General features: G+C 42.4%; 2 protein-coding genes and 2 pseudogenes across 3 annotated transcripts; 1 reads left to right on the top strand and 3 right to left on the bottom strand.

Moving 5' to 3' along the window:
• The first annotated feature begins 9,023 nt into the window (after positions 1 to 9,023).
• On the top strand, positions 9,024 to 15,337 carry LOC133916418 (tRNA (guanine(26)-N(2))-dimethyltransferase 1-like). 2 transcript variants are annotated; one of them, XM_062360076.1, is made up of 12 exons: positions 9,024 to 9,369; positions 10,305 to 10,598; positions 10,735 to 10,822; positions 10,909 to 11,030; positions 12,657 to 12,796; positions 12,874 to 12,946; positions 13,099 to 13,187; positions 13,288 to 13,393; positions 13,498 to 13,710; positions 14,270 to 14,464; positions 14,586 to 14,663; positions 14,773 to 15,337. In XM_062360076.1, exons 1-12 carry the CDS (start codon positions 9,265 to 9,267, stop codon positions 15,082 to 15,084), a joined length of 1,815 nt encoding a protein of 604 aa, XP_062216060.1. In that variant the 5' UTR covers positions 9,024 to 9,264; the 3' UTR covers positions 15,085 to 15,337. The 2 variants fall into 2 exon arrangements, with proteins under 2 accessions (XP_062216060.1, XP_062216061.1); XM_062360077.1 differs by lacking the exons at positions 14,586 to 14,663; positions 14,773 to 15,337 and having other exon boundaries at positions 14,299 to 14,444.
• A 7,810-nt stretch (positions 15,338 to 23,147) lies between these two features.
• Positions 23,148 to 25,153, bottom strand: LOC133914775 (L10-interacting MYB domain-containing protein-like; annotated as a pseudogene).
• Positions 25,154 to 38,234: 13,081 nt separating this feature from the next.
• On the bottom strand, positions 38,235 to 39,217 carry LOC133916417 (small polypeptide DEVIL 11-like). Its single transcript, XM_062360075.1, has one exon. It carries the CDS (start codon positions 39,010 to 39,012, stop codon positions 38,707 to 38,709), a length of 306 nt encoding a protein of 101 aa, XP_062216059.1. The 5' UTR covers positions 39,013 to 39,217; the 3' UTR covers positions 38,235 to 38,706.
• Positions 39,218 to 47,269: 8,052 nt separating this feature from the next.
• On the bottom strand, positions 47,270 to 63,969 carry LOC133914388 (laccase-10-like; annotated as a pseudogene).
• Between the last annotated feature and the right edge of the window lie 8,120 nt (positions 63,970 to 72,089).

Below are 72,089 nucleotides of genomic sequence, written 5' to 3'. Positions count from 1 at the left end.
TGAGCTGCGAACGTGTGGTTGTGAAGCGTCGTTTGTTCATATTGAAATGGAGCAAATATGAGGAGTTTAGATGTGATAGAGATAGTGATTCGTGCTTGCAGAGTGGGTAATTTAGGTCTAGAATCCTGATATTAGTTCCAAACATGTCTATCATCAATTTAGAGAGATATACAAGTTGAATCGACTGACGAATCATCGAAAAACTCGTGTTCTGCTACAACCTAGAAGTTCCGGGTTAATCCAAACAATTTTTAACAGAGGACCCCCGCACAGAGGTTCACCCGAAGGTTCCGTTACCCAGAAGTCCCGGGTTCAACCCGGAACATCCGGATTCTACTGTTTATCAGGTATTTTTTTTTTACTTTGCTAATAGCTTATAAATTTCATAGTTAATTCATACGAATTTTAAAAATTATGAGACTAATTGTGTTAGTTTTGTATGAGTATGAACTACATGCTAAAAATTCTAGAAATCCAGAAATACTTTTTTATAATTAATAAATTATTTAAATATGGTTCTACTTAATTAAATCACAGTTAATTAATGCGATGTCCTAAAATTATGAAACCACTTGAAAAATTCATGTTATGATTAGTGCTATCGAGGAAAAATATACTTTATCATTAAAGTGTTGTTTAAATTGTGAAGCTCATTTAATCTTGATAACTAGCTTAATTACAATTATTTTTTAACAGACCTTAAATAAATATTTTATACCATGAGATTTCGCACTTCAATTTTTACTCAGTACCTCATATCCCATTAAATTTTTATGGCATTTGGTGCATGTATCATAGCATTTCGTCACGTTAATCGTGATGCACTGTTCTTTCTTTTAACGATCGATGAACCGGAGAGCGATAGAGGTATTCTTGAGGTGAAACCTGATTGTAATATTGTGTGTGAAGCACTTAAGCAAGGTAAGCATCTAAGAATAATCTACCTAATACTTTGGATCATGTGATGTCTAAATGGATAAGCTATGCTTTATGTATGTTATGAATGTTGGATAGTTGATGTTGGGAAATCGGGTAGAACTTATGTTGATGCATTTCCTCTGATTTGATTTTATTGCTATTTCCTGTCCTTGTAACTTGGGTTTAACTTGATGTTGTTTAACCTAAAATATATCTAAAATTCTTAAAAATACTTAGGTCATTGGTAGAAGTCAAGCGGTGGAATGTTCCATTGTTCACGAGTACAGGAATTAATTACTTTCATAATGAAAACAATATTGAGGTTATATGAGTGTGAGGATGAGACAAGATATGGACGGTGTTAAGGGTAGGTCGGGAGAGGAACCCGGATACCATATACCACTTGTATCGGTTAAACATCGACCGTTGGTGCTGTTGACTTTAGCACTTTTTTGTACTTACCACATGTCGATCTAATAGTAATATAAGCTGGGTATCGTACCATATCCATTTGACTCATGCACCGAGATGTGAGCGAGAAGGTTTGTAGAGACACCTAAGGTTGGGCCGGTAAGTCGTCGTATGCTTAGGATCTAGGTGGCCTCCACATGGCTCGGCATGGGAACAAAGGTTCAAGGTGAGTACATGAACGGTTGTCACGTAAATAATCGCTTGCAACCAATGGGTTGTATGGAGGGTGGTCTCGTGATGTGTGGGCAAAGGAGCACCCCCTCTACAGAGTGTAAAATCAATTCGAATTGCCACGCTCTCGGTCACGAACACGCTTCTGTCCATCTATATCAATCGTAGAGTTCCGAATGTGGTTGTGAGGGTATGATGTGAAGTGGATAGAGATGGTGGTTGATGAGTTGATATGTTCCAAGTTACAGACATATTATGTTGATGATTTCAGTATAGGAGGGTACAGTTGCTAGGCTGTAGTCGCTCACACTTGAGTTGAAATCGCTTTTGCATTACAAATTCATTTAGCTTTTATGGTCGATTCCTTGCTATGCATCCTCAAATACATTCTCCTTGGAGTCGGGTTATTATATGTACCCACTATACATTAAGTTTTGCGAGTAACTTCGTACTTACACTACTTTTTTTTCTTTCAGGTAAAGATGGGTGCCGGCTACTCGAATCCCATCAAGAGCGGTGTAGTGGCGAGCAGTCGCTATACTACTACTAATCCTAGTCGGTCGTCTTGTGGGCAAATGGTGCCACCGGTCTTTCTTTATTTTAAATGTTTTCTTTCTGCTGTGATTTATGTATATTTTTACGCTAGATAACACTTGTCTTTGTATTTCATCAACTTGTAATCACTTTTAATCTTGTTTAACTTGATGTTGTGATATTCATATGGTGAAAGATATGTGTGGATAACAGCTCTCCTAAGAGTTATCAAAGCACGCATACCAAGATTGTCGAAATTGGATTCGCTTTAATCATTAGTAGTTACGATCGTCGTGGTGAGATGTGGGTTAGCCCATGGCGCTTCAAGAGATGGACGCGGATTAACTCTCATCTTATTAAATGATCGTCTTAATGATTAACTCGAATTTAATTTGGTCGGGTCCTTAGATTATTTGTTTAATTATAGTAAGTAGGTTGATTAATCAGTTCAATTATATTTGTTTAATTATATTAATTTGATAAATTAGAGTACTTAGATTATTTGCTTAGTATGATTATATGAATTTGATTCGTTAGTGTAATTAGATTATTTACTTAGTTTAATAATATGAATTTCATTAATCAGTGTAATTAGATTATTCCCCTAGTATAATTGTATTTAATTTGCATTGTTAATTTACTTATTATTTATCGACGGATGTAATTAGTTGTGTATCGTATATACATCTAAGTAGTTATTTTATTACATGTATTTTTGTTTAGTAGATATGGTATGACTATCTATATTTATTATGGAGAATGTCCTACTACTTTGCACAAGAAGCTCGTAACAATCCAAAAATGTTAGCATATAGAGAGTCTGGTTGAGCTACATATTGACCTATATAGCCTGAAATCACATGTTATAAGCCTTTTGCGTGTGAATCAGCAGTCTCATACTGTTGTCCTAGAGTGTGTACGGCCATAACTTGTTCCAAACAGCTCGATCGTTATCCATACGTTGTTCGAGATGAGAAGAAACAACGCATGATTTTTGTGCTCACGCAAGGCATTTGAGGAGAAGTTTGATATGGGGTGTATGTAAATATAGTGTCACAACTGGTGCAAGGTGATGTAGTGACTAGCGTGAAAGGATCAGGCTAGCAAGTGATGCATGAAGAGGAGGAAGGGCGTATCGGGGAGGGTAGTTCTGGTATAGAGGGAGTTAGAGTGGACCTTTCTGAGGTAGATGCAGGATCCATGAATGATGAAGTCAGTGATAGCGGAGATGAAGAAGCTGCTGACAATGATGACCCGATGCCGATGATCAAGTACTTTCGTTGTGCTAGGTTGCTGGATTGTGCTGACAACTCCTCATCACTCTTGTTGGTACGGACATATGTTTGTCACCAAAACCAATTATAGGGGAGGTGCAAACTAAGACGGGTATGCCAATCAATTACCACAACTCACGACGAGCGAAGTAGAAGGTGTTGAAAATACTGTTTGGAAGTTTTGAAGAGTCTTACAACTATACTCTAAAGCTACTGTAGAAGATTACCGTGATGAATCTAGGGACTTAGTGGGCTATGAAAAATGAGCCGATCAAGCTACAGGATGAGTCATACAGCACCACTGACTAATACCTCATTAGGTTATTCTAGTCCTATAGATAATACAACAAAGCTTTCAGACATTACCGATCGGTTGTATGCATTGATGCTATATTTCTGAGCAGCAGGTGCTATGGTACCCTTATAACAACGATGACGATAGATGTAAATAATAAGATCATTCCTCTCGCCTTTGCAGTGGTTGAAAATGAGAACAATGATAGCTAGTCGTGGTTCCTCACCTTGGTGAGGACACTTGTCGTGGGTAATAGGAAACGAGTTTTCATCATCTCATACCGCAATAAGGACCTTCTGCATGCGTTGAACGTGTTGCATGGTAGCAGAAACTACTCCATTCTATGGCCTGGTGTGGAGAAAATGTGGTGCATGCGATACTTGGGCGCGAACCTGTATACAAGGTACTGCAATAAGTCTCTTATAAAGAGATTCAAAGGGTTGTGTCTTCAGAACCAACAGACGAAGTTCAACGAGATATGGAAAGAGTTAAATGAGATGGCTTGCAAGATGATGGCAGAGCAACAAGCACAGAAGGACCATCTACGGACGCAAATGGTGGAGGGCCAAACTATTGTTAGCATTCACATGCTACATTTAGCCAGTGGATAGCGGAGAAACTGGCAGAGCGTTGGGTCCTAATCCATGACATGGATGGTGCCAGATTAGCATATAGCATTTTAATGATCGTATTTTACTTTTTCTTATGCAAATAGCTATGCTAAAATTATTATATCCTATGTTAGGTATACCATCATGACAACAAACATAGCAGAGGCATTCAAAAATATCCTAAAAGGTGTACGGGGCCTCCTGTTATGTGCCATCATTGAGCTCACATTCTATAGAACGACAGACTACTTTTAAGATCGTGGTAATGCTGCTATGGAGTGCCACACACGGTTCACACATAAGGTGAAGAAAATCACATCCAGAAGGAGGAATAAGGTACACTTTTATTGGACTAGGATCTACGATCTAGCCAACAATGAATTCGATATCATGTGCCACCGCAGGTATGCTTCATGGTATAAGGATACTGTGTAGCAATATCAACTAGGGCCTCATGAGATGAAATGCATATGCAATAAGCCAAAACTGTATCATATCCTGTGCTCTCATATCTTTGCCGCTTGCAAGGATATGAGCGGCAACGACGGATCACATTACATATAATCGTACTTCACGATCAATACATTGAGGAGCATATGGCTTCTAAAGGTGCGTTCTTTCAACATTGAAAACAGCTATAAAGCGATCGAGGGGTCTAAGTGGGTACCTTATCCCTGAGCAAATCCTAGAAGTCCTAGAGCCATTAGGATGCAATGTGACATGGATGCAACATATGCTGTTGAAGACCTACGTAAGTGCAAAATTTGTAAACAACCTAGCCATGACATGAGGACTTGTCTGACCTGGCAGTAAACTATCAGACCACTATTGAACTGCATTGTATTAGAGTTGTTGCAATTTAGTTTGTTTTATGAAGTTATTCGTAGACATGGTTTATATTTAAAATTGTTATTCATCTATCAGTTGCTATCAGTTGTACTACCTATTTTATAATATATCGTATGGTACTAGCATCACGAACAATGTTTTTATTGAACCATGAAGCTTGAAATCATTATCATGGTTCATGGTGGACTTTCCGAGCTTTTTCAGCAACGGTACAGCAAGAATCATAGGGGAATGATGATTTTCATATGGCAATAGGTACTACGATTATATGTGTTTTTAATTGTCACAATAATTTGTTACTTACTCAGTATATGTATTATATACCTTTGCAGTTTCTTCCGTTGCGTGTCTAGAGTGTCCTCACGATAAAAGAGTTAGACCCTCGATTCCACGAGCCACTCGCACGGGAAGGACTACTACCATTCGCTCTCATGATGGCCAGAGCTCCCATGACGGGTAGTGACAGGACACCTCTTCTGCCGATTGATGAGCTACTGCTCATAGATCTCGTCGACCGATAACTTCCTGAGACGCACACGTTTCACGTTCCTTTTGGCAAGATAGTCGTAACATTGAGGATGTGGTTATGCTAACCGAATTGCCAATAAAGGGTGCCCTGTTAGTAATTTCAAGACCAGCAAAGGAGAAGTGAAAGGGTTATATTGATGGCAAGTGATTATTTGTTATGTAATGGACTTCAAATGTTCTAGCGTTATTCAAGTTTCATTGACTCTTTGCATCTTATAGGTTTGGTGTGTAATATGATATGAAGGATGTTAGTCTCTCCATGTTCTGGATTAATGGGCTGTCACAGTTCAAACCATACCCATCGGATACGGATGAGACTACAGTTATACAACACTATAAGATGTATAGGTATATCCTGCTGGGAGGCATCATATTCTGCAACACATTAGACGATTATGTACTCCCCCATATTGCATGGTTAGCGAGTCGGCTCGTATCACATCCTTATGAGCCGACATCTTACCATTAGGGACCTACTATGCTGGCTGCAATCTACAGAGGATTGTGTGCTAAAACCCAGCGATCAAAGAAGAAGAGATCTGTTACAGGCTGCCTACACCTTTTACAGCTATGGAGCTGTGAGTACCTCTCGGTTTGTCGGCCTTGGGTGAGCAAGAGCTACTATCCAATCCCTATCTCTGATGGTGTTATAGATGATATAAGGCCTACGATGGGGTATCGATGGATTCATACCAGGCTGAGAATGAGTCAGCAGTAAGATCATGGTAGCTATCACTGGGTGATCAATGATCTGGGGGTCATCAGCACTAATCTCGTGGAGTGAGATCCATGGCGTATGACATGAGTGGCCGAAATTATGACTGAAGGGCTCATCGCATCCTCTTATTTGCGTGACTCAGACTTATGGATGACCATATACTTCTTGTTGTACATGAACGTGGAAGTATATTCTCCTGAGCGTGTACAGAGACAGTTCGGGTACCGATAGGTGGTGTTAGTACCTCCCCCACGAGACGTCAAATGTGTGCACAAGTAAGTGTGTTATTGTATGTAGCATTAGTATCTTAGGTGATCCGTGTTAATAAATTATAATTGTTTATGTCACATACAGGAGGAGTGCACAAGTGGGTGGAGGCATGCAGGACTGGGCATCTTTAGGGTCCTCTTGCACGAGCGACATCAAAGGTATATCTGGGTGTGCGAACTAACCGACCATCCTTCTATCCTAAGTTTCTCTATTTTTTCGACCAATATGCATCTCACATTCAGGTTCGTCATTTTATATTTGGTCACCCTGCTTATCTTTTTTTTATTGATTTGAATGCTCCTCTTTTGCATTAGGCATTCCCGAAAGATGCAGAGTTGATCAATAAAGACATCCTAAACTTCTTGGTGATATATATGCTCTTCAGCGTTGGTGTGATGTCTGGTTCATGTAGAAGATGACGAAGATCAGTGAACCTAACAGGTACAAGAGTGCCCTCTACAATTCAACCAAAAAATGACGAGGACCATGAGGATGATGATTCCATGCCCCCAATGCATCAATGTTCTAGCAGCAATACATGAGAAGGTTCAAGAAACACTGCAAGAGGACGTTCATGCACCACATCAAGACATCGTATAACCAACAAGAAAATAAGACGTGTTCCTACCGTGATAACTCTAGATGATGACGAAGATAATGATTTCATGCCACAACAAACCCTCCCTTCGAGGCCTCCATATCCGGAGGACACTGATAACTCTGAAGATGATGATGGATTTGCTTGTATCCATCCTTATAACTTTCTATCACCACCAAGAAGATAACAACCACCTTACCCTTATAGTATTGATTGACACAACTCGCATTTTTCTGCTAATTTGTGTCGCCACTTTCCACCACCATCTTAAGATGATCTAGGTATTGAATAGCTATGCGCTATGCACTATACATGCAAGGCGTGGGATCTCCGCACTGTGCTATACGGACTCGCCACTTTCCACTGCCATCTTGAGCCTGATTGGTACAACATTAGCATGCAAGCCAAAACGTGCCAGAGGTAGAGCTCATGATAGGGTCAAGGTAGAGGCCAGATATAGTCCGTTTTACTTGTATGTTTAGGTAATGTATTTTGTTCAGACTATTACACGCCTATTTATTTTGTTTACCTTTCTATTTCATGTCTAATCAATGTGATAGTTAGTGTATTATATTAATATACTATTCAAGCACAATTCTTTTCAACATGTGAAAATATTACTTAGAAAGCTACTTAAATAGCGTTCACATACTGACGAATACGCTTCAATGCATGCAAGCCGGTGAATCGATATGATCGAGCTGTGCTTTCAATGAATTATAGCAATCCTATATGCATGTATCTTCATTATAGCGAGGGCTCGGACAGTAGCAGGACGCGGCACATGAGGCATCGAAAAGTGTCGATAGAGGCGACAAGAGATGACACACATTCAACACGGAAGGGGCCTAGGTGTATTCGGCATATGATGTGCCAAAATAACCTAGGTCCACCCTTTTTCAGTGTACAGTATACTAAAAACCCATTTTCGGTGAATAAGGTATCAAATACAGATGCTATATTTATAAATACGGTAACATGTTATCTACTTTTGTAAATATAATCTTGTATATTGTTTATTTTTGAAATTTTGCCCGCATAATAGCGGTTGCATTCTCATGTGTAAGTGTTGTGTGTATACGTGCCTATCTTTTTTAAAAATAAAAGACAAATTTTCGAATAATGACCTTAAACAAATACACGACATTGTGTGCACACTTGTTTCACTGACATATCGGTGTGACTTGTATCCTCTTTGTTGATTAATAAAATATTCCGCTGCTACTTTCAGTGGTTATCTGGCAGCAAGAAAAAAGAAAACTAGGGCTGAACCAAACCTCTTGCTTACGTTTCGCCACCACACATCTCCACCAAACGTTGCCCTAGTTATGCGCCTCTACAACATCACGACTATCGTCTTTCATTCTCTGTGTCTTATTACCGACTACGAATGTAGGATCCATTTTAGTAATAAAAATAAACTAATTAATTAAGAGAAAATTTAGTGAATAATCTTCTCATCTTTTTCCAAATCTCATTTAAAATCAAACTATAACATCGCTTCCGACGTATTCATTGGACGACACTCTCATGTCATATCCACATCTTCATATATTAAATTTATATTTAATATTAATGTATTTAATATTTGTATTTTTATTATAACATATGCACATTCAATTAATGTCACTAAACTGATACAAATAAAGGGTTATTCAGGTTCTAGCACTGATTAAATTGACATTTTGTGCACACTTGTTTCACTGACATATGGGTGTGACATATATCCTATTTGTTGATTAATAAAATATTTGACCCCGCTGCTACTTTCGGTGGTAATCTGGCAACGAGAAAAAAAACTAGGGTTCAACTAAACCCCTTGCCTACGTTTGGCCGCCACATATCTCCACCAAACGCCGCCGCAGTTCAGCGTCTCCGCACCACCACGACCGACGCCGTCGCCGCCCTTCCCTCGCTTCCGCCCTACGCCATCCACCTCTCTCCTTCGTTCCCCGTCAGATCCGGCGCGGCGCGTCCCCGGCCCCCTGCCGCTGTTCGATTCCAGGGTTGAGTTTGGACTCGGAGACATGGGGGAAGTGGAGGAAAAGCTCAAGGACTACGAGATCAAGAGGGAAGGCGAGGCCGAGATACTCATGCTCAAGAGCAACGCCGTGTTCTTCAATCCTGTGCAGGTTTCTTCGTGTTCTATTTCCCTGTTGATTTCTTTTCGGGGCGCTGTTCTATCGGTTTCTTATCAGCGTTAGCTTGGAGCTAAGAAACTGTGGATTAGAGATTAAGTCTGCACCCGTTAGTTAGTTTGTAGCACTTGCGGAGCTTCGACTCTACCTGTTTCTGCGTTTAGTGGCCTGCCGAATTCCTTTTCATCGGTGTGTCGTAGTTTTAAAACCTTGAGGTAACAGAATCGTTGGGATTCCTAATTGCGTGTTGACCGGCGATTAGTGCGTGACTGGGTCTTAAGGCTTCAAATTTATTTCGCTCTATCATTGGGTGGTTTCTGCCTAGCTAATCGACTTTGTTTGAAATTGCTCAGAGATACGTCAAAACTCCAGACAGCCAATCGACTTTGTATGTGTGATGTTCTGTCTTTTATGTCAATCTAGTTTGGGTGGCAATTAGTTTTCCTCGTTCTACTATCAGTCTGGCTTGTGCCCAGCTAAAATAATTTGTGTTTGCAACGTATTTGCATATAGCAGTCTTTACAATAGACTGGAAGCTGTAAGTTTGAAATTGCTCCGAGATATGCCGAAATCCCAAACAGTATATCGAGCTTGCACACATTATATTCTAGTATTAGATTATGCTATTGATGAAAAAATTGGTACTGACTGAACTGTTTCACATCGCAATTATTATTTTTAGTTTCGTTTCTCTTAAAAGGTGAATGGTTTTGAATTGCTATTTCATTCCCTGAACTTTTGTTATAGAGGAAGATGATTATGAAATGTTTTTTTTTTCTGGTGAAATAATTACTGTATTTGTTGATGGTTGAGATTTGCTAATGTTTTAAAGTTGAAATGTTGAAGAGGAGTTACATGATTCAAAATTAGGGATTGTCTCCCAATTAACCATCCTATTTCTGTAAGCTGAACTTTACAGTTTTGATTAGGTTCACAACAGAGATATGTCCATTGCTGTTTTAAGGACCTTTGTTGCCAAGCACAAGGAAGAACATGAGGCGCTGATGAAAAAGAGGAATAAGTCACATAAAAAAGCCAAACAAAATGAAACATCTGTTCAAAATGGAGAGGATGCTTCAACTAGCCAGCATGATGAAATAGATGTTGTTCGTGAAAAGGAACTAAATCAAGTTGTAGATGAAATGGATGATTTGTCAAAAGAAGCGACAAAGACACCTTCCTGGAAAGTAACCCGGGAGCTTAAGCCACCACTTGTTCTTGAGGTGAGGCATCTCTTAAATATGAAAATGTAGTATTTATGTACGAAGATGGGGCACAAGGACATCTAGTCAGTTATATATTTCCACATTAACATTGACTAATATCTAGTTTGCACTGGTAAACAAAAAAAAAATGCAGGCTTTGGCTGCTTCTGGGTTGAGGTCTCTCCGGTATGCCCATGAAGTCAATGGCTTAGGAAAGGTAGTTGCTCTGGACAATGATAAAGGTAATGGCAAAAAAAAAACCTTGCTTCTTTAATTCCTAGGTACTGATGCCTCCGTGCTTGCTTGATTATGTTTCTTTTTTCTTCAGCTTCTGTTGAAGCTTGCAAGCGAAACATAAAATTCAATGGGGCTTCCACTATTAGTAAAGTGGAAGCTCACTTGGCTGATGCTCGAGTTTACATGCTCACACATCCAAAAGAATTTGATGTGGTAAGTCATTTAAATAATTCGAAATCTAACACTTTATTACCATTATCCTTTCTAAGATGGGACCATTTGATATCACACATACACGACGAGTCTATTCTGCGCATAGGTGCACTATAGTCCACTGTTGCGTCACCTCCGGTTACAATTAAAAAAATAATCAGTTATGACTAATAAAATAATCAGTTACGACGATACAGATAGTTGAGTTACGATCACATGACAAAAGGTATATAATTACGATTAGAGAAGGTATCCGAGTTACGATCATATATATTTGTAGTAACTGATCTATCATGTGGATCACAATTATACTGCTATTGGGATCGTAACTGGGGGGTGTGCGTAGAGGTGAACAAGTTACAATCACATGACAAAAAGTACATAATTACGACTAGAGAATGTATTCAAGTTACAACCTTATATATTTCTAGTAATTGATATATCTTGTGGATCGCAATTATACCGCTTTTGGGATCGAAACTGGGCTTTTGCGCAAAGGTGAACTACGATGCGCTTAGGCATATGCATACATACATACATACATACATACAAATATATATACATATATATATATATATATATATATATACATACATATATATAACTGCTATTGGTGCAATTGTATTATGCACCTAGGCGTATAACAGACTTGCGTTGCGCCACTACGGCCGATCGAGCCAGCTGAGCCTTACGTGAGTCAACAAACCAAGAGAGCCAATCCGTTGATACCACGTACACATCCAACTCCACTCGCCAGAGCATGCAACGAAGATTCTTTTTGTTGATTCGAATCGTCAAAATGCAATATCTCTAGAACCACATATCCGATTTTCGATCCGTTTGAAGCATATTGTTTGAAAAAAATATGCTTAACAAAATAAGATCCATGAAGACTATATTTTGATGAAGTTTTAGGATCGTTATACAGTTACAACATGTTACTGCTTTTTAGTAACTGACATATCTTGTGGATATAGTTGCGATCCCATAAACAATATAGTTACGATCATATATATTTGTAGTAACTGACCTATCATGTGGATCACAACTATACTACTATTGGGATCATAGCTGGCGGGCATACGCATAGGTGAACAAGTTACATTCACATGACAAAAAGTACATAATTACAACTAGAGAATGTATCCGAGTTACGATCATATATATTTGTAATAACTGACATATCTTGTGAATCGCAACTATACTGCTTTTGGGATCGTAACTGGAGGGTGGCACAATAGTGAATTACAATTTGCCTTTTGTGTTTCATGCTGTCCTTGCTGGTTTTCTTTATATCTCTGGCAGAATTGGACCTAATTGTTTTGATGTATTAATTTCCCTTTCCACCTGCTGTTTTTTCAATATAATGTACTTTACTTTGGTAGACTATTGACCATAGCCGAGGCTCTAAAATGTGAAGTTTCTTGTATTTATGTTGCAAGGCTTTTAGGTGAACCTTGTTCTTGGAACAATCAGAGGACTCAAAACGCACCTGTAAACATGACATTAAAATAATTGCATTATGTAACAATGATTGTTTCTGTAAATGTTACAGATCATATCTTATTTAATATGGTTTTACACTGTGTTTTCTTCTCTTGATTATCTTTCTCCATTGTTTTTTAGGTCGATCTCGACCCTTATGGGTCACCATCTATATTCCTTGACTCAGCTGTACAAGCTGTTGCTGATGGTGGGCTATTGATGTGCACCGCCACTGATATGGCAGTCCTGTGTGGAACCAATGGAGAAGTTTGTTACTCCAAGTATGTATGGCAGTTCTACCAGTTCCAAGAAAAGTTTCATATGAGTTTATAGTGTAACCATCAATTTTGTTTTGCAGATATGGTTCATATCCAGTCAAGGGCAAGTATTGCCATGAAATGGCTTTGAGAATCCTGCTTGCTAGTATTGAGGTACATAAAATGATTTGCATTTCAATATCTATTGAAGAATTACATGTTAGTTTCATATGCAGTCTTTTGCTAATTGGCACATCAATTCAATTCTGCAGTTTCCGTGTGTCAATTTAAGTCGTTTTGTCCTTAACATTTTCCTTTTACAACAGAGCCATGCAAATCGGTACAAGCGATATATTGTGCCTGTTCTATCTGTGTTTATGGATTTTTATGTCCGTGTTTTTGTTCGAGTATTCACGTGAGTTTCTTTTACCCCTTTTTCATTGTGCCTTTCTTCGTTTAATATTTGGTCCAAATAATGCTTCTAATTTGGCACTGTATGTCGTTTTCACGTGCAGTTCTGCAAGTGAAATAAAGAATACTCCTCTTAAACTTTCTTACGTATATCAATGTGTTGGTTGTGACTCTTTCCATCTTCAGTGTCTTGGGAGGACCATTCCTAAGGTATGTTTTCCATACCATTCACCCCCTCGATATAACATTCCTTCAATTCTATCTTGGCACAGTCTTGACTTCCCTTTTCTTTATTCTTCATGTATGAACTCAAGAATAACAGTGTGAAGTATGCACCTGGTATTGGGCCTGTTGTGCCTCAAGAGTGCAGCGATTGTGGAAAGAAATTTAATGTGGGTGGGCCAGTATGGTCTGCTCCTATTCATGATGAAGACTGGGTAGTTTCTACTTTGACAGATGTTAAGTCAATGAAGGATAGATATCCTGCATACGATAAAATTACTTCAGTTCTAACGACTGTGTCAGAGGTATTGCTATTACTGTTGTCTCTGTTTTACCAAATTATTATTGTCGATGAATATGCGATTATGGAATCAGGTCCGTCAATTCTTAATGTTAATGTTGCATTATACCACCAGATTGATGGTACTCCTCAGCATAGTAATAATGTATCACTCGGAGGAATTTTTAAGGAAGGCTAATGTTTTGATGACCTATTAACCATGATTTATCGCTCAAGTCAAAGAAACAATAAAGCGTTTTTCATAATACCTTTCAATAACTATGATCTAGATGTGTAGACAATTCAAGCAAAATACTTGTTGCAGCCAATTGGTTACTTCAGGAGTTCATGTGCAACTAATAAACCATTTTGTGTTTTCTTTCTTTCTTTTTTGATTGATAAAAACTTAATGCTTGCAACCAAGGTTTAGGAAAATTTTGCAGAAAGTTAAGACTATATAGCTTAGCATTTTCTTTGACTGACCCATTCATTTATTTTTGGTTGAGAAATTATTTGCAATTAAGGAATCATTATGTATACTCTTTAAACACCTCAACTTCATGAGAATTATTCTTGTGATACAGGAGTTACATGACGTTCCATTGTTTTTCAGTCTCCATAACATAGCCGGTACTGTTAAGTGCACATCTCCATCTTTGGTTATGTTCCGGTCTGCAGTTCTAAATGCAGGATATAGGATCTCAAGCACCCATGTTAATCCACTTGGGGTAAAGTCTGATGCCCCTTGGGATGTTATTTGGGACATCATGCGCTGCTGGGTAAATTTTGATTGTTCCTCTTTCCCAAATTTCTTTCGTCATATAATTATATAAATTGGTGGATCCCTTTTGCAGATGAACTTCTAATTACCTTACAAATTTTTGTTATATTTCAACACAGGTGAAGAACCATCCTATTAAGGAACAGCCACGTGACTCTCCCGGCACAGCAATTCTTTCAAAATCGCCGATTCTCGAGGTATGCTGTCTACTGAGCATTGAGCTTATAATGTTCCTTGTATGTTTTCTCTACAGCACCTGGCAGAATAGTAATTTTGTTTTCACTTTTCTCCTTTGTATTTTCATAGGCAAACTTCTCAAGAGCAGTTGCTGCCCTCAGCAAGGCTCAGGTGAAGAAGGTTAAGCGGTTCCTTCCAAACCCAGAACGCCACTGGGGTCCAAAGGTCAGAGCAGGTCGGAAGATCACGAGTAAGCATGTCTCCCTGTTGGGCGCTGAGGCTATCAACGGTGTTGTAAATGGAGCTATCAGCCACGAAGATGGAAACGGAGCAGTGCCAGATGAGTCAGCTCCAGAACCTGAAGGGATCAAAGGTAACGAGAACGAACCCTCGACCAAACGCCAAAAAATCAGTGATGATGAACCGGCAAGCGAACCTTGATCAATGAGATCTCTCATCACCGTTAACTTTTTGTTTATCTTTCTGCTCCTTTCACTCCTTTATGCTCGTAAGCTTTGCTGTTGTGTGTGGTACAACAATGAATCTTGGTCGGAACAAATTTCGGGCGAGGTTTTCTTTATGCTTTTATGTATGAGACGCGCCTGGTCAGGGTGTTTAACTCGTCGTGACAAACACAAGGGAAAGCTATGTATCTAACCGAACTACAAGACGAATGAAAATCTTCCATGATCAAGATGTTACTACGCTTGCGTTAGGCAAGTTAATAACGTGTGTCCACTGTAGGAATTTGAGTAGCAAACCGCTGTGGAAACAAATACTCCTTGGCAAACTAGCCGTAGATGCATACTTTCATTGAAGCTTGTTTGAATTGTGGTGGTGTTTGGTGACACTGGCGGGAAAATTTGTGTTAAAATGAGCCATAACTAAGATTTTTTTAAAGGAAGAAGTTCGAATAACTCCCGGAAATTAGGCCCTGAGTCGGTTTGACCCTGTGAACCAGTGGCCGTCACATGATCCCTAAGATGCGCGTTGACTTCAGGAAGAGACATCTTATCCTTCTCTATAAAAGTGATTGCAATACATCCACCCACATAGTGCGCATCCCTACCGCAATTGATGAACTCTCTACTGTAATGGAATGTTACAGAAAGTTGATCAAAATTATCCAATTTTTTTCACTACCAACATCCAGCAATACAAAAACACAATATACTGATGAGCACTAGAACCAGAGCTACCTATACACTTCAAAGAAAAACGAGAAGCAAGAAAACCATTGCATCAGGAAAATGCTAAAAAAAAGGCATCAAAGCTTATGTCTCGACAGTACATATCCCTAACGCAAGCCATTTATTTGATTGTATTGTTCTGAACTCCAGCTATCTGAACGTCGATGATACCAAACCATATTGTGTCAATTGCCAACAAAAATGCTGCATCACATGTCTAAAAAACAGTATGACATGTTACTTGCTACTCACATGCCCAAAAGCAATCAAAAAATATTAGGCTAATATATATACACGATATGCAGAACATTATCGATACTTGCATATCTGAACAGAATCTATTGTAGCTGCATTGCAGTAGTGCTGTCCATGGCCACTTCTTCCATGTCAGTCAAGGCTACCGAGGCGACAGCAACGAAACCTACCAAAACAACATCTAAACGACAAAACATGCCGAATTTCTTCACGATTTTGAATCAGAAAAACCCAAATGTCACAAAACTCTAAATCCAACGATCAATCTAGGGTTCATGGCATCACATGCTCATATATATATATATATGTGTGTGTGTGTGTGTGTGTGTGTGTGTGTGTGTGTGTGTGTGTGTGTGTGTGTGTGTGTGTGTATCGAGGAGGTCGCTGATCGAGGAGGGAGCGGATTCGCCGCGCTGCCAACTCGTCAAGGAGGAGGGAGCGAACTAGTCGAGGGGGGACATCAACTGACTCCTAATGGATGTGTGGAGATTGAGCCCAACCAGCCACTTAATCCCGCCCAGCCTAGCCATGCTAGACGCATACGTGGCAAATCCTATCTTGCAGAGTGTACCGCATCCTAGACCTGTTTAGGGGGTCAATTGGACAGGTTAACAAAATTAGGAGGGTTGGATTCATGGTTTCATAGTTCAAGGGGTGACATGGACTCGGAGCAAAGTTCATAGGGTTATTTGCACTTTTGCCTTTTTAAAACAAGATAACTAGAGCTACGTTTATCTCCTGGCGCTCTGCAAGGGTTAGTATGAAAACTGTCCCCGAATTGGCAACGAGGCTTGGACTTGCGAGCACATCTCCTGACTGCCCTGCCCATGCCTTTCTTCTTCCTCTCGTTTTTTTTTTTTCTGAAGAATCTATGGTCGATCCGGAATACTCGTGCATTTAATTGTAGCACAGACACAGTAGCACATTGCACGCATATCCAAACTCGACTACAACACGAACGGATCCTGGTCCAAGAATCTACGCCTCGAAGTCTGGTCACGGTCACCTGCATCATCCGCGAGCAGAACCGCCAGCCGCGTGGCTGGGCATCCATCACAAATAGTCGAAATCACCTACTCTGTGCAGCTGCTTGTTTCGTGGCCTCGCTGCAGTTGCGCACGTTGCTCGTAGCGGTATGGTCCATCCAAACGGCAGTGCTACGTGCGTATCCCACGCTCCCGGCACCTGAATCCTCTCGGATCCACCGGCAGATTTTCCAGGGGTCGACTGGATTCGAGGTGTGAAAGCTGTCGTCGTTCATGTGAACTTTTGTGCCGCTGCGGCTGCGCTCTCGTCCTTCTCACTCCCGCACGGTGCGTCGCGGCGTCAGCGAGCAAAGCCCAACAGGAGCGGGAGACCGGGCCCCGCTCCCCGACCCGCTGCCGTGGATTCCATCCATGTCGTACGCCTCCCGGCACCTACGTGGAGGGCTGGGCCGGCCCACGCGACGTGACGCGCGACCCACGGGCAGCCCGGCCGGGTGCCGGGCCCCACCCGCGGTCAAATCCATCAGCGGGGTTGATCCAGGTCCGGTGGGCGGGGGAGCGTCCTGGGCCACCCCCACGTGCAATGTTGAGGCTGTCTGCCTCTACCTGCCTTCTGGACTTTCTGGTGCCGCTCGACGGCTCAACCCCGGGGCCTGCAGGTGGGCAGGGCAACGGTCAGCGTCACGGCACATATCTTGTTCCTGTCGCACGCACGTTGCCACCGGCGAGACCGCGGGAGGGCGCAGCGCGGCGGCGGGGTCTCTAATGCCGGCACACGCATGCACGAGCCACGCATGCACGAGCACCGGCGCACGTCAGTTGGCGTCTCGCTCGTGGTGGTCGGCTGATGCATCGACGCACGCGCCTGGCTCCACCGTCCCCGACGTGCGCGAGGGCCTCCTCACATGCCGGACCGGACCGTGCCGTGCGCGCGGACGCAGCGCCCCAACGCGGGAGCAACTTGCCCAAAGCGCAAGCTGCGCAGCACCGGTGCTTGCTTGCTCGACCTGACGGCCGCGCACGACGGTAGTGAGCGCGGTGCGAGCCGGGTTAGACAGCGGGGTGGGAAGCGAGTGCGGGCCAGAGAAAGGCCCGTGCGGGCTGCGCCGGCCGCCTCAAACAAATCATCCAGGGCGGTGCGCCTATGCCTTGTCTCCGTTCCGCACGTACTCGGCACTCGGCTCGCCGATCGGATGGCATTATTTCACCGCACAGCCGCCGGTTCGACGGCTCGTCAGAGACTCAGCGGTAGGCCCGCGGTTGGGCCGTAAACCATGGCAGGTCAACGGTAGCGTCATGGCACAGATTCTGTTCCTGTCGCGCGCACGTTCGATCAGACCCGGGAGGGGCTGCGCCGGCGAGGCCGCGACAGGGCAGGAGTCCCTAAAGCCGGGACACCGCACACACGTCAGGGGCGTCTCGCTCGATGGGGTCGACTAGTACTCTCTCCGGTCATATTTTAGACAAGATTTAAAATATTTAGCATAAAATCATAATATATATATTTGTCTTCAAAATACTTTTATAATCTCATAACTTTATTATATTATAAAAAATATTATAACTAGTAAGGTGACTCACGTTAATAGCATGGTTAGACTCGATGTAATATTTTGTCACGATAATCTTTGATTAAAAATTACTCGTTAATAAGGTTATCCGTGCTAATATTATGGTTAGTGACATTTAGTTTTTTTAATAAGTTAGTGACATTTAGTTATAAAACTTATAAAATTAGAAGAAGAGATAAAAATTATGTTAGTGAAAGAGAAATATATTTATGCTTCAAACTTGTATCCGAATCATATATATGTAATGGTTCGATTCATATACGTTTTGATTAACTGCTAAAATTGTGTGTCAATTGTAAGCAACCCGATTAAAATCAGAATATGTTTGACTTGTTTGCGTGTTGTGTCTTGTTTCCTAACTGCTTGATGTGACGACATTTAGCTACACAATGCTTATTAATATATTATCTTAGTAAGATTTTTTTAAAATCATTATTTTTTTATCGTGAACTCTTTATTTAGGTATTTTATTCTTATAATAATTTGATTTTTTTTCTAAGACTATATTTGATGTGGATCCTTATTTTTTCTATTATAACCCAAATTTAATTATTATTCATTTTATTTTATGGTCTATTTATTTAAATATTTTGCTTCTCAAACCGTATGGAAATCCAATTGCTGATTTTCTATAATTTTTAATTATAAATTTAGCTATTTATTAATCATATTTGATATGTATGTATTGGTTTGATCTAGATTGTTAAATATTCATAACAATAAATAGTTTAGATTTTTTTCGATTAATATGATAATTTCTAGATCTTCGGATAAAATATGATGATTTCTTTTAACACTTAAATAATAATATAATAAATATAAAAAAGTAGTCAAAGATACATAGGGGTGACCATGTTAAATCCAAAACGTGAAGTATTTTTGATCAACCGCCCCCAACGTGCGCGCGGACCTCCCCAGATGCTAGCCATGCCGAGCCGCGCGTGCAGCACCTGTGCCTGCTTGCTCGGTCCGGCGGCCGTGCACTGCACGAGGTGTTGAGTGCGCGCGGTGGACGCAACCGGCCGTGCCGCCGTGCCGGCGATTCAATGCGGTGCGAGTCGGTGCGACAACGGGGTTGGAAATGAGGGCGAGGAGCCTATACGCCTAGGAAAAGCTCGAGCAGGCTGCGCCAGCTTAGCAAGTACAATATGTACAGTCACTTCGGCTATATATAAGCCATGCAGCAATTCCTACGTGGAGGAGAGAGAAGACAAAGTAAAACGGGCGGTTGCAGAGTCGCCGAGCTACACGCACTCCTCGAGGCACAGCAGCCCACTACAAGCCGTGCTTGTTGATTTTCCACAGGTTTGTGGGGCCCGCACGTGACGAGCCAGCGCTGCGGCCATGGATGGAGGCCGGGACGGGGAGCAAGGGCGGCGTCGAGGTCGGGAACGGGCAGTGACGGGGGCGTTGAGGAGAGCCCGCCTGCGTTGGGGAAGCGAGGCCGCGTCGGGATAAGGCCGCATCCATGGCGACCTGGGCCCCGATATGGACGCCGGTGGATCCAACCCGACCGGATCTGTTGGTTGCGGCGCCGAGGCTGCGAGCAACGGCCACGACGGCGCGCTCAAGATAGAAGAAGCAAGGTCACCACCGTGTCCAAATACCTATGCAATGGGAAAAGGCAAAAAGGCGGAGCTCTAACAAACACGGGCGCCCAACCGTGGAGCTCGTCGCCGGCAGCTTCGCGAGACAGAGTGACCACCCGCAGGCGCAGCCCGCATGTCTCTTCCTCACCAACGCGAGCTTATAGCCAAGCTTATTGAACTTGCTTTCAGACCGAAATGTTTTCTCCCGGGTAGGTGCCGTGAGTATTGTGTCCGCTCCACGCTTCATTCATGTGCCCGAGCGCGAGCGCGGGGATCCATCTCGCAGGGTTTGCTCGCTCGCACAACGGCGCAATCATCTGTTTCCGGCGATCCCATCGGGCCTCAGCTAGCTCCGCCCGCCGATTGCTCCGTCAGGTAGGCAACACCAAAGAACGCGGGGAAAAACGCCCGCGTCTCTCTGAGTTTCCACCGTCTGGCCGCACGAGCGCGCGGTTGGGAGAAATTTCAGAATTTGACACCCAATTCATGTGTCTCTCTGAAATTAACACCTAATTCGCGTGTCTTTCAGAATATAATACTGAGCATACGAATTTTTTTAGAATATAACATCCGCGCCAAAGGAATTGACGCGAAGGTGCGAATTTCGCTGGACCGGACCAATATACCCCTGTGAACTGTTCATTACCCGCGCCAACCTCTTTGACCGGACCAATATCCTTTGGGGCGGACAACTCTCCTAGCCAACCTCCCACCAAACTCTTTGTATCACTGGCGCTGGACTGTGAAGCCTCCGCGCCAAAAAATTTGGCACGGAAGTCTCCACAGGGGCATATTAGTCCGCCCCGGTGGAGAGAAACACGAAATCCGCCAACCCTTTGGCGCGGATGTCATGTTCTGAAGAAATTCGTATGCTGAATGTTATATTTTGGAAGACACGTGAATTATATGTTAATTTTAAAGAGGCACGTGAATTAGGTGTCAAATTCTGAAATTTCTCCGCGGTTGGTGCCTCATTCCTCTCGGTGCATGCAGGGCAGCCGGGAGTCGACGCGTGGTGTCTCCTCCTCTCTTCTTGCCAGTGTTATCGCGCAGAGTAGTTAGGGCCTGTTTGTTTCAGCTGTAGATTGTGAAAAGCAGCTTATAGATTGTGGATTGTGAAAAGCTGGATTGTTACAATCTGGATTGTAAAAACCGATAGCTGTTTGGTAACCTGGATTCTGGGGTAGGTGGATTGCTGTTTTTAGATGTTAGTAGTCTGTAATGCCCCTGACTGTTTTGGTGGCATGTTACTTCTTTTGTGACATATTTATTTTGAAATTCAAAAATGCATAAATAAAATTTAAAAGAAACATAGTTAATACCAAAATTAATAGTTGTCCATAAATAAAAAAATATAAAGTAAATTAATACAAACTTGAGTATTTATCCATTCAAGTAGTCTCTCACAATCATTCTAATCTCACATAGCAAACAAAGCATTAGCAAGGTTATCACGAAAGACATTCATATCTCCCTCTTCATCACCAGATTCACTATTGCCCCCACTTCCTTGATATGTAGATGGTACGGGTATTGGCATGTAATTTTCATCTTGATCACACATGTCAAAATCTTCATCGCTCATAGCACTATCTCGAATAAAGTTATGAAGAGCCATGCATGCAAGTATAATTTTTGTTTGCTTTGTCATAGGATAACTTGGTAAGTCCAATAAAATTCTCCACTTCATCTTCAAAACACCAAATGACCTCTCAATAACATTACGAAGAGATGAATGCAAATAGTTATATACCTCCTTTTTGCCACTTGGTCGTGGACCTTGTCTAAACTCTGGTAAATGGTACTTTGTCCCTTTGTACGGAGCTAGAAAACCCGATCGATTCGGATAACCCGAGTCAACAAGATAAAACTTTCCTATAAACACATAGTAGAAGATGAGAAAAATGGTATGATATTGAAACAAGTAATATAATAAGGCAATATATGAGTGTACCAGGTGGAGGATATGGAAACTTATCACCATATTTGCGTAAAGCATCATTGAACACCCTCATATCATGTACTGATCCCGGCCATCCCGCAACAACAAAGGTGAACCTCATGTCAAAGTCACATATAGCCAAAACATTTTGAGTTGAATATCCATGCCGTCCCACATGTTGAACCAACTTCGACGATGGCACAACAACAGGAATATGTGTACCATCTATTGCACCTATGCAATTATTAAAATACGGTGCAAAACGAGCACCTTGTAGTTTAGGATGCACTGTCCTAAACTCTAGATCTCTTGGTTTTACAATATCTGCTGAGAGGAGATAAACAGTATCCAGCACTTCTTGAAATTTCCTACTAATTGTTTCGGTTGACCTCACAAACTGGTTTTCAGCTTGTTTAAATGACTGTGGAGCACCAATCATCCATAAAAACATGCCTAGAGATTCAATAGAACTCATCTTACCAGTTGACCCCAAGCCATATGATGATACAAGCAAATCATGTAGCCTATCAAAAAGGGACCTACTCATCCGAAACATGTTGAAGCATGATGTTGGATTATTAAGGGTAATCATAACCCAATCATGCCCCGATATAACATATTCCTTTCTCTTGGATTTGTTCAAGAAAGTTGCACCATAGTACGTACCAAACAAACAAGATATAGCTCCATATTGTTGAATCACATCCAGTTGATTGCGTGCAACCTCAAGTGTTTCATCCTCATCATCACTTCCAATGATGTTCATCTACAAACAAAGTTGCAATACGTCACTAAATAATAACGTTGAAATTATTTGTCCATACAACATAAATTTTCAAACATTAGTCCAAACAACATATTACATAGCCATTGTCACAAGCACATAAGGTCATAAAACAATAAACAGTTCACTAATTTTAGATAACAAATAATAGATGACTAATAATAACCCTCCTTCTGGCACCACCTCTTCAACCAACCAAGCCTTCCTTCATTTGTGGTTAAAGTCAAGAACACGTCACGGTTTTCAGCTTTGACAAAAAGTTGGCTAGCCATGAAATACTCCACACTTCCTTCCGTTGCCCCACACGCCACAGCCAAGCCCATCACTTCCTTGATAGATTCAAACCTCAGTTCTCCTTGCATCACCTTATTGGCTACAACACTATTAACTTGCATAGTATCCCATATGCCCTTCATTATCTTAACCATAGGGTTCTTTACTTTCTTCTTCGGGCTTGTAGCACTTTTGCTACTAGTACTACCTCTCTTCAATGTAGTGCTACTCATTGGGCTTGCCTCACCGCCATATCCTTCACCTCCTTCCTCTCCTTCACCTCCTGCACCTACACCTTCACCAGGAACACAAGAAGAAGAACCATCCACAGCAGTAAGGTCAAACATCACCTCAAGTAGTTCTAGACACTCTGGTGGACCATTCTTTAGCTTCTTCCATTCGGCACGTTTCTGAAAAACATAGAAGATAATATTAGTCAACAAGTATGGGGAAAAAAATAGATGATAGTATTAGTCAACAAATACCCTAGAAGAACATGAGGGATAAGTACCTTTGTTTGTTCCTTCCAGTAGGCCTCACTTGCTACCCCCGTTCATTTAGCATTATCCCATCCAAGACCAGTAGCTTTGTTAAGGTACAACCAAAAGTTATATAGACCCTTAAGTGAATCCCATCGGTTCTTCAACTGCAGTTTAGTGTGACGCAACCCTGTCCTTAACAAGTACTTCTCAGCTATGTTCTTATACCCTCTACTTGTCATAACTCCAATAGGCCTATTCCCAGCTTTGATTTCCTCAACACAAATTTCACAGAATATCGCATTGTTTGAGGTATTCCACTCAGCTTTGTCTGGAACAAAGTCCTCCACCTATACAAAAATGTTGCATTGGATTGGTGCCATAATTGCGGTTAGAGGTTTGTATGTTTTAAAATCACCTCAAGTAGAATAGAGCATGCTGAAATTTTAGGCCTTGCCTCAAGTGGGAGCATAATTCCCATGGACCCCTTTTTGCCTATGGCTTGCATTTTATGATTACTGTTTCTGGAAAATTGCAGAATTATTGGGACTATGCTCTACGCATGATTTATGGCCTCCTTACAGAATTGTTCAGCTGCAATGTTACTGTTTCTGGAATTACCAACAGCGAATAAATAACATTCCATAACCATCTGAAGCATCTGGCAAGCATCTGGCAAACATTCCATAACAGTTCTATCTATGACCGAGCTACAGAAGCTCAAATAAACAGGAACGAAGATAGAATGAAGAACTACATATGCATATTAACACATAATGATTATCAGGCGCATGAGGTCCTTTCACCGAACACAGCTAAGGTTAACCGCGCAATTATTCAAGAACCGCCTCTGCCTTTCCACCAATTTCCGCAAAAAAACAAGCTACGTGAGACGGTGGGGAGCGGATTGCGGATGCACCATTTGGATCGGGGGAGGGAGAGACGAGGGGGGCAGCGGAGCGCCGGCAGATGCTACTGCTGCCATGTCTTCTGGGACGAAGTCCAGGCTAGCGGAGGGGCGCGGCATCCTGTAGGCTTGGGCGCCCGAGGCACGCCAGGCTGCCGCACCGGAGCGGTTCGCCGCGCCGGGAGGGGTCGCGCCGCTCGGACGGGAGGCGGCACCTGGATGGGAGGCCGCACCGGGATGGGCCGACGCGCTGGGAGGGGTTGTCGCGCCTGGAGGCGTCGCCGCGCTGGGACGGGAGGCCGCACCGGGAGGGGTCGCCGCGCCGGGACGGGAGGCCGCACCGGGAGGGGCCGACGCGCTGGGATGGGTCGCCGCGCCGGCACGGGAGGCTACACCGAGACGGGATGACGCACCGGGAAAGATCTCTGCACTTGAGCTCCACTCGGCGCCGGTAGCCTGAGCTCGCAAAGCATCCCGGAATGCAATAGCGGCGGCGACCTCGGGTGCGTCCGTGTTGAGGTCCAGCGGATCCATCCGCCTTGGCCTCTGGCGGCGTCGTGTCTCTCGGGATCTTCTTCACCGGCGGCGGCGCCTAGGGTACCAGGAGCAGCAGGTGTTTTTTTCGGGCGGAATGGGATGGGGGCGTGACGGGCTGGGGGAGAAAAGAAGAATGGCATTGGTGGGTAAAAACACGAGAAGTACATGGGTATTTTGGTCTTTGTCACATTACAATCTGAAATAATCTGGTGGGGAATGGATTGTTGGATTGCAGCAATCTGGAGACTAGATTGTTACAATCTGATTCTAGAATCTACCTGTTTGTTTCAACTTCAGATTATAGAAGCTAGAATCTACAATCTACAGCTCAAACAAACAGGGCCTTAGCTGACCTCAGTGACCTGGTTGCCAGTAAGAATCCTTGTTATTCGCCAGGACATAACTGTTTCTGCCCTCATTCTCTTCGCTGATGCCGCACATGCTAAATGCGGTTTTAGGGCGGAAACATGTTTGTATTCCAAAACTCTTCCCAAAAGAAGAGGCTAGACGCTACTAGTAGATGGCTATGATTAATGAGGTCAAATGAACGTACGTGCTGGCGTGAATTCAGCGCCGGCTCCTGTCAGAAAGAATCTGATGCCAGGGGGCAACTTTTCCAATTAGCGAAAGCAAATGATGCCACTAAGGCCCTGTTTGTTTCAGCTTCGGATTCTGGCTTTCAGCTTTTATAATCCGAAGCTGAAACAAACAGGCAGCTTTTGGTTATAGTTTTTTAAAATCTACTGGTTGGATTGTGAGAATCTGATAAGCTGGTTTTTCTTAGCTTTTGATAGATTGTGAAAGTCTATTTTACTAAACTGTCCATTAAATTTTTTTAGAATCTACAGTCTAAAAGCTTTTCACAATCCAGCTTTTATAAACTGCTTTTCAGAATCTCTAGCTGAAACAAACAGGCTCTAAGAGTGCATGTAAAGGCCGCCGGAGAAGAGTACAAAGCAGTACTCCGCCCGTTTTCGTATCAGCTCGTATAAGGCAACCAGAAAAATTATGAGCAGGATCCGGCCTTATGTACCTATCGTATCTATCATCCCTTCATTTCCTGCTATTCACCGCAATGTTTGGGGAGTGGCCGAGAACAACGCTTTCCCGATGACTATGAGCACTTGACAATAGTAGGCCCCAAAAGTGCGGAGAGGGATCAATTCCCATATCATCATACGGCCCCGGGAAAATACGGCTACTTTGAGCAACAAGTTGCACGAGTGGAGTCGTGAATTTGACAGGCTTGACCAGAGTTGATTGGCACAACACTTTCAGTTTCGTACTACTTATGACACGACTAGTAGCTAGTTAGATTGCATGCCGTGACTAATCTTAACGCCGAGCATGTTTATCCTTTACTCCCTACCTGGACGAACGCATCACATCAGTGTTTGGCGCAGGGCACATGGACTGTCTTGGCTAGGGGAGGACGATAGGAGACGAGGGGCAGCTGGGAAGCACAGTATTCAAGCACCTAGCTCTTTTGCTCTGCCATTGATTAGTATTTCTTAAAGGGGGACAACATTTTTGGGACATGATGGTGTACCGGTCCTATATACGGTATCTGCAGTACGTGCTGTTGCTGTTCAAGTGTTGATCCTTTCGGTTGGCTTCTCGCTATGAACCGAGTTCCTCGTCTGCTCCTCGAGATGACCTGATCTTCCCTCTGCTGGATGAATCCAGACGAGTGCTTATCTGCATGCGTGATCTGAAACTTCCATCGCACGATTGAAAAGCTTCAAATCCAGATGCAGGAGGAGACGTCGAGGGCAATCTCTATTGGGTCGGGTTTTGCACGGCTTGACCTGACTTTGCTACATTCTGCAAGATGATTCGGCATGTCTCTATTAGCGAACCTGAGTTTTACAATTGAGCGTGAACTCAGTCTCGATTTTTTTTTAAAATTGATTCTATCTTTTAAGAATTTTGAAACTATATATATAGGTTAGAACCCTCATTTTAATACAGAGATAAATGAAGAATAGATAGTATTTCTCCTACTCTTGTGTCTCATTTTATAATTATTCTCTCGACAGATTACTGGACTACATCCGATAACAGCGATTTCTCAACACATTATTAGCACGAAGCTCTATCGAAGATAAGCTAAGGAATCAGATCGTCTCGCTCTCAAGGTTTGAAAGGTACAATCGATTTAATACGTATACTCGATGCTACTGTTTATTTTATGTCAAAATAGATCTAAATCGCATGAATAGTAGCAAGTATTTTATGAACTCCATCACAGTAGCATTGTGTATGCATGCATAGTACCGAGTATGTATGAACAGTAGCATTACCTCATACACGTGAACAGTATCCAACACATGAACGTGGTGAAGCGAGATCGATCTGCACGGCGTAGAAAGGGTGGGGACCGCAGCCGCCACCATGCACCATCGGCCGGCAAACCAACGCCACCTCTCTGCACAGATCAAAAAAAGGAGGGTACACCATCAACATGAAGCTGTCGGCCTTGTAGCTCTGCCGCGCCGCCCGCTCGAAGCGACGTTGCTGCGTGCTGCCACCGATCCGTACTAGCCGCCTACAACATGTCACATCTCTCGATCGATGGAGCCGCTCCATAGGCTGCCTCCTCCCTCACCTTGTCGCGCCGGCCGCCGTCGCTTGAAGCGGCCATCCACAACCACCTATGGCACGCCGGCACCCTCACTTCACCGCATTGAATCGCCAGGCCGTCCACCCCCCCTATGCCGCCTGAAGCAGCAGCACCACGGGTTGACGGTGTCACCATGCGCCTGCAGCCACCCAGCTGGAAGCTGCCGTCATGTGCTCCCCTCCCGTGCCCCGCCACCCTACGTCGCCCGTATGCGGCAGGACCGCGTGTTGCGCCTCGCGTCGGGATGCCGAGCACCGACCGCCGACGGTCTGAGTGGTGGCTAGGGTTTGGGAACCATAGCCGCCCCGCTTTTAGGTGAGGCGGGTGGATCGGATGGACCAGGCCAACCCAAAAGGGTATGCAGGCCGGCCTGATAGAAGGAAAATCCAGTAAAAGAACAAAGAAAAGAAAAGGAAATCTGGTTTTGCATTTAGCTCCCAAAATTTTCTATTATTTGAGCGCAATCCATGAAATTTTACGTTTAGACCTCTAGATATTCTGAAAATTATCTAGATGCTCTGTTTTTGCATAGAAGTACCCTAGAATTCAAATTTTATATCCATTTTTGCAATTATACAATACTTAATTCTGTTATTATTATTTTTGTGATGTTAATTATTGTTTTCTGTTTAAATTGCTGAGTATGCATTTAAATTCAGTAAAATTCGAATAATAGCATAGAAAATATTGAAAAATTTGTAGTAATCCAATTTAGAAACATGATGCAACTTTACTAGTAGTAATACTTGTATTATTAAATATGTAGATAGCTGGCATCATGAACAAGTAGTTCGCTGAGCTGAGTGCTGATGGTCATAACTATCTCACTTGAACGTCGGATATCCGGATTGTACTTGGAGCAAAAAGGCTTCGCGTTGTAATTGGCTTGAGAACAAATAGTGCAATGGTTCCCACGGAGGATGAGAATGATTAGACACTTCATTTTCTCTGTGTCAGACCTGACCAAATTACACCCAGCTTAATCGATAATTAAGTCAATTAAAACGGAAGTAACTTAGGCAGTATCGATATACGCTTAACAAAGCCCATGACCACAACATATACCGTTTACAACATAGTTTCATCACAAGATATAAACAGAGTACAAAAATTTTAACTTTTATTACAGAACTTGTTGCATGTTCTAGTTTCTACTTAGATCAGAGTTTTCATACGTTGCAGAAAGATACTAATAAAACAAAATACCAGTGGCACCATTGCACATAATGCACCACCGGGACTAGCTCAGACATTCAATCTCTACTTGTGGCCATCTCTAGCACTAGCGGGATAAAAATAACCGTAAACTAGTTCTTCATTACCTGCATCAACTTAAGGGCAGCACCCTGAGTATGAAAATACTCGTAAGATTTACACAATATGGGTATATATATTCTCGACTCTAAGGATAATACATTGAGTTGAATAACAAAGAATAGCCATAAAGTTAAGTTGACTCAGCAAAAAGTACTTTAACCAGTAATTTGACATGAACAACTAGCATTGACCGACAATAAACCTCCTTAATAAAGTAAACTTCCTTGTCTCAAATATGTATCAATGTGCGTTTCTCCTAGAAGCCCACATACTTTCCATTTCTTTTTCCAAAACTAAATAAAAAAACTCTACGACTGTTGCGGATAAAACTTAAGCATGCTCGTGACCGAAAGCATGTCAATTCGAATTATTCTTACACCTTGCAAGGGAGTTATATCTTTACCTACACGACTCGGGTCCATCCTCTTGACCCCCGAGACAACCTTTCTTATATCCGGAACTACCCACTTGTACTTGCCCCTATGGCACAGAGGTTGCCGTGAGCATGTCGTAGACATCTCCAGCTCCCCGCCATCTTGCATCTCCTCGTACTTTTTCTACACGTCATAGAGACGCAAGGCAAGCATTAGCACGGTATACGATAATTGACTTATTTTACCATTATATCGACATATAGAAGTACGAAAAGTGTTTAAGCCAACAACACCAACGAACAATGCTTAAACGATGCAAGCGCTCTATGACACCCGAATCTCCTCTCCCAAACTACCCCTAACACCCGCTCACATCTCATCTCAATTTTTCCAACTCATCATCCCAACATATCATTTCTTTGTAACTGTAGTTGAAATTCCTGCAGCTCGCAAACGACAGTGACATCCATCACTTGACTTTTACCGATGACCTATGTAAATGCTAAGCAACTCATATCACTTTTAAGTTGGACCATGATACGTTATAACCAGGCTACAAGGATCAAGATTAAAAAATTTATCAAGGCAGGTACAATACAACAAATAGGTTCTACCTGATTCCCAACATCGACTCCTTATCACATGCATCTACGACATATAGCAAAATCTAACAAATTAACCAACTATTCACCAAAACATAGGAGAGATATGATAGATGCTTGCATGTTGCTTCCATGATGCTTCTCACGCAACACTCACAGAACTCCGCTTTTTTGTTGGTGGTTTCAACCACGTGACACTCCGAAGTGTCAGTTTCTAAATAAAGATGACAGTGCATCGCAGTGGGTATGATGACATGCAATGAAGAATGCTCCAAATATATGACAACAGTGGAGATGCAATGCTTTATGATGTGAGTTTAAAATCATTAAGGATTTCCTTAATTTTGATTAATGTTAAATATTTAATAAGTTATGGAATTAATTATGCTTAAACCAAGCTCAATTCAATTTAGAAAGTTAAGTATGCTTAACATGAGTGTGAGTATTCTTAATGAATAGGTCATAATACACTAAGATTAACAAAATTGATTAAATCAATTTTGGAGTTACCAATATTTAATTATGAATTAATGAAGCTTAAACACATTTCATTAATTAACGAATCTCAGTGCATATTTCATGGTTCCTAGAATTTTTAACATGGAGAGAATGATCATATCAAGCTAACAAAATTGGTTTCATAATCTTTGGAGCAATATTTATTTTTCTATGCACTTTACCAATTTCAGCTGATTTAACAATGCAACAAAAACTCTATTTTGCTTTTCCGAAACAATTGAAACAACCAAAATATCTAAATTCCCATAATCTTTCTGTACCAGGGACTATCTAGCCATAGACATGGATTGGTGGGGCCAGCCTGTTGACCTGGTCCATATGGACCTTGAGCCATGGCTGCACTGTGGTGCAGTGGCTAGCCGACTCGGCTGGCACTCGCCGACGAGCGAGCGATGCGAAGGCGTGGACCGAGAAGGGCAGCAGAGCCATCAACGCAAGCATGTAGTCCTATCTGAGGCACACATAGTTGACAGCGATGGTCGAAATTTTTTGTGTGAAACTATAAATCATGTTCAACCCATTTTAATTAGTTTGACTAAAAAAGGATGAGCCAAAATTAAATGAAAACTCACCAAATTTGCATCCTTTTCAAACTTGCTTCAATTTTTAAGGCTTCAATTTAATTCCCAAAAATTAATAAAATTCATTAATATTCACCATATAATATGAACTAATTTTTAAAATTATTTCCATCCCTAAGTTGCATAGTAAAATTGTGAGTTCCTTCACCATGCATCACTATAATTTAAGTTTAACAATTTATGTTTAAATTTAAATGCACTCAAATACTTACTCAAAACTTCAATTATGATGCTAATTATGCTCATTTATGCTTAATGACAATTTAAGGATTTTGGGTTGTCACACTCTGCCACCATCTCTCTCCCACTTTGAAATATGAGTGCATGACAATGACCAACGCTAATGCACTATGGGACGCACTGCAGGAGTGTTTTGAGCGTATTAAGTATACCATCAAACCTCTCCTAAGCAAGAATGGATCCGGCTATTTTTGTGGCTTCAAGCATGTCAGATAGTACAACTCCTCGTTGCATCGCATTTGCATACTCCTGTGTCTCTGTGGAAAAGAGACCACAAAAGAGGAGAAAATTAAGAAGACTATCTCCACTTTCCACCTAATATGGTAGAATCCACACGTAATCACCGTTAATCGAAATACAAGAAGTATTCTGAATTGATTGACATGTTGCAGCTTCATAAAGTTCACGACAAGTCATAAACAAGAACTTCTTATCTCAACCGCAGGGGAAGAGCAGTGACCTTAAGTCAATCACAACTCTTTCAAAGCATGTAAGAACCGCAATAAGAAACAGGGAAAGGGATGAAAGAAAATAGTGACAGACAAAGTCAAGCCTGATGATGATAATAGTAAGACAGAGAAAGAAGTAAAGTCATATAGTGAGAAGAACTAAATACGTTATAAGTGTGGTGTTTAGGGTCATTGGTCCCGAATTTGCAAAGCACCAAAGCATGTTGTGGAAGCATACCGAAAGAAGAAGAAGGAGCAGTCAGAAGCACACCTTACTATTGCAGTGAGGATGGAAGAGGACAAAGTAGCCACAGTTGAAAGGGATGCCTTTCACATGGAAGTTGATGACGCTCCTGCACTGGTAGTAAAAGACCTCCTAATGAAGAATGTGGAGGCCTCTACTTTGCCTTTCTCCATTGCCATAGAAGATACCATGAGTGATGAAGCGAAAAAGAAAGCCATTGAAAATGAAGTGGCCGGATGTTTCGTAAACTCTATCTAGAATTAGAGTAATTAGATATTTACTTATTTGTTGAATTTAGTAAGATTGAATGAATAAATGTAAGTTCTAGAAGAACAATCTTAATTGCAAATAATATTTTTCCATAGTTAGTAAAGCATTTAGTCTTGTTGCTACTTTCTCATATGTGAATGATTGAATGCTTTATTTATAGAATATGTGTGGTGCCTGCATAGGGAAAGTGTGTATTGTGGATAGTGAAACTAAAAACACCATTTAAGAGAAAATATGTATTTTTAGTCTATTAGAAATAGCTCTGAAAAGGTGATGACTGTCAATGGTTGTGATAAATACATAGTAGATTCTAGAAGAGCCACAGTAATATTACCTATGGGTACTACATTTCACATTGAAGAAGTATTCTTGTACCCTGATTCTATAAGAAATCTCTTAAGTTTTAAAGATATTCACGCTAACGGTTTTCTAGTAGAAATGGGTGAAGAAGATGATAGGGAGTACCTACACATCACTAATCATGATAATGAAGTGAGAATATTAGAAAAACCTCCCTCCATGAGCAGTGGCTTGTACTACACTCGCATTAAAGCACCTAAACTGTTCACTACCTTGAAGACTGTGTTTCGTAGTGCAGAATTATTCTCTCTATGACATGATAGATTAGATCACCCTGGTCTTAGAGTGATGAGAAACATAATTACTAACTCATAAGATCATGGAATAAATGTAAAGAATTTTTTAAATCATGAAGATTTTGTATGCCATGCTTGTGCTACTGGAAATTAATAATAAGACCGTTGACCTTGAAGGTACAAGATGAAATCTATGTATTCCTGGATCAAATCCAAGGGAATATTTGTGGTCCAATTCAGCCTCCCTCTGACCCATTTTGGTACTTTATGGTATTAATATATGCATCCTCGAAGTGGTCGCATGTATGTCTATTATCTACCCGTAACTACGCCTTTGCAAAGTTGATCTTGCAGATCATACAAATCAGGAATAATTTTCCAGATCATCGCATGAAATCCATTAGAATGGACAACGCTGAAAAATTTATTTCTAAAGCGTTCGATGATTATTGCACTGGTATGAGAATTAAAGTTAAATATTCTGTACCGCACGTCCACCCTTAAAATGGACTAGCCGATGCACTGATAAAAAGAATAAAGTTTATTGCTAGACCTTTGTTGCAGCACTGTAATTTGCCTGCTACATGTTGGGGATACACAGTCTTACATGCGACAGCTCTAATTAATTATGGATCATCCTCCTATAACATCCATTCACCTATATAACTAGTGCAAGGGGTAATTCTGAAGATTTCCATTTACGCAAATTTGGATGTATGATACATGTGCCAATACCGCTGCCACAGCAAAACGCTATGGGACCTTTGCGGAAGGTTAAAATGTATGTCAGTTATGAGACTGCATCCATAATTCAATATTCAAAACCAATAACTAAAAATCTACATATGACCCACTTCGCTGACTGCATTTTTGATGAAAATATTTTTCCATCATTAGGGAAGGACATATACCCTTAGATGAAAAATATCGGAAAATTATATAACAGACTGAAGGAATTTTGGCACATGGTCCTCGCACTAGTGAGGCAAATGATGAAGTATGTAAAATTATCGATTTGCAAAAATTAGCAAACGATCTGTCTAATTATTTTTGTGATTTGAAGAGCGTGACTAAGTCGCATGTGCTTGCATGCAATGCACAGGAGCGGGTGAAAGTACCAAAAGAAGGTACCCCTCATCTTGTCGTAGAAGCTCCGAAAAATAATAAAATGACAAGAAATTCAGTTCCTCAAGTCCCTAATAGTCGGAGACGTATGGTGAAAGTGGAAAATGAGATCTTACCATTGTAGATCACGAAAATGCCTCAAAAGAAAAACAAGGAGAGCCAGTTGAGAACTTGCGATGGTATAAAACCTCAGGAAGTAGGCATACCTGATTTGAATCTTTCCACGTATGAAGAAGCTAGGGAAAATACACGTGTTGAAATTGACGTTAGTAAACTAAAGGACCTTGGTCGAACAATAAGAAATTATAAAAATCAAGATGTAGAAGCACCTAAAAGTGCAACTCATGACGAAATATCAATAAACTATGTAAATTTAGGGAAATCCTGGAGTAGAGAAACTATAATAGTTGACACATACTTCGCAAATAAAATTACCACATTTATAGATCATGACTCTAATCCTGCATCACTCACTGAATGTAGAAAGAGGTCAGATTGGGAAGACTGGCAGAATATAATAACAGTTGAACTGTTATTCCTGAACAAAAGAGAGGTTTTTGGTTCAATATACCACATACCTCCCCACATCAAACTAGTAGGACATAAGTGAGGTTTTGTTCGTAAGAGGAATGAAAGGAATGAAATTATGAGGTACAAAGCACAACTAGTTGCATAAGGTTTCACTCAACGACCAGACGTTGATTATGAAGAAACATATTCCCTGATGATGGGTGGTATTACCTTCAGATATTTAATATCGATGGTAGCCAACCTAGAGTTAAAAATAAAATTGATGGATGTTATGACCACATATCTTTATGAGAGCCTAGATTCGGACACTTACATGGAGGTACTTGAAGGAATACCATTGCCAAATCATGATAGATGAAATATACACCTTTATAGTGTAAATTGAAGAAGTTGCTATATGGGTTGCAACAGTCAGGTAGAATATGATATAATTGTTTGAGTGAATTTTTTTGGAAAATGAGGTTACACGAATTGCACGGATTGTCCCTTTGTATTCATAAGAAGGTCCTAGAATGGATTTTGCATAATATTCATATACGTAGATGATTTGAATATTATCGATACATAAGAAGAAAAGAGGAAATAAGTTCATACTTGAAGTCTGAATTTGAAATAAAAGATTTGGGTAAAACCAATTTTTGCTTGGGCCTGCAGTAAGAGAATGTGGCAGATGAAATCTTTGCACATCAGTCAAACTACACTCAGAAGGTGTTAGAGTCGTTTGATTTTAAAAAATTATTTCCCGCTAAAACTCCCATGGTCAGAAGATCTTTGCAAACAGATCAAGATCCCTATAGACCTAGAGAAGGAGGGGATGGAGTATTGGGACCGGAATCCTCATACTTAAGTGCAATAGGTGCACTGATATATCTATTGCATTAGGTCAGACATAGCATTCGCAGTAAATCTACTTGCACGTGCAGAGCCTACTAAAAGGAATTGGAAGGACTTGAAAGATATTTTGCGCTATTTGCAAGGTAGCAAAGATCTGGGACTGTTCTACAAAAAGAATTAGGACTTACGTCTGGTTGGATACGCAGATGCTAGGTACCTATCAGATTTGTATACAACAAAGTCACAAGCTGACTATGTTTTCGTATGTGGTAGAACTACAATTTCCTAGAAATCATCAAAGAAAAGTCTTGTATCTAATTCAACGAACCACTCAAAAATAATAACTTTATATGAAGTCGTATGGGAATACGCATGACTTAGAAAAGTAATTAATCATATCCAGTAGTCATATGGTTTGAATACTACTAGCACCACTACCATTATCTATGAAGCTAATGATGCATGGTTGCACAAGTGCATTTGGGATTTGTGAAAAGCAATTTAACGAACCATATCAACTCCAAATTCTTTTATTCTCATGAATTGCATAAGATGAATGAAATAAAGGTAATGCATATCAAGTTATGGGGAAATCATACAAATTTATTCAGCAAGTCTCTTTCTACATCTAGTTTTGAAAATGTGTTCGTGATATTGGAATGATGAGGCTTAGAGAGTTGCACATTTCAGGAAGAGAATATTCACATAATACAGATATAATTAAATATTAGTTAAGAAGATTAAGTGCCTAAAATTAATCATGAAGATTATATGAAACATTTTGGATGGATTATACTCTTTTTTCTTAGATGCATTTTCCTAAAGTTTTTCATGTTAAGTTTTTTAATAAGGCAATTCGTGTCACCATATCGTGAGCTATTTACTCTTTCTTCTAATTTTTATCACTAGTTTTTGGAAAGTTTTAATAAGACATATGTATTTCACAAGAAGTTTTTAAGAGATAGTGTCAGAAAATCTAGAATTTTACAACTAAATGTGAGTACGTCTCGATCTCTTTGAAAGATTCAATTCTATCACTTAATAATTATTGACATTATATATACGAAGCAGAATTCCTAATTATAATATACAAATAAATAAACAATAGACAATCTTTCTTCTATTTTTATATATTTTTTAATTATTCTCTTCACGGATCACTGAACTACCCGTAACGATGGTTTCTCGACAGTCTCTTAGAAAATCGGACACGCGGTAGCAGATATCGTAAAATACTCCGTTTGGCAATGGGTTTTCGCGCTGAGAGAACGAGCTTCCGCGTGATCCGAAGAAGGGGTCGAGTGCATGCCGGACCGTTTTAGCTTGCCACGACAGCTCCAAGACCCACGCCACGCCACCAACCCCGAGCAGCTGCAGATTGATTCTCGCCGCTGCTGGATTTTCTGCATGAGAGCCAAGGTTTGGGCCTACTTACTCACAGTTACTGCCCCATGCGGTGCACACAGCCTGATGTAGATTTGAGTTTGTGTGTGAATCAACAGTAGGGTTGTGGTGAAATCAGATATAGTAGAGAGTTTGTAAGAATTTTTTTAACAATTTATTACCATTTGTCCAAGATAGTAGATTAAGGACATACTTATACGTCTAAGATTAGTTAAGTATAGCTTGTTATAAAAATTATGGATAAAATTTTTTTAGTCATAAATAAAATAAAGTTATTTAAAAAAATTAAGTGGATATCGTATGGACCAAGAGGCTTATTTATCATAATTATGACAATCAACTAAATATTTATATAAAAAAACTATAATATAATTAAACTTAGGCGTGACAAATTTAACCATACTATCACCAGCCGCCCTCGCTGAATTGTGGCAGATGCGCGCAACGCGGTTCATCAGTTAGATCTCAAGCGTATTCGTCGCTAGACGCGCTCCTGCCTCCCTGTTAGATCATGGGCCGTCGTGTGGTGGTGCTACGTCATCCATACATCCACAGAACGATGGCCCGGCCTCTACTCTACACGAGCGCGCAACCGGTCGCAGGAACCTCTCGCAAGTCGCAGCTCGGTCAATGGCGGCGGCGCCGTGAAGATGGTTGCGACACATCATTTGCCCTCTGCTGCGGGTACTCTGTTGATCAGCAGGGGAGGGGGCTTTTACAAGGGATGGCCCAATTCACCTACTGCCAAAGCCGAGGCAGTTCTGCAGTTCTGGTCTCTCTCTCTCTCTCTCTCGCACATTGTTTGATGCTTTGATTCCCCCGAATCGACCGTTCCAACTCATTCCCCGCAATTAACAAATGGGATCAAGGCGTTGGTGACTGCACGTTAATTAACAACTGTATAAGCCTCAGATCAGTGTAGAGCGCTAGTACAGCCCTGCGTTTTTCTGTCTCTTTTCATGTGCGTGTGACTGAGTTCGCTCCGAGATGAAGAGGGAGAGGGAGGGGCAGCAAGTGTAATAATGGAGTGCGTCAGATGGCCACGCCGGAAATGGCAGTCCCAAAAGGGTGAGGACAAAGGAAAAAAGGAGCGCCATCACCGTCACCATCCCCATTTGCTGCCCTGGCTGGCTGCCCTTCTTCCCTCATCCGTATGCTTTGCATTTACTCTGCTCACAGCTCTTCTGCAGTCTTTCGGTCATCTTCCTCACTACCACCACCAAATCATCTTCCATCTCCCTGGTCTCTCTAGTCTCTAGGCTTCCACCCGTTGAAGTTGAGCTCATGCGTTTCATTTGCATCTCCCTTTTAGGTGGATGCCACCCAGTCCCAGAGAAAAATGACGAGAGAAACGAAACAGAAAGAAATATAAAAAAAAATTGTGGTGACATCATAACATGTTGCGTCTGATTTCTTTAGCTATACATCGGTAGTGACAACTTTTTCTCCCTGGTCATCGTGGTACAACAGAAGATCCACCAGATTTCTTTCAGCTGCCTACCCTACTCTTGTGTGCTCCTTTGCAGCATCCGCAGCTGTAGAGAACCCAGATCCCCATCTCCTTGAGAAGGAGATCCCAAAACTGTCCACAATTCCACATCTAGGCTCTAGCTCGCAGGAACTAAGTACTGTACTAATCACTATCAGCTACTTAAGCACTACTGGTAATCAAGAAACATCCCAGAAATGGGAGGTGGAAAAGGATTCCTAATTAAGATTGATCTATACACACATCACCTAATTAGCCTCCTCCGTGTCCTCCGTCTAATCTTGGAAGAGAAGCAGCTGGGGAGGACGAGGGAGCGATCTGCTTCGCCTGCCGGCGGGCGGTGGCTACCGGGCTACGAACAGTCCTTCCAGCAGACGAGCATGGTGACGCAGCGGCGCATGATGTAGAAGCGCGCCCGCTGCTCCTTCACCAGCCCCGCACACCGGCTCGAGAACGACGGTTGCGGCGTGCACCCGCCCGCGGCAGCGGCGCCGCCGCCGCGGGCGGGCCGCCCGATCGCCTGGACGTCCCTCATGCTGGACGACCTCTTCAGGAAAGGGTCGCCGCCGGCCCCGGCTCCGGCTCCCGGGACGCGCCTGCTGCCGTTATTCCGGCTCTTCTTGGAGAACTTCCACTTCTCGTCCACGTAGAACTCCATGGATGCGCTTTGCCTTTGCTGAGGTCGAGTCGGGGTGGGTGTTTGAGGAGAGTGCGGTGGAGACAGAGCGCTGGTTGTGGGGGCGTGAGGAATCAAGCACTATTTATAACGGGGTGATACTGAGACGGAGCTGGGAGGAGAGACGACGGACTGTAGGAGAGGGTGAGGAGATGGACTGTGATCTGGACCGTTTTCTTCCGCCCTGAAGCCCCCGTTGAGTTGGACTATATTCCTACTACAATCCTACTGCAGATCCGATCCTCTGCGCAATATATTTTTTCTGTAGCAGCTGAAACAGTAGATGTAGGTGATTGAACAGTAATTTGCAGTGGTACTGTAGATAAAACAATATAGCAACAATGTTTCGTTTTTCTGTAGCGACGATTTCTACTGTTCATTGTTTACTGTAGTATCTGATCTGATCTGTTATTTTTTATCCGACGGTTAAGAAAAGATCCTAATGTATTTTATTATAGCCCTCTACAGTTGCTAGTGAGGATCCCAATCGCGCTAGGACCCGATCTTCTGCATTAGAGAAGACAATGCATTCTACTGTAGCAGACTGCTACTCCCTAAAATTTCTAGTCATTCAATCACTACTTATATGAACATTAGATAATTTATTTTGCGTGGTCCAGAAATAATTTTCAGTCAGTTTGGATCATGGCTTTCTTTCAATATATCTGTAAGAACTCAATTGTTTTTTGTAATTTGTATGCTTTTTATATTGAAGCAGTCAACCACTTGAGTTTGTGAATCATATATATGTATTGATATAAAGGTTATTGTGTGGTACTTGATAGGTAAATTATATGGTATTGAGAGGAGCACAGTGGGCATGATGTGTTCTAACTTCTAAGTATCTCAAGCATGTGGTGTTTGCTTAGGTCATTTATGGTCACAGAGAAAACCTAATCATTTTCCTGAAGAAGTGAACATGTGAAAGTCACTCTTCAACCTGAATGTTCATCGTAGCAAAGACTCACATTATTGAACTTTCTTATTTCGTATTGATCCAACAATGTTTAGTTTTTTTTTTCAGTCGTGATGACGTTATAGGTGACAACCACCCTTATTGTTGGCGCCAAATACCAAGCCAACAGACATGAGAAATAAACAAAGGTAATGTCAAGCACGAAGCAAACGAGGCGTGTTGGCATGCCTTATCATTGTGTGTTAGTGTTATTGCTGCGGACAAAAAGTTTAGAAAGGAGAAAAATCAGATTCTATGATAAAAATGTTTGACTGAATTTCTTTCAAAATACAGTTAAGCAAAAAATAGATAGAGATGGTCGAAAATAGAAATACACAAACCCGAATCTACCAACCTAATTATAACGTTTTTACTGTTTTACCATGTGCACTATACAAGGTGGCCAATGTTCATGTGGTCAACATTCGAAATTTAGCGGATCGATTCCATGTGAGTTTAATCAACGGAAGGGCGTACGGCTAGATTCTTCCGGACACGATGCGAGGAATCATTTTCCTGCAAAGACTGCATTTCAACCTAGTAATCACTAATTTTCAGCGTAAGAAAGCACGATCCAAAAGGGCAAGTACTATTTGGAGCCATTCGATTGTTGTTCTTCAACGGCGCAACTATTAGATGTAGTGATGTGCAATCATGCAGCTCGGGTTTTCCCTCACGATGCCCATCCCAACTCCTTCGGCGAGAAGAAGATGAGGCGTGGTTGCTTGTGATTTTGGGATCTTGACTGATGGTGTTCCAGTCCAATCTGGGCCGAGTCAGATGGGCCTCGAGGCGGGCCCTGCTGTGTTCCCTCGTGTTCAGAGAGGCTAGCAGGGGATTTAATGCGCATGTCTCTCGGTGCAGCCCCACAACGAGTTTTTTTTAATATATTTTCTAACATTAATATTTTTTTTTTTTACAAAACTAGATGCGCCCTCTGATCGGCGGCTGGACTCTTAGGTGGCGTTTGGACGATGGGAAATAAGAGGTGGGAATGGGATATGAGATCTAGGATAATTCGACCCATGTTTGGATTTAGAGATAGGGATATGGAGAGGATGGGAAAAGGGATAGAGAGGCCTCATATCCTAGCCATTATATCCTGGTGGGGGAGGTGGGTTTAGAGAGGGATACAACGCTTGGACACCACCTGCCCTCCACCTGGAGCCGATGTGCATCGCTCGTCTGCAGGGGCGCTTTAGATATGCAATCAGCTGCACTCCCTGCTCACGCTGCTGATTGCGTTCCCTCTTCTACCATCTTCCTCGCCGCCACTTGCAACATTGCTTGCTCGTTTGCTTGAATGCGCTCGCCATCCACTGCCTGGAGCGCTCAAGGCCTACAACGCTTAGCGGTCAACATACATGAGAGATGGTGCTCTTGCCCCGAGGCCACCCCTGGGAGAGATTCCAAGCCACCCGAGAGATCTATTTTATTAGATCAATGTTTTCCGCTTCCTTCTTTGACTATTGCTTTCCTTCTTCTTTTTTTTTGCTTTTTCACTCGTTACTGCCACTTGCAGTTTTGATTAAGGGAGGAGGAACGAAAAGGATCATTTGAACATTAATCTATTTCGGCTGTGTTATGCTAACTAACTAGCACTAACAATTTCCCTTTAATTTTGTGAGGGGCATTTTTGTTATAAAAATCTGTATCCCAAATCTAAACTCAATACAGACCAAACAAGGGAAATAGACTGAAGTGTCATATCTCTAACCTAAACCCACCTCTTTATATCCCATGTCATATCCCTATCCCAAACCTAAACGCTATCCAAACGCCACCTTACGGGTTACAGGCTGACTGAAGAGTGTTTCGTTGAAATCACTATTGTTTTCTCTCTCATAGTATTTTTTATACAAATTTGTGATCTTTTGTTGTTCTAAAAATCCTAAACTTTTTGTACGTGTTTCATGATTTATGTGCAACCTATTTTAATTAGATTCAACTAAAAATCATGTGTAGAATTTAAAGTAAAATTCTCCAAAAAAGACTACTTTTATAATTTTTAACAATTGTTAGGGACTTAAATAAATTTCCAAAAATTTAGGACAATTCACTAATATTCATCTTATGTGATGATCTCATTTCTAAAATTATTTCCATCCCTAGTATATATGGTAAAAAAGTGAGTTACTTTGTAATGCTCTATTTATATGCATTTTTATTATTTCATGTCAATAGAGCATTACAAAGAAACTCACTTTTTCACCATATATCTTAGGGTAGAAATAATTTTAGAAATTAGTCCATCACATAAGATGAATATCAGTGACTTTTTACAGATTTTTGAAAATTTATTTGAGGCCCTAACAATTATTAAAAGTTATAAAAATAGTTTTTTTTTAGAATTTTAATTTAAATTCTACACATGCTTTTTAGTGATTCTAATTAAAATAGGTTGCACATGAATTATGAAACATGTACAAATATTTTTAGGATTTTTAAGGAACAGAAAATAATATTTTATATAAAGAAGATAGGAGGAAAAAATATTACTGTCAACAGTGATTTCTCCTATGCATCAGTCTGCTTACCGCACTCTAAAGGACAGTAAGAGCCTAAACGCCTCCTACGCATCAGTCTGCTTACCGCACTCTAAAGGACAGTAAGAGCCTAAACGCGAGGATGGTAGGTGTCTAATTTTGTAATTTTTTCTATTAATAATCAATTTATTTAAATATTAATATTAGAAAATATAAAAATAAAAACTCACCCCACAACCACCGCCGTCTGTTCATTTCGCTCCGGTCCAATCAACGTCTCAAAAGGAAAGCCCTCCTTTGATAGTGTGGTGTGGCCGTGCGGGATTAGGCTTTCCATTTGATCTCATTAAAGGGAAAAAGAAACCCATTTCGTTCTTATCAAATCATTGCACATCCAAAATAGGGCCAGGGATTAGCCCTGGGATGAATTTATTTCATTGGGCGTTGGACTACCGATCGATCGCGAGTTTAGGTTTGCGTTGTCGAGTTACCTGGCTCCGATCCCGTTCAAATCAGTGGAGCGCGTTGAATTGTGTAGACGGGCGTGCGCGGCGGCAGGTCGTTGCTCTGTCCATGCAGGTGCAGCCAGTCCGTGCGCGGCTCGGCGCATCCCGACGCGCCCGAGCGAGCGCGTGACGCGCGCCTCGGTTGGGTTCCTTTTCCTGGCTCCGCAGCAGAGCCTGCACGCGCCCGCCCAGCCCGTCGCCGAGTTCCACGCGGACGCGGGCGCGGGCGCGGGCGCGGGTTCGTTCTCCGCAGCCGCCAGCCCCTAACAACCGCGGCGTTCGGAAAAAACGCGGCCACCTCGACGGAACGGCCGTGCCGCCGGTGGCGGGATGGCAAAGTTGGCTCGGCCGACCAGCAGACGCGGCCGCATGGGTGATGGGTGGATATGTACCGTTAGATTGGGCCGAAATGGCCGACAAGCAAACGCTCGCCGTGATTTTTTTCTATTTTATTTTTTCAATTTTAGCAATTTTACATCCTATTTTAAAAATAGCACATATCACCCTTCTAACGAATGACATGTTTAAAAAATAAATATATCACCCTTAGTTTAAAAAAATCCAAATACAACATTTTATTGTCCTCAAAATTCAAAACACTATGTAAATAGTTATAAAAAATTCTAAAAAATTTATAATGTAGTGAATACTACCATATAGCTCTCATAAAAAGTTTAGCTCAAAAGTTACTTGTACAATAAGAAACAAAAAGACAAATTTTAGTTGAGTATGTACGGATTTTAATATCCCTAAAATTTGTCTTTTTTCTCATTGTACCAGTAACTTTTTGAGATGAAAATTTTGTAAGAGCTAGATGATAGCCTCCTTTACATTATATATTTTTAGAATTTTTTATGATTTTACATAGTATTTTGAATTTTAAGAATAATTAAATATTGTATTTTAATTTTTTAATATATCACCCGTTGCAAGGATGTCAGATTTTTTTAAATAGTTGCTATTTTTTTAAACGACTGTCTATAATTACTAAACTTGAAAAATTAAAATAAAATATAAAAAATTCGGCTCGCCGTCGGCATGGGGCCTTATCCTCCCGCATCTGTCGTCCCGTTGTTCCAAGATAACGAGGGGTCGGCTCGCGGGCGCATGCAGGTTTGGCCACGACGAGATGGCGAGCCTACGCTCTTTTGTGGCGTTTCCCGGCGCGGCCATACCGTCCGCCCGTGCGACGCCGCCGCCGCATCCGATTCTCGTAGCTAGGTTTGGTTCGGGCGCCGCCCTTATCCGGCCATGCTCTTCGATTCGAGGACACGCGCCGCCCTCGTATGGGCAGGTAACGGAGTCTCGCAGGATTGTCGTAACCGACGAAACACCTACCAAGTCCTGCACGTGATGCAAATGGTCCGAGACTCCGTTCCAAACTTCTCTTCTCAAGACAAGCGCCGTGCCGCGAAATTATTGCGCGATTATCTGCAAGTAATCCGTCACTTTCGTCTACAATCTATGACGGAAAAACGCAACCGTGAGACAGGACTGCACTGGTCAATCCATTTCTCGCATTTAAGCGATGATCGACGACAGGAGCTTGATCCATGCTACGGTGCTACCAAGTGCTGTTCATGGAACCGACAGCTGAGAAGGCCGCTTAAAATGATGCCGTGGCAGAGATGGCGTGTCCGAATTAAACTCCAGAGCTTAATCATGGGAGCTCAGTCGGCAGGAGTTCGATCACTGTTCTCTTGCAGTTAGGGAACTTGGCACAGAGGTCGTGCTTTGTAGGCGCGCACGCATGTCAACTCGCGTTCATGGCTTCGTGCACAAGGAAGCCACGAGATGGCACGTGGGAGTGATAGGGCGTGACATGGCCGTACTCGTCTCGTGGTTGGTCCCGATCGATGGGTCAGCCGACGTAGCTAGCTGGTGGAGGGACGCCGCACCATGCACGCGTCCCAGACGCGTGCTATTCTTCGTCAGTTCATCTTCTTATCCGTTAATCATTGTTCAGGCAATGAGTTTGTCCCGGACAAGTGACTTAAGCATGTACGTAATCTTCAATGAGTGTTCGTGTGCTTGGACCGGTTGGGATTAACATGCAAGTCACAACTCACAAGGTGCAGTACCTCTCTTAGTCATATCCCTGTCTTCGCTTCTAAATTGAAATGACAACTCCTCCAGCTGCAAGGAGAGAATCTTGCAGCAGTTAGTTAGCCAAAGCCTGTGTTGTCGCCATGAAAGTGCCATGTGATCTACACAATGCAATAGCAACATTATATTTTTGTTGAATTGAAACATTGTTCAACCATTTTTTTTTTACTTTTGAGAAGAAAGAGACCGATATGATTGGATGGATATCTCCCTCAACAAAATAGATGTGATGGATATGCATGATCAGTTTGTTCAAAAGTCAAAACTCCGTAGATACCGGTTCATGATACTGTATTCGTTTTCATTTATTTTTTACCAACTATTTACTGTAGTAATTTTGATCTTCTGTTTTTTTTTCGAAAAAATTTACAATACTTAAAAGTATATAATATTAATAAAGTATATTTCACAATAAATCTAATGATACGAAAGCTTTAGATATCTATAAACTTTTCGTAAAAAAAATATAAATTTAAATTTGCTACAATAAAAAATTAATGACAAGTAAACGAAAACAAAGGCAATACTTACAACCATCTGCTTTCATAGGACTTAGGCCAGCTCCAGCGAAGTCCTCAAAAGCGATCGGCTTCCCTGTGCTGCACTGTAGCGCATGAATTTGAGACTTCCGTATTACTGTGCGTCACTACAGCAGAGCCTTTTTCTACCACTACAGGGATACATGCATAGCTTTTTTGCGGGAGCTCGACAGCTCTCGTATCACTGTTTACAGTATGCATGTGGGCCCGTGAAGAATAGGAGAGTAATAGAAGGTAGGAAATATGGTAGCTGCTGGAGATGTAAAAAATAAATGATATTGTAATAGTATTAGAGGATACTGTAATAGTGTTATAAGGGACGAATTTTTAAAGTATCTACTAGAGATGATCTTACGAGAGGCCTCGTGTCTGAATGAATTGTCTTATCGATTCTTGCCCATTCTAGTTGAACTGGAAGGCATTCAGAAACTTGTAGTGCGAATTCCGACAGTATCCTGTTGAAAATTGGAACTCTAAAACTGACAGTAGCGATTACTACGTACGCATAGGACAACTGGGCTGGCCATTTTTGACAGAACATGGACTTAACAGAAGCCTAGAGAGAAACAGAATACTATGAAGTAGATTTGTTTTTTGGATGGGATGCTGTAGAAATTATGAGCATCAGGAACACAGGGTGGGTGCAAAAACTCATAAAATTATGCACATCAGGCATTCATAAGGAGGGCCACAGAACGATTCTTAAGTTACGCGTTTTACCCGTTAAGTAAAAACTGGAAAAAAAAAATCCTAAACCTAATAACAATGGTGCTATTCCCAAAATCTGTGACTCACAGTTTTGTTGCTCACTAGTTAAGAACCGATCGTAACTCGGTTCGCAAAGCTGATTGATTGCCAGTACGTTAGCCCGCGTTCTAGCCTAGGCCGGTACAGGTGCTGTCTCTTTTTTTAAGACTATCTTTAACTATATTTTTTTTCAATTATCTTTCTCATTCTTATTATCTTTATTTCCTCTTATCTACAACAGCTTTACTTTGAGGAGCCCTGAAGAGAAAGGAGAGAGAATCCAATCCCTAAAGAAATGATCTTAAAAATCTCTTTATGATAAAAACTGTAAAGCGAAACCTTTGTAGCGCTTTGTAGCGTTGAAGAGAAAAAAAAATCAGTTGTAAAGGGATTCTAGATTCCGAAGAGAGTCTTACAGTTAGCGGAAGAAGCTTCCCCGCCCGTTGCAAAAAATAGAAAAATGCTCACTAGTCAGCTCATGGTAGTATCTGGTAAAGGCCCAATGGCCCAGGTTTCAGACGGCCCATTTATAACACGTGGTACTATAATAGCCGTGTTGCATAGTACTCATATAAGAGTTTTTTTTTTACAATTCTCGGAAAGTTACTAAGACCTATTAAAATTATAACTTAGGAGGTACTAAAATTTGGTACCAATTTGCGATACCTCCAAGTTGCAATTAGTGATACATCTCCAAATATGATAAATAACCTTCTCAAATAAGTTTATGAAAAGTACTCTATTTAATTACAAACTCATCCATTCATGAAACTATTCTTATTGAGTATGTGTTGCAACAAAAGCTTTCAAACTACTCCACATGAAGAAAATGAAGTAAAAACAATGGTACACTGTTTAATATTTGGAAGAATGGAAAATGAAAAAAAATGTCAACGTTGATCGATATTTAACACTTGGGAAGATCGGACGGCGGAGGCATCAGCTTCTGGTCAGGCAACGGACCGTCGTTGACCACCCATGCCATCTTCAACCCCCAGCTCGTGTGCACCTCCAGGTGGCAATGCATGAACCAGACACCTGCCACATCATTTTTTTTAAGAACCAAGTGTTTAGCAATCTATTTTGTCATCGAACGATTGCAATGACAAAACAATTTCGCTGACTACTCACCTGGATTATCCGCAAATAACCTGATAGCGACCCAACCACCGGCAGGCACGCTGACGGTGTTCCTCTGCACAGGGTCGACCAGGTTGAAGCCGGCTGGGTCCTTGGACGGGTCGTAGTTGCCGAAGCCCTGCCCCACGACGACGAAGTCGAAGCCGTGCAGGTGCAGCGGGTGGCTCTCGGCGCCCTGGATGCTCGTGTCCTGCATCACCACCTCCACGCTCGTGTTGTACTGCAGCACCACCACCTTGGTCCCGTTCGACACGTTCGTGTTGTTGGGCGGCGGGCCCGTGTAGTTGAACGGCTCCAGCGGCATAACGGGGAAGTCGGTCGTGTACACGCCGGCGATGTTATTGTAGTGCGCCTGAAGGAGCGCCGTGGTGGGCATGTCGAAGGACACGTTGTTCATGGACGCCTTGAACTTGGTGCCGTTGGGCCCCTGGCACGTCTGGTTCGCCGGGCACGGTGTCGTGCCGAGCCCCACGGTGAAGAAGAAGGACCGGTCCACGCGCCGTGGCACGTTGGCCGGCTAGTCCGGGCTGTCCAGGCTCCGGAGCTTGGCGCTGTAGTTGGTCGCGAAGGCCGTGTCGTTGAGCGCCGGCAGCGACGGCCGGAAGAGCGGGCGGCTTTTGATGTGTCCTGGCGGCGCGTACTCGAGGACGGCCGCGACGGTGGTGTTGTCGAAGGTGCCCGGGGCGGCCGTGGCGTAGGGGCGCGCCAGCATGAGGTGCGTGGCTGCGGGGCAGCCCTCGTCCGGCTTGGCGCGGAGGAGCACGTTGGTGGTCTGGCCCGGCGTGATGAGGACGATGTCCGTGTCGAACGGCTTGACGTAGGCGGCGTCGACGTCGACGACGGTGAGCGTGTGGTTGGCGATGGAGAAGAAGAGCTCGTCGTTGAGCGCAGCGTTGATGAGCCGGAGCAGGTACCACTTGCCGGGCTGCACCTTCAGCTTGAACGTGTCTGGGAAGGGAAAGCTCGGGCAACACATGGATCGTCAATTTTTATTTTTTGTGAGAGAGGAAATGGATCGTCAATTGTGCACAGGCTCCCGAATAAGCTTTGGAGCTTCAAACTGTTAAAAAGGTTCTTTGTTAATGGGCCTAAATTCGCAGTTTTTACCTTTGCTTGAGCAGTTGTACAACGGCCCAGGAAGCCCGTTGATGGTGAACGCATCTGATACGTTTGGGCCTGCCCCAGTTTGAAGCGCCTGGGCGATGATAGCCTCGGGATCCGCGTTGAACCACTCTCCTGCACCATGACGGACAGCGCAATGTCAGATTCTTGTAGTCTACTATCAGGCCATGCATATATACGCAGAGCACCAGCACGCACCGAAGATGATGGGGACTTCCTTGTAGGGCTTGGGGAACGGGTAGGGCACGCCGCGCCTGGGGAGGATGACGATGGGGCCGTAGAGCGTGGCGCGCATCCAGGAGACGTGCGCGTGCCAGAACAGGGTGCCCCTCTGCCCCGTGACGGTGAAGTTGTACACGAAGCTCTGCCCCGTCCGGATCGGGCACTGCGTCACGTACGCCGGCCCGTCGTACCACCCCGTCCGCAGCTGCCGAACGCCGTGCCTGCACGCAAGCACCACCCAACCAAACAAATCCATTACTACCGTGCATGCACGTACGTCCTGGAAGAGCTAAAACAGCTCGAGTTCTTCGCTAAAAGGGGCGAGCTGATCGCATCCAGAAAAAAAAAGTGACAACACTTAGTTGCTAACCAACCAGGAGAGGTACGCTCGAGTTTTTGGGATGACCAGGCTGTTCTTGTTGACAACCACATAATCCGGCAATACACCCTCTCAGCAACGGTTATACTCACTGAAAACCTGAAGACCATTTTCATCACCGTGGTCTATGCCCCGTTCCGCATTCCACAAAACCCGATTTCCTTCAGTAAATCATATCGCTAAAGCCGCATAACGGTACGCAGTGGCTCATCTTTAGGGACTTTGACATGACCTATCAAGCTTGGAACAAGAACAACAACAACCTTAACCAAAAGTTAATGAGCCAGTTTCATAGCGCCATAAATCAGTGTAAGCTAAAGGAAACCCATCTTCAGAATAGAAAGTACACATGGAGCAATGAGCAAGAGAATGCCTAGATGGTGTCTTTGCCAACCAAGCGTGCGATATGGCATTCGGCTCACATGTCCTGCAAGCCCTCTCTACTTCCCTCTCCAACCATTGTCTATTCTTCCTCTCCAGCTTCGATGCCCCCCAAAAGCCAAGGAGCTTCAAGTTCGAAATTTTTTGGATGCGCACCCCCGACTTTCTAGATGTTGTTCACAACCTTTGGTCTCAACCTTGTGTACATTTGGAACCAATGCATCACCTTGACCGCAAGTTGTCCACAACCACCAAAGGCCTCAGACAGTGGAGTCGATCCCTTTTCTCACAAACCAAACTTGAGCTCCATATGGCCCTAGACGTGATTTTGAGATTCAATATTGCATAGGAACATCGACAACTAACTTGAGAGAAAGCAGCGCTGCGCTCAAATCTTAAGCAATGGGTTGCAAGATAGTTGGTCTGGAGAAGAAGTACACGTCGGATGGTCCGGTGCTCAGAAGTTGTGAACATCGGATTATCCAGCATTCACGATTTTTTGGTGATGTGTCTTAAGCTGAGGATGTGTGTGCTTGTCTCTTGATGTGTAGGGGATGGATGCAACTTACCAGTCAACAACAGGATGATTAGGACAAAGTAGGGTGCTTGGTGCCGGACGATCAAGGATGCCAAACAAAATCAAGGGTGATCCTAGCTATGCATATGGAGGTCAAGTAAAGCATGGAAGGAAGGACGAAGATGGCGTATTGACGAAGTCAAGCGAATGGGATGTCAATGCAAGTGACAAGACAACCCGAGAGATCGGGAGCGGGAGAGACTTGCCGATGTTCAATGTTGAGGATTTATTCCTGATAATGTGTCCAGAAATAACAGGGTTACCTTCATGAATCAAAGATCAAACATGAAGCGAGACACACATGATGTATACAGGTTTGGGCCTCCGGTTGGAGTAATATCCTACATCCTGTGTAGATGATTATGTGTATGTATTCACTCGAGTACATGTAATGTGACTAACCTATTACAAAGAGTAGATCGATCTAGTCTAACCTAGAGATAAAGTCATCATGTTTCTTCTACGCTAAGGTCTTAATGCCTGCCTCCAATCGCCGAGAGAAAGAACCTCCCCCAGGGGATCTGGATCCCCGCCTTATATAGGGGTAATGTACTGCCTCCTATCTAACCATAGTTGATAGGGAGTCCTTTTCTTTATCATCTAAGTAGATAAATCTATTCTGGATACTAGTCTTCTGGAGTTAGGTAAGCAATCGAGGCCTTTCTAGTATACACCTTCTATCTGGATGTATCAGGTACCACAGATTCGGTTCCATAATCTACGGAGTTGTTAAGTATGCATACGACATACTCCATCCATATATGGCATACTTCTTATGCGTATATACCCTACAATTAGATATTCAACAGTTGCCCCTAATTCTACTCAGCAGGTGGATTTCTACAAACGCCTACTCGAGTACCGCCAAGTCCAAGACTTGTCAAGTAAGGTAGATCGAACCCATAGTCAAAAGAATCAAATAAGGAGAGGCCCTGTTCTGAGTATCAAGTGGAAACACTTTTGGGTTGAGCACCCTGTTGTTATCCGCACTCGAGACTCAATAAGGACCAGTAATATCAACTTCTCGACATCCGTCTCTAAGTAGAACTAAAAAACCTTCCAAAATTTGAAACAATAGGTATAGACGCATTAAATGCGATCAGACGGGTGTGCAGAGATTCACACAGCCCAGAGATTCGCACATCACCATCATTCCACTTTTCACACCGATCGAAGCACCATAATTTTTATCCGAAGCAGAAACAATTTTTGAGTCTCATCTTGAGGCAAGGCCTAGTTAATTGTTTGAGGGGAAAATTTCATCGTCATTGTCTTAGCCTCGTTGCCTCCTCTGCAGTCTCACCCTTTGAATTCATCCACCATTGTTCGCATTCTACTCAAAGATTTCATCTTTCACTTTGGATCTTATGGCGGAAACTCCCAATTAGGCAACTTTGTCTTTGGGAGTGCTCGACACTATCTCCAACAAATTGTGACATCCAGAAGATTTCGCCTTCTTCCGTTGTGTCTGCACCTCATGGCGTGAAGTGCGTAGGACGGCATAATTTGCTCCTTGGATCCTAAAAGGACCACTCTTGCATGAGGATGGCTTGGTGGAGGTCCATCACTTGGGAAGTGAAGCAGTTTTCGACCTTCATTTTTGAGGTTCAGTCAGCGACAACTGAGAGATGATTGGGCCTCGAATGGGCTTTTGATCGTCATCAAGCTAGGGCATCAAATTAAAGGTAGGGTAATTAACCCGGTGATCGGATGGTTCTGTAATGTCATATCATTTTCCTATGATGCGTCCTGGGTGAACCTAGAGGGGTTCACAGTTCAAAAGGATGGAAAATTATTCATCATCATTGTTCCGAGGATGCCATGCTTTCATCTTTAGATGACGAAAAGAGTGAATGTTTATCTTCTCAATGGACCATCACGGTGGTTTTAGATCTCTAGTGGCAAGTTTGGTGGCGTATTTCGGATTTTCTGGATGGTGTAGCTTCGATCGAGTGAACTCAACTTACCACTAGGACGATTATGACGTGCTTGAAGTTTCCTATCATGGCGATGTTTCTAGGACCAAATCCCTTGAGGGAAATTTCAAGTGGTATTCTTGTAAATGGATATCACCGAAACTTTCTACTTAATCAAGTAGTAGGTTTTTTACATGCTTTTGTCTGATGGTTGTAATGAAACATTGATGATATTTTGACTATCTAACATGCTATTATCACTATTTTCTTATCAATGAAATAGAGTTAGCATGAGTAGATGCAATCTTGATCTATAGGCGTGAAGACCACCTTCAAGATTTATTGATCGAATATTCATTGATATTTGAAAACTCAACTAGACGAACGATTAGAAATATTGGCCCTGGAGTAATCACTCGAGACAACCGTAAGATAAAGGAAAAGACTTAGTGTAAAACTAGAAGCAGAAAATAATGATGGCCTTTTGCATACTTTCACTGACTTGCACGCTTGACCAGCGTACAGACATGAACTAGATAGAGAACACACATGGGATCGACTAGAATTTCAGAATATTTCTAGTCGTTAGGCATGAGATGTCTGGCAATCTCTTGTGCTGCTATGCTTTATTAGGTGTAGTTGTCCGTCATCAACCCAACATATGCTTCTACCGGCTCTTATCCAAATTAGTTGATGCAAATCTAGATAAACTTTTGCAAAAGATATATACAAAATTTATGAAAAATATGGTATTATTATGTAGCCCCTGGCTCTATGGTCGAGGAGAAGATTAGTCGATCTACGAGTAGAAAGGAACATACCTGTGTTATTGAAAGTGTATGGTGTGACATACCTGTGTTATTGAAAGTGTATGGTGTTATAGCCCTCGACTATCTACTTGATGACTGGATCGGATAAAGAGTAAAGTTATAGCATCGAAAGTATGTGATGTAGCCCCTGACTCTCTGTTTAATATGATAATCAAAGCAAAGAGTAGAGCATATGCACCAAAATATACTTGACGTGGCCCTTGTCCCTTCGTTCCTTGACTGAATTCGAGTAGAAAGTGAAGCATAAGCATTGACATTATACAATGTAGCTTTTGGCTCTCAGGTTGGTATGATAACAAAAAAAACAGAAAGAGAAGCAAGAAATATCAAAAAAGTATGATGTAGCCCTCGACTCTCCACTCGATAGCTATATCGAGTGGAGAGTAGAGCATAAGTATTGACTTCTATTTCTCGACCACATACTCGATGACTCCAACCCCCAAATGGGTGGTTGAGATTATGTTATGGTCATCAAGTGTATTCGAACAGCTAGGTAGGTGATTAAAAATTCACTGCCGTTCGTGCTAATTTTCACCATAGACTTTGATTTGACGTGCAATAATGATCGTGCACCTCTCTTCGTAGAGATTGAACAAGTCACAACGTCTCAACGATGCCTCGACTTCCGCCAGACGTGCCGCGCGACCGAGGCTGTCTCGCCCTCACGCCTAGCGATATTTGATCTTGATAGCTCCACATGTACAGTGAGACCCGTTTTCATGACTATAAATAGAGTAAAAACTGAGACCGTTGGTTTTTCACCCCATCTCTTTCCTTTCTCCCTACACGCCCAGTAGAACTCATACAGTTTGAAGCTATAGCCTCCACTCCACCATCATCTCCCAAGCTCGGTCCAGAAAGTGAAGAGATAGGATTCCTCACCCCAAGGCCCATCACCATGGTTCCTCTGGGAGTCATCATTGTTTCTTCTGATGAGGAGGAATTGATCGAAATGCCTAAGAGGAGAAAAAAATGGAATGTTCATCGGAGGTCACTGACCCTTCACTCGCCACCTTCGGCGTTTCCTTGATGTCGACATTGCGGAATGAGTGACACAAGCCGTGTAGGAGGGAGATGAAGATGGTGGTGATCTTGATGAGATAATTGACTAGGACGTCGACAAGGTCTTTAGCGATGGAGCCTCCAAATCTTTAGTGGTAGAGAAAGTGCGGTCATCTTCTCCGTCGACAATCGCCAGAACGCCTTCGCGCCCTTCAGAGGGCCACTCGGCATCGTCAGTGCCGCTCAGTAGCTCCAGTAGGGTCTTCACCTCGGCCACTCTCCCTAGACCTTACGCTGGCCGGCGTCCGGTCCCCGGCGTGATCAGTTGCCGTCCAAGGGAGGAGTATAGAAGGTTCCTCAACTCATTCAAGAGAGAGTAGGACCTGCACTGTTTGCAAGAGCTAGGCGAATACTTTATGTCAACTTTGCACTAGCCACACAGGTGAGACAGAGAAGAAACGTATGTAATCGAGTAGTTAATCGAATCAAATTTAATTAACTTACCTATAATTTACCTTTTCTATAAATAAAACTTTTGGAGTTGGTCGATATTCCATGAGTGCTTGAGTATCTCACCATTTGGAGTAGATAGCTGCATTGATCTAGGTCGGGTAACTTCGACCACTATATAGGGTCCTTCCTATGTGGGTGATAACTTATGACACCTAGCATGTTTCGGCACCTTTCGTAGAACAAGATCCCTAGTAGTGAGTTTTCTAAGCTCAATCTGCTGACTATGATACATGTGCTACGCTTGTTGATACTTAACCGCTCGAATAGATGCTCGATCGCGATACTCCTCGTGTAAATTGATGTTGTTCGCTCGTAATTATTCTTGCCCTTCCTCCGAGTAACTTTCCACTCATGATGGTCTGAACTACAACTTAGTCGGGAGCACCGCCTCTGCTCTTTAAACTAAGAAAAATGAAGTTTCATCGGTGGCTCTGTTAGTCGAAGTTCGAACGACCCATAGCATCGAGGGAAGTTCTTTCACCCAACTTTTCGAGTAAGCCTTTAGCATGTCGAAGACCAGAGTTTTGATGTCCTGCAAGACTATACCATTAGCACATTCAACTTGACCATTACTTTATGGGTGAGCTACTGAGGTGAAACTTGTTTTGATGCCAAATTCTTCACAGAATACAGTAAAGGTCATGCTTCTGAACTGACTACCATTATCCATAAATATCCGATGTGGAATACCGAATTGAGTAATTATACTCCTCATGAACTTCTTAGCTGCGTCTGCGATTATCTTTTCCACAGGTTCAGCCTCGATAACTTAGTGAATGTGTCGATAGCCATGAATAGGAACTTATAACCACCTTGGGCTCTTGGAAATTGTCCCAGGATATCTAAGCTCCAGACGGAGAAGGACCAAGAAAGAGGAATTGTTTGTAGAGCTTGAGCTAGGTGAGTGGTCTGTCTTCTAAAAAATTGGCAGCTCTCGCACTTTTTCACTAGCTCGGAAGCATCTTGGAGGGCAGTAAGCCAATTAAATCTTTGGTGGAAAGCTTTTCTGACCAAGGTGAGGCAAGACACATGATTACCACACATGCCTCCATAGATATCGAGCAATATCTTATTGTCCTCTTCCTGCGTGATGCACTTCATCAAGATTCTGTTACTCCCTTTTTCAGTAGATCTTGCTGTTTACCAAAGCGTAGAGAATGGACTTATGAGCAATTCCTTTGCAGATGCATCATCATCAGGGATGTCTCAACCTTCGAGTAGTGCAACATCCGTGTCTGCGGGTTTTGCCTCGCTGATTGGACCAGACTGCTGGTCGAGTTGGCAGCATCCGTTTGCTGAATTGTTAGGACATATTGTTTGAGGAGTTTCTCAATGAAGACTCCTACGGGTACCAGAGCTCCAAAAGAAGCGAGTCTAGCTAGTTCATCCCCACCGGAGTTGTCACTCCTCCTAATGTGAGTTACTTCTAACCCTTTGAACTTCTACTCGACCTTTCGCACCTCGTTCGGGTAAGCTGCCATGTTATCGTCTGAGCACTGGTACTCCTTTTGTACTTAGATTACAACTAGATGTGAGTCCCTTTTCATGAGAAGTCACTTGATTCCAAGTTATTCAGCTGTGCGAAGCTTGTTTACTAGTCCCTCGTATTCTACTATATTGTTAGAAGCTTTAAAATCAAAATGGAGAACGTACCTGAGTTCATCGCCTATTGGGGATTTAAGTACAATGCCAGTCCTCGAGCCTTGAAGCATGAGCGATCCATCGAAGAAGAGCGTCCAGTGGTCTTCAACCTCACTTGGCCTTGTTTCTTCAATGCTTGTCCATTCGGCGTTGAATTTCGCTAGTACTCCTGACTTCACACTTGTGCTAGTTGCGAGTGTCTTGTGAGAGCTTGGCCTTTGTAATAGGTGATAGCTTTTTATGAGAACAACATCTTGTAATCTTTTGAAAAGAGGACTGACCTTTGTGAGAAATGAAGTGATTATTACTTTTGATATTCGTGTTCATCTCCTTCTAGTTTCCCTCTATTGGCTCCCTTGCTTGGTTGCCAATTTTTCCTTTTTGGTTATGATTTTGGTTTTTGGTTGAATGTTGAAATTATCTTACAATGAGAAATTGTTCTTCTTATTGCTAGAGGCATAAAGTTCACATATGAATGTATACAAGTGGGGTTTGAATTCACTTGCCTCTAAATCTTCAACTTGGACAATTTCTTCTTCCATTGCTCTCTTATTTGGTTCTAAATTTTTCTTCCGTCAAAGTTGCTATCTTTGATTGCGATGGTGCATGGGATGAGTGTAAATGGAACCTAGTGTTCATCTACACCCATAATAGCCATTTTATTTCTTGGAAATTTCCATAGCAACTAAGTATCTCTCCATTTTTCTTTTGCTTGAGTTTTGAGGAGCGTTGGGTGATAAAATAGGAGAAGGATATCTAAGAAATTTATGAGGCGTCTATTCACCCCCTCTAGTTGTCATTGTCAGTCCTACAGGAAATCACACATATCCGAAGAAGTGACAATTCCACCATTGATGACCTCGCCAGGCTCGCTTCGTCCTGTTCTCCAACACCTGCAGGAGTCTTCATCGAGAAACTCCTTAAACCATATGTCTCAATAGTTTCAAGCTCAGATGCTGCCCAACTCGACCAGCAGTCTTGTCAGGTCAGCGAGGCCTTGATCCGCAGACATAGTATCTACACTACTCGAACATGAACCATCTTAGATGACTCCATTTTGAGCCTATCTCGAAGGTCGAGAGATCCCTGACGATGATGCGTCTGCAGAGAAAATTGCTCGTAAGTCCAAGCTATATGCTTTGGTAGACGACAAGCTCTACTGAAAGGGGAGTAACAAAATCTTGATGAAGTGCATCACTCAGGAAGAGGGCAAAAAGATATTGCTCGATATCCATGAAGGCATGTGTGGTAATCATGCATCTTATTGCACTTTGGTCAGAAAGGTTTTTCGCCAAGGATTCTTTTACCCGACTGCCCTCCAGGATGCTTCTGAGCTGGTTAAAAAGTGCGAAAGCTTCTATTTTTTTTTGAAGGTAGATCACTCGATGAACCCAAGCTCTGCAAACAACCCCTCTTTCTTGGCCTTCCTTTGTCTAGGGCTTGGATATTCTAGGACCGTTCCCAAGGGCCTAAGGTGGTTTTAAATTCCTATTCATGGCTATCGACATGTTCACTAAGTGGATCAAGGTTGAACCCGTGGGAAAGATAACCACATAAGCGGTCAAGAAGTTTATGAGGAGCATAATTACTTGATACAGTATTCCATATAGGATAATTATAGACAATGGTAGATAGTTCAGAAGCAGTACCTTCACTGCGTTCTATGAAGAATTTGGCATTTTGCTTCAGTAGCTCACCCTCAAAGTAACGATCAGGTTGAGCGCGCCGATGTTATAGTCTCGCTAGGTATCAAAACGTGGGTTTTTGACAGGCTTAAAGCTTACTTGAAACATTGGGTGAAAGAGCTTCCCTCGGTGGTATGGTTCGTTCGTACCTCGATTAACAGGGCCACCAGTAAAACTCCTTTATTTTTAGTCTACGAAGTAGAGGTAGTGCTTCTGACTGAGTTGCAGTTTGGATCATTACGAGTGGAAAGTTACTCAGAAGAAGGTCAAGAGCAGTTACGAGTGGACGATATCAATCTAATCAAGGATTACCATGATCGAGCATCCATTCGAGCAGCCAAGTATCAACAAATATTGCGTAGATATCATAGTAAAAAAAAAATCTAACCATGGAAACTCACTGCCGGGGACCTTGTTCTATGAAAGATGCAGAAATAAACAAGGCACCATAAGTTATCACCTAATTGTGAAGGACCCTACATAGTAGTCGAAGTTACTCAACCTAGATAAGTACAATTATCTACTCCAAACAGCAAGATACTCGAACACCCGTGGAACATGGACCAACTTCAACAGTTTCATTCATAGTTAAGGTAACTTGAAGGTAGGTCGATTACAATTTTTTCAGACTGACTATTCTACTACAAACTTTTCTCTTTCTAACCTATGTGGCTAGCGCAAAGTTGATAGAAAGGGTTTGCCTAGCTCTTACAAATAGTGAAGATTCACCATTCCAAGAGTTCAGAAGTATGTGGATCCCTACTTGCCCTCGAACGAGTTGAGGAATCTTCTTTGCTCCTCTTTGGGGCGGTAACTTATCGTCCTGGGGATTGGCTGCTGGCCATCATAAGGGTTAGGGGGAGTGGCCGAGGTGAAGGCCTTTCTAGAGCTACTGACCAGCGTCGGCGACGCTGAGTGGTCCTTTGCAGGGTGCAGAGATGATCTGGCGGTTGTCGATGAAGAAGACAACCGTGCTTTATTCACTATCGGAGGCTCGAGGGCTCTATCACCGAAGACCTCATTGGCAACCTAGTTGATGTCTCATCAATATCACCACCATTGTCATCTCCCTTCTACGCGGCCCACATCACCGATTCTTGTGCCGTTAGTTCCGCAGCATTGTTGTCAAGGAAATGCCGGAGGTGGCGGGTGAAAGGTCGATGACCTCTAAGCAAAATTATGTTTCCTCTCCTCCTAGGCCTTTCACTCGATCCCTCCTCATCAGAGGAAATGATGATGACGCTGGTTGGAACCCTAGCGAGAGGCCTTGGGGTGAGAGGTCCTCCTCCTCTAATTTCTGGACATGACTCGAGAGATGACGATGGAGTGGAGGCTATGATTTGAAGCTCTACAAGTTTCCACTGGGTAGTGTGCAAGGAGAAAGGAAGGAAACGGGGTGAGAACAAATGGTCTCAATTTTCCTTATTGATTGCTGTGGGAACGACGCCACCAAGATTCGATAGCCCCGAGCATGATGATGATGTCACCTCAGTCGCATGACGCGTCTAGCAGAAGTCAAGGCGTTGCTGAGGTGTTATGACTTTTCTAATCTCTGCAAAGAGGGGTGCCACATCATTATGACACATCAAATCAAAGGATATAGTGAAAATGAGCACAAGCGGGAGTGGGTTTTAATACTCACCTACCCAATTGATCAGATTCATTGATGACTGCAATAAAATTGTATCCATATGCTCGAGGGCTGACACATTTGAGCGTGTTGTCGAGAGGAAGGAATCGATGCTTATGCTCTACTCTCCGCTCGATTCAGTTATCAAGCAGAGAGTCGAGGGCTACATCATATATTGTTATGCTTATACCTCTATTTAACTATCATGTTAATCAGAGAGCAGTGAGTTACATTGTTTAATGCCAGTGCTATGCTCTTCATTCTACTCAAACTTAGATATTAAGCGAAGAGTCAGGGGCCACGCCATGTATCTTTTGATGCTACAGCTCTACTGTCTGTCTTGATTATCACATCAAAGAGAGAGTTCGGGGGCTACATTACATACTTTCGATGATACGACTTTACTCTCCACTTGATTCAGTCATCGAGTAGAGAGTTGGGGGCTACATCATATATTTTTGATGATACATATATGTTCTTTCTTACTCCCTGATCGAGCATTATTCTCCTCGACCAGAGAGTCGAGGGCTCCATAATACTATCATATTCTATAAATACATGTGTTTTTGCAAAAGTTTATCTCGCTTTGTGTCGAATTCTTTGGATAGAGCCCACAGAGGCATGTGTTTGGTCGATAACGAATAACTACACCTCATAAGGCATAATGGTATAAGAGATTGTCAGACATCTCATGTCTAACGGCCCACAAGATTTTGCTGTTCTACTTGATCCCATATGTGTTTCTCATCGAGTTCATATTCGTATGTAGGTCAAATACACAAGTTGGTGAAAGTTTGCAGAAAAAACATCATCATGTTATTTTTTTTTCTAGTTGTGTACTAGTCTCTTCTCTGGTTTTTTTGGTTGCTTCAAGTGTATACTCTAGGACCAATGCATCTCACAATTTGTCTAGTTGAGTTTTCAGGCATCAACAGATACTCAGTCAACAAATCTTGAGGATGGGCATGGCATGTGCTAATAAGTTTTTTTTCATCAACTCATGTTAACTTTATTTCACCAACAAGGAAATAATGGAAAAAGCATGGTGGACAAGCAAAGTAAAACCCAAGTTTTCATCACAACCATCAAGCGGAAACATACTAGAAAATTTATAACATTTCTAATGGGAAAGCTTGGACGACAACCATATACAAGAATGCCACTAAAAATTCCCGATGAGGGATTTGATTGTTCTGGAGGCCCCCACAATGGTATGAAGTTTCGAGCATCGTATATCCATCCCAGTTGCGAGCCATGTTTACTCAGTGGAAGCTGAGAATTCGGCCCTACGTGGTGATTCCAGGAATTGGTGGCATGGCCTCGGACGTCATACCCAACATGATTGTTCTTTCTATCACCAAAGGAACATATTCCTATCTTAGCAGTTCCCAAATTTAATCATTGAAGGCATTAAGAGAGACCGACATTAGAGCATTGTGTTCAGCCGGATTGTCAATTTGGTCACCAATCTTTAGGAAGAATGCACGGGTTCTGGCCAAGATGAGTCAACCTCCCCTTAGTGTAGGCTGCCAAGACTCGGACTCAGGCATCGATTGTTCCGATGCCATTATGGCTCCTGTTTGATCCTCAGAAGCAATATCCAGAAAGGATGCAGTATTCCACCAAAACTTGCTGCTGGAAATCTTAAACCATTGTGATGATCCATTTATAATACAAAACTGCACTCCGTTGGTCATTTGAACATGAAAACATGGCATCCTCAGAGCAACAATGATAAATAGTTTCCCATCCCTTCGCACCACACATCCTTCTAGATTCACCCAGAACGCGTCATAGGAGAGCAGAGGTCGGGTTGAGAACCATCCGGTCACTGGATTTACTACTTGACCTTGATCTGGCACCCTCGTTCGATGACGATCAAAAGCCCATTTGAGGCACCAATCATCTCCCAACTGTTGCTAGCCATACCCCGAAGACAAAGATCGGAAACTGGGTCACTCCCCATGCGGTGCATCTCTACCACACCATCCCTGTGCATGAAATGACCTTTTAAGATCCAGGGCACAAATTTCGCTACTCTGTGCACTTCACGCCAGGTGGTGCAGACACAAGGAAGAAGGCGAAGTCTTCTAGATGCTGTAACTTGTTGGAGATGACATCCAACACCCCCAATGGCAAGGCCGCCCAGTCGGAGGTCCCCTCCATTGGATTTAGGCTAAAGGATGAGTTTCTGAGTAAAAGCGATAGTGCTAAGGCTAAAGGATGAGTTTCTGAGTAAAAGCGATAGTGCTAGAGAAAGAGACAACATCAGAAAAATTCTAAGGCAACCTAGCTATGGAAGTTGAAGAAGTTGAATGGCGAAACTCTCATCAAAAGAATAAATAGGCCTCATCCCATGACAAATTTTGGAAAACATCCCCTTTTTGAGGTGGATTCTAGAAATTGTTTCTGTCTCGAAGATATTTTGAGGCACTACTGAGGCGCCTCGTTCCGCGTGAAAGACGAGATGATGGCGTTATGCAAATCTCTACACACCTATCTGGATGCTTTCTTTTTAACTCTACTCAGAGATGGATGTCGGGAAGTCGAGTTTTCAAGCCTTCTCAAGTCTCGAGTGTGGACAACGGTAGGACGCTCGACTCAATAGTGTTTCCACTCAATACTCGGAACAGAGCTTTTCCTTGCTTAATTCTTTCGATTGCAAGCTTGCTCTGCCTTACTCGACCAAGTTTAGACTTGGCAGTACTCGAGTAGACGCTTATGTGAATCCTCTTTGTTGAGTAGAGATAGGGAGGCTACTGTCGAATATCTAACAATAAGGTATATATGCATAAGGATTATATCATATATGAATGCGATATCTTGTTTACATCTTTAATGACTCTGGATATTGTGGATCCGAATCTGCGGGACCTAGTATACTTGGAGATCATGAAAGCCCATACTAGAAAAGTCTCGATCGGGTTAACCGACTCGAGGATGACTAGTATCCAAGCTGGATTCAACTACCTTGCCTTGATCAACCAGACGGAGGACTCCTCATTGATTACGATAGGATTCAGGGCGATGTCAGGGCCTATATAAGGCAGGGACCCAGACCCATGAAAGAACAACTTCTACAAACCCCACAACTTCGTCGACCTAGTGCAGTTCAATACAACTCAACTCGACGCAAATAACAAGACCATATGAGATACTCAACGACTTAATTTAGATCCAATCTATTGCTTGTAATCGTCTAGCCATATTACTTGCACTTGAGAGAATACATATATATTAACCTCTATATATGATGTAGGGTATTACTTCAGCCGGAGGTTCAAACATGTCTATATCACGTGTACTGTAATATAATTATAGACACATTATCAGAAATAAATTTTGACAAATGACCCTTGACCCTACAGGCTGGTCGACACACAACTCAGTAGCGGATTGGTGGACCAGTGTCCTCAGCCGACCAAACCAACAACACAAGCTACGGCGTCCCTGGTGATGCTTCTCACCTGGGAACTATGGAAAGAACGGAACGCTAGAGTTTTTAGTCACGCTGAAATGACAGCAAACACTTTGCTTGGGAATAAAAAACGAAGCGAGAGCGTGGATCCTAGCGGAAGCGAGGAAACTGAGGCCCCGTTTGGTAGAGCTCTTGGAGCTGATTCTGCTTCGGAATCACTCCCAGCGTTGCCAAACAAGTTGGTCGGGGAGTGATTCCGCTCGGGAATCACTTCCCGTTTTGTATAGCGAGGTGGGAGCTGAAAAAACTAGTTTTCACCTGATTCCCGACTGATTCTCCTCGATTTCAACACAATATCCTCTCAGGAATCACTTCCACCACTAGCATATCAAACGATTTTACAAACAGAATCACTTCCACCACAGAATCACTCTCACCCTACTTCCACTACAGAATCACTCTCACCACAGAATCAGAGCTTTACCAAACGGCCCCTGAGTGTATCTCTTGGACACGGGCTAGTGCTTCTGTGTGGAGAATTTTGCTTATACCTCTACCTCTTTTTTTATCAACCCCTTCCTCTTGTTGGGGTTAGCTGCTGCGGTTCTTTTTTTTTTTCAGAACTGTTTCTTTTGTTTTGCTCCTGCTTTATTAATATATGAGGCACACCTCTTGCCTCCTTTTAAAAAAAGCATAGCTAGCAACCGGGAGTGGTCCTTGCAGCCGGTAGAAAAAATTGGGAAGTCCCATCAGGTGGTGGGGTGATCGCATAAATTAAGAAGGAACGAGAGAGGAATGCAAAATTTACCAGTGGATGGTTACGTTGTCCTTGACATTGTTAATCACCTTAACGACGACGCGGTCGCCCTCCCTGGTGACTATCTTGGGGCCGGGCAACTTGCCGTTCACCATGGGGATGGCGCGGGTGGTGCACAGCCGTGTCACGTTCTGCAGCCTCACCTGCCAGAATCACAGAAGATTAAGAAGCACATTGGCAAACGATCAGCCGGCGCCACGAATGCTTGGAATGCATGAATAGGACGTACATTGAAGGTGTAGTATCTCGTCGTGCCGAGTGATGTCCGTGGCAACGCCATCAACGTGCCAAAGAGCAGGATCAATGCGAGACAGCCTACCCCATGAATACCCATATCTTGCACTTCAAATTTGCGATTGCAATGTTGGGGATGTATATATATATGGGAGGCGATAGCTATAGCTACCTAGCAGTTAGCACGGCCAGTGCAGTGCTCATACAATGTGGGACAAAGGGTTATATAGCGAGGACAGCGCCAATGGCGGTTGCAATTTATTAGGTGACGGCATGATATTTTCCTTTTTTTCTAGGAGAAAAAAATGGGGAAGAATTAGGTGGCGATGATGATCAGCGGAGAAAGTTGATGACACGAGAGGGGAAAAGGTCGAAGCTAGCCAGCGCCAGCGCTTTTGCTGGTCATGTACAAAGAGTTGGGTCGGCCTGGCTTTTAGAGTGCAGGGAAAGGAAGAGTTAAGGGAATTGTTCTGGACGCACATGTATCCATAGAATATTATTGGTGAACTCATCTCCTCAGGAATCATGATGCAACCTGGAGCGTATCCCTGACTGAAATTCGCACCGTCTGAAAGATCGACACAACCTCAGCGTGACAGCGTTATTTGTTACGATTTCCTTGTCGCGTCAGATCAAACGCTATCTGATTAAGGCCCTGTTTGTTTCAGCTTCGGAGTGTGGCTTTCAGCTTTTACAATCCGAAGCTGAAACAAACAGACAGCTTTTGGTTATAGCTTTTTAAAATCTGCTGATTGGATTGTGGGAATCTGAGAAGCTGGTTTTTCTCAGCTTTTGATAGATTGTGAAAGTCCATTTTACTAAACTGTCCATAAATTTTTTTTAGAATCTACAACTAAAAGTTTTTTCATAATCCAGCTTTTTACAATCCAGCTTCTATAAGCTGCTTTTCAGAATCTCTAGCTGAAACAAACAGGCCCTAACACTTGGCCAGCAGGATTGGGTCGATCGGCGGTAAATCCCACAGGTTCTTTCCGGTGCACCACGGGTTGACTGACAAAGCAGAGATTAGAACACTGCAACGACTTACACTCACAGGGTGCTGTTCGCTGAGAAACTGCTGCTACGGAGTTGGAAGAAAGAGTGTATAGCTCGTGATATGATCTAACGAATTGTCTAATTAAGAATCTTAATATGAGAAATTTCAGAAAAACTCATCTAAGGGTTAAAGAGTATAATCCATCCAAAATATTTTATATAATCTTCATAATTAACTTTGGGTACTTAACTCCATCTGAAATGTGTAACTCTCTCAACCTCATCATCTCAATACCACAAACACATCTACCAAAACTATATGCGAGGAGAGATTTAGAGAATAAATCTGTAAGATTTCTACATAACTTAGTATGCATTACCTTTTTTTCATTAATCTTATGCAATTCATGAGCATAAAAGAATTTGAGGTTGATATGCTTTGTTAAGTTGCTTTTCATATATCCCGCTTGCACTTGTGCAACACATGCATCATTATCTTTATAGATAATGGTAGGAGTGTTAGCAGTGTTCAAACCACATAACTGCATGATATGATTGATCACTCTTCTAAACCATGCGTATTCCCGTACAACTTCATATAAAGTTATTATTCTTGAGTGGTTCGTCGAAGTAGATAAAATACTTTGCTTTAAAGATTTCTAGAAAATTGCAGTTCCACCATATAGGAAAAATATAGTCAGTCTATGATTTTGCTGTATGCGGGTCTGACATGTATCCAACATATGCGTATCCAACTAGACTTAGGTCCTAATTCTTTCTGTAGAACAGTCCTAGATCTTTGCTACCTTGCAAGTAACGCGGAATATCCTTCAAACCCTTTCAATACCTTTTAGTGGGCTTTACAATATATCATGCAAATAAGTTTACTGCAAACACTATATCTGACCTAGTGCAATTAGTCAGATACATCAGCGCACCTAAGTATGGGAATTTCAGTCGTAATACTTTCTCCCCATCTTTTCTAGGTCTATAGGGATCTTGATATGCTTCAAAGATCTTTCGACCATGGGGGTTTTAGCGGGAAATGATTTTTTCAAAACTAAACTACTCTAACACCTTCTGAGCGTAGTTTGACTGATGTACAAAGATTCTATCTGCCACATGCTCTAGCTATAGGCCCAAACAAAACTTAGTTTTACCCAAATCTTTCATTTCAAATTCAGACTTCAAATATGAACTTGCTTCCTCAATTTCTTCTTCTGTACCGATGATATTTAGATCATCTACATATACAAATATTATGCAAAATTTATTATGGGACATTCTTATAAATACACAGAGACAATTTGTGCTATTTGTGTAGCCTTGTTTTCCAAAAATTTCACTTAAATGATTGCACCACATTCTACCTGACTGTTTCAACCTATATAGCGATTTGTTCAATTGTACACTATAAAGGTGTCTATTTCTCTATCTTGATTCGGCAATATCCTTTAGTTACCTTCATATAAATGTCCGAATCTTGGGCCCCATAAAGATATGCAGTCACAACATCCATCAATTTTATTTTCAACTCCAGGTTGACTGCTATTGAGATTAAATATCTAAAAGTAATGCCACCCATCACCAGGGAATAAGTTTCTTCATAATCGATGTCTGGTCGTTGAGTGAAACCTTACGCCACTAGTCATCCTTTGTACATCATAATTTCATTCCTCTTACGAACAAAAACCTACTTGTATCCTACTGGCTTGATGTGGGGAGGTGTGTGACATACTGGCCCAAAAACCTCTCTTTTGTTCATAGATAATAGTTCAGCTATTATTGCTTTCTGTCAGTCTTCCCAATCTGATCTCTTTCTACATTCAATGAGCGATACAGGCTCAGGGTCATGATCTATAACTGTGATAATTTTGTTTGCAAAGTATATGTTGACTATTGCGGTTGCTCCATTCCAGGATTCCTCTAAATTCACATAGTTTATTTCTATTTCATCACTGGCTGCACTTTCAGGTGCTTCTTCATCTTGCTCTTCATAATTTCTTACTATTGGAGCAAGGTCCTTTAGTTTACCAGCGTTAATTTCAATGCGTGCATTTTTGCTGGTTTCTTCCAGCGTGGGAAGATTCAAATCCAGCGTTTCATACCATCGACAGGTCTCAACTGGCTCTCCTTCTTTTTCTTTTGGGACACTCTTGTGATCGGCTGTGGTAAGCTCTTATTTCCCACTTTCGCCAAACGTCTCCGGCTATTTGGGACTTAAGAAACCGAATTTTTTGTCCTTTTATTGTTTTTCGGAGCTCCTATGACAAGATGAAGGGTACCTTGTTTTGGTACTTCCATCATTTCTGGTGCATTGCGTGCAGGCACATACGACTTAATCACGCTGTTCAAATCACAAAAATGATTAGGCAGATTATTTGCTAATTTCTGCAAATCAATGATTTTTTTGTACTTCATCATTTGCTTCACTAGAGCGAGGATCATGTGTTGCAATTCCTTCAGCTCGCCATATAATTTCCCAACATTTTTCATCCAAGGGTATATTTCCTCCCCTTAATGACAGAAAATTATTTTCATAAAAAATACAGTCAGCGAAGTGGGCCGTATGTAGAGTTCTAGTTGTTAGTTCTAAATATCGGATTATAGATGCAGTCTCATAACCAACATATATTCTAACTTTCTGCAAAAGTCCTATAATGGTTCGTTGTGGCGACGGTATTGACACATAAACCATACGTCCAAATTTGCATAAATGAGAAATCTTCAAAATTACCTCTTGCAGTAGTTGCATAGGTGAATGAATGTTGTAGGAGGATGGTCTATAATTAATGAGGGATTCCGCATGTAAACTGCATGTCCCCAACATGTAGCATGCAAATAGTCTAGCAATGAACTTTATTCTCTTTATCAGCGCTTTGGCTAGTCTATTCTTAGTGTGGACATGTGGTACATAATGTTTAACTTTAATTCTCATGCCAATGCAATAATCATCGAACGCTTTAGAAGTAAATTCTCCAGCATTGTTCATTATGATGGATTTCACTCGATGATCCGAAAAATTATTCCTGATTTATATGATCTACGAGATCAACTTTGCAAATGCATGGTTGCGGGTAGATAATAGATATACATGTGACCACTTCAAGGATGCATCTATTAATACCATAAAGTACCAAAACGGATCAGAAAGTGGCTGAATAGGACCACAAATATCCCCCGGATTCGATCCAGGAATGCAGGGATTTCGTCTTGTACCTTCAAGGTAGACGGTCTTATTATTAATTTCCCAGTAGCACATGCAGGACATACAAAATCTTCATGATTCGATTTTTTTTCTCATTTATGCCATGATCTTGTGAGTTAGTAATTATGTTCCTCACAATTCTAAGAACAGGGTGACCTAATCTATCATGCCATAGAGAGAATAATTCTGTACTACGAAACACAGTCTTCAAGGTAGTGAACACTTCAGGTGCCCTAATACGAGTGTAGTACAAGCCACTACTTATGGACATAAGTTTTTCTAGTATATTCACTTCACTATCACGCTTAGTGATGTACAGGTACTCCCTATCATCTTTTTCATCAGTTTCTACATGAAAACCATTAGCACGAATGTCTTTAAAACTTAAGAGATTCCTTGTAGATTCAGGGTACAACAATGCTTCTTAAATGTGCAAAGTAGTTCTCATAGGTAGTATGACTGTGGCTCTTCCAGAACCAACTATGCATTTATCACTATCAGTGATAGTCATTACTTTTTCAGAGCTATTTCTAATAGACTGAAATTACACATTTTCTCTTAAGATGGTGTTTATGGTTTCACTATCCATAATACACACTTCCTCCATACGGGCGCCAGACATATTCTATAAATAAAGCATTCAATCATTCACATGCGAGAAAGTAGAAACAAGACTAAATGCTTTATTAGCTATTGAAAAAATTGATTGCAGCTAAGATTGCTCTTCTAGAGATTACATTTATTCACTCGATCCTTCTAAATTCAGAAACTAAGTAAATGACTAATTACTCTAATTCTATATAGGGTTTGCGAAATACCCGACCACTTCATCGTCAATAGCTTTCTTTTCCGCTTTATCCATTACGACATCATCTATGGCAGTGGAGGAGGGCAAAGTAGAGGCCTCCTCATCTTTCATTGGGAGGTCTTTCACTGCCAGTGCAGGAGCGTCATCAACTTTCGTGTGAGATGCTTCCCTTTCAACTATTGTTGCTTTGTCCACTTCCATCCCCACTGCAATGGTGAGGTGTACATCTGGCTACTCCTTCTTCTTTCGGTATGCTTCAACAACATGAGTTGGTGCTTTGCAGATTCGGGACCAATATACCAAAACACCGCACTTATAGCATGTCTGGTTCTTCTCACCATATGGCTTGACTTCTTTCTTTATCTTGCCATTATCATCACTAGGCTTGACTTTGTCCGTCACCACTTTCTTTCCTCCCTTTCCCCGCTTCTTATTGCGGTTCTTGCGTGCTTTGAAAGAGCTGTGATTGACTTCTAGGCCACTGATCTTCCCTTGTGGCTGGAATAAGAAATTCTTATTTATGACTTTGTCATGAACTTTGTGGAGTTGCAACACATCAATCAATTCAGAATACTTCTTATAATTCGGTTGACGGTGATTGCGTGCGGATTCTGACACATTCGGGTGAAAAGTGGAGAGTCTTCTCAATGTTCTCCTCTTCTGTGATCTCTTTTCCACAGAGACACATTAGTGTGCAAATGAGGTGTAGCACAGAGTTGTACTCTCTCACATGCTTAAAGTCACAGAAACGAAGTTGGACTCATTCTTGCTCTGCGAGAGGTTTGATGGTGTACTTAAGGCGCTCAAAACGCTCCTGCAGTGCGTCCCATAGTGCCTTAGCACTGGTCATTGCTATGTACTTATCGTTTAAAATAGGAGAGAGATGGTGGCGGAGAAAATGAAGTGTCTGATCATTCTTGTCCTTCGTGGGAACTATTGCACTACTTGTTCTTAGGCTAATTGTAGCGCGGAGTCTTTTCGCTCCCAGTACATTCCGGACATCCGATGCCCAAGTGAGATAGTTACGGCCAATAGCACTTAGCTCAGCGAACTTCTTGTTCATGATACCAACCATCTAGATATTTAATAATACAAGCATTACTACTAGTAAAATTGCATCATATTGCTAAATTAGATTACAGGAAATTTTCCGATATTTCTATGTTATTATTTGAATTTTACTGAATTTAAACGCATAACAGGCAATTTAGACAGTAAAAACAATAGTTAACATCATAGAAATAATAATAATGGAATTAAGTACTGCATAAATGCTAAAACAAATACAAAATCAAATTTCAGGGTACTTCTATGCAAAAACAGGGCTTCTGGATTATTTTCAGAACTAACAGGGGCCTAAACGAAAAATTTCAGAGATTGCGCTCAAATACTGGAAAAACCGGGGGGCTAAAAAGCATAATTTAGGTGTTTTTTCCTTTTCTTCCCCCCCCTTTTTTTTTTATCGGATTTCACCTTTGTTGGGCTAGCCTTCTTTGCATTTGGATCGGCCGACCCAAACCAGCCTGTTCGCATCTACTAAAGACGGGGTGGCTAAGGTTTTTCGAACCTTAGCCGCCACTTGGTCCAACGGCGGCCAGCGCACAACAGCGCTCATGAGGGGCTGTGGGGCCAGCGGTGGGTGGCGTGTTGAGACGTGGTGTGTGGCGGCGCTCATGCGGGAGCGGCGAGGCTGGCTAGGCGGGCGGCGACTTCGATCCAAGCATCTGCTTCGGGTAGCACGTTCGGCGGGTGGCGGCCCGATTGTTCGGGCGGCTCGGCGGCGTGGCAGTTCGGTGCGGCGGTGGGCGACCAGCTTCAAGAAGCAACGACCGAGTGCATCAAGGCGAGGGACGAGGCGACGCATTACAGGCGGCCGAGGGGCGGCAGATGCGCTTCGGCGACGATTCAGTGACGCTGATGGTGGCTAGAGCGGGCAGCACCAGCAGGACCACTGCCCGTGCAGGGGCAGAGTCGTCATGGATCATGGGGGTTGCAGCAGCGCACGGTCCGGTGGCACGTGCGGCGCGGCAGAGCTCCAAAAGGCCGCCTCCTTCATGCCGACGGTGTACTTTTCCTTTTTTTTCTTTCTTCCGATTTTGTGGCAGTGGCCATAGCCACCACATTCGGTGTGGAGGATGGCCGCCGGGCCTGGCCTTCGCTGTGTCATGCCTCTTCCTTTTTCATCTGTGCAGGGGGTTTGGCCGTCAGTTTGCCGGCCAGTGGCATGGTGGTCGGCAGCTGCAAGCCCCACCATCTCACCGTGATGCCTTTGCTATGCAGATCGATCTCGCTAGCTACTGTTCATTGCATACTCGGTACTATTTGTGCATACATTATGCTATAGATCTGTTCTATACTGTTAATTGCTACAGGTATATGATTCATAGATTTATTTAGTCGTGAAAACATTACCATTGAGAAAACGTACCGGACGATCTCGTACCTTTCAATCTGTGCGAGCGAGACGATCCGATTCCCTAGCTTGTCTCCGGGCAGAGTCTCGTGCTGATAATGTAACGATTGTTAAAGAGAGAAATAATGTAGAGGAAAGACTGTCTATTTTTTATTCATCTGTGTTTACAATAAGAGATTACTCATATGTATACAGAGTGTCAAAAATCTTAAAAAATAGAATTGAATTTTTTAAAGAGATCGAGACGAGTCCAGTTTCGATTACGAAACTCTAGATTTGCTAACATTGTTGAGGGGCCATCTGAAAACCGTTATCTGAACAGGCACCTAACAACACACTATGCAACGTTAAGACCATCCGTGATTGTATCGTAAGTACTGTCTGCCTGTCCAGTCTCCAAAGCTAGTTTTGGTGCAACAGGAGTGCCGAATTCATGTGCGGACAACCCGCATCATATCGGTTATCAACCGCATTCGCATGCATCGGTAGGACGTAGAGGTCGGCGAAGAGCTTTGACCTATATATGAACGATGGCTCGTTTCTACCAAGAGCGTAGCTCAAATGTCAAACTACACAGGTTTTTGACAGAGGGGCGGGCGAGCTATCACACCACATGCTAGCATCTGCACTTCACCTATCATCACCGCCCCCGGTGCACAACACGGCTATGAAACATGAATGGATCTGACGCAATCCAGCCACAGCTGCGTACAGATACATACAACCTGATTGCTTCATCTGACAATCCAAAGAGGGTAAAGCAAACTTCTGTTAGAACGTCATTGCAA

The sequence above is a fragment of the Phragmites australis genome, chromosome 4 (assembly GCF_958298935.1).
Source record: "Phragmites australis chromosome 4, lpPhrAust1.1, whole genome shotgun sequence".
NCBI classification, from domain to species: domain Eukaryota; kingdom Viridiplantae; phylum Streptophyta; class Magnoliopsida; order Poales; family Poaceae; genus Phragmites; species Phragmites australis.
Note: the sequence above shows the minus strand (reverse complement) of the source record. Positions and strands in the feature narration are given on the sequence as shown.

Coding starts and splice junctions, on each gene's coding strand:
- LOC133916418 (XM_062360076.1), top strand. CDS start 9,265: ATGGGGGAAGTGGAGGAAAAGCTCAAGGACTACGAGATCAAGAGGGAA. Junction 9,370..10,304: donor TGTTCTTCAATCCTGTGCAG/GTTTCTTCGTGT, acceptor AGTTTTGATTAG/GTTCACAACAGAGATATGTC. Junction 13,711..14,269: donor TTCTAACGACTGTGTCAGAG/GTATTGCTATTA, acceptor CTTGTGATACAG/GAGTTACATGACGTTCCATT.
- LOC133916417 (XM_062360075.1), bottom strand. CDS start 39,012: ATGGAGTTCTACGTGGACGAGAAGTGGAAGTTCTCCAAGAAGAGCCGG.